A 60948-nucleotide genomic window follows, 5' to 3' on the forward strand; every position below is an offset into this window, starting at 1 on the left:
GTGAACTGATCATTTATTTAACTAGTGAAGAGCGTTGCAGGGAACCATCCACATTCTTCTTTTTTTTACAATTTGGTTGAAAGAAAACCCAAATTTGTGATATAGAAACTTTTTGAAAATGGGTCAAATTTGACCCGAGGACAACAGGAGGTTTAAAGGGGCGTTGTTGTCATGGGTAACAGACGTTTACATTGCAAAGGCAAGTGTGACATAAAAACAAACATGAAAATATTTTTTATCTAATAGAATGGGGAGCAAATTTATCATTCATTGTATTCCTAGCAAGACTGAATATAGAGATAACCTTATTAGGCAGTAGAGTAAATTAAATAGGAAGGGGGTGAAGAGCAGTGATCCCCCCCTCACAGGAAGTGTGAGCTTTGGTTTTCTGAGTCAAAGCCCTGTGCTCAGCAGTCTACCTAATGCCAGTCGATCTGCACATCACACAGACTGCAGAGCTTTCGCTGGGTTTGCTTTGAGCCCATTCCATTGCCAGTAATAGTAAAGCAGCACAAGGTAACATCAAATGAGTCATGAACATGGCTGCTGTCTGGGAGATGTTAGCAGTACTGGCTAAAATCAATGGTCACTCTGTGGCATGTTTTTAATTGTAGTTTAGAAAAACGCAATGGGCGGACAAGGTGTAGAAACGGTCCTACAAATGTATAAATACAGCAACATTTTGTTTTCATTTCAGACGTATTCTTGTGTTTTCTCTTCAGGGACCTCGGGTCTGCAATTATTACATCCAGTAGTTTTTTTTTTTTTTTTAAACGTTTCAATGGAAACAAGCTGTGAGACACAAATGATTACTCATACTCAAAACATGTGATCGTTGTGTAGACACAGACTACAATTCAATGTGATCATTCAAGTAATGAAAAACAAGCATATATGTACTTACTACAGAGCCAGGCTCTCCCTCTTCACCGGAAAGCCATTTCAGCATGGTTTCAGTTTAGACCTATAACACACACACACACACACACACACACACACACACACACACACAGTAAATAAATGATTCAGAGTCCAGAAAAGTGTCCATGTTATCCCTGGTGTGTCAGTTTTCGTTTCTCTGGTTTATAAGCGCTTAGTGTTTTCCGACTAAGAATTTCTTCAGTCGAGTACAGCCCTAATATAATACACGGGTTGTTTGGACCTCCAAAGAACACTAATACTGTCTAAATGAATGAGCAGGTCATCCCTTAAAGAGTTGCTTGCAGGCAATACAAGACTACTCGCGCTCTCTCACCGTGTCCCTATCTTAAAATATTTACAAGCATCCTAGAATGGCAGATAAAAGATGAAGTGGTGTAGCCTACGTGAGACGCAGGTATACACAGTATACCCACTAAGAAAACTCCAGGATTTCCATATACCCACTTAAAAATGCCCAATGACACTTAACAACATACGTTTCATTATATTTTTTATATATTTTGAATTGCCATCTGTGTTTTTCTTCTTCACATAGGCTAAATAAAGGTATTTCCACCGTAAACTGGTGCATAAATGTGTGTCAGAATACAGGAAATTAAGTCATTGATGCTCAAAACTTCCTCGGGGAAAGACACCCAGAACCCCCACTATGAAATGCCCCCCCTCCAAAAAAGGACATTCTGGCCCACATATACAGTATAGGCTCATACATATACAGTACAGTATACCCACTACAATACATTAGACTACACCACTGAATGGCTTTCAGGTCAGTACATCGACCAACCTCACCAGCAAGCCCTCAGAGGTAGGCCAAGTGATTCAGGTGATTGTTGGGATGTAGGCCAATCAAAGAATCAAAAATAGTCATAAAGCCTCTCTCAATGTACACTTGGTTGCAGGCTCCATTTTAGCGGCAGAAGGGCACAGCCCAAAACCAGACTGACAGGTGTGGCTCTTGGTACGTGTTGTAGCTAGAACTACAAACACACAGAAGAGTAATAAACAGGCCACGGATTCAAGGCCTGGTGTAACGTTGAGTACACTGACAGGCTGCATGGTTAGCTAAATTCATTCAAGCTTGCTGAACGGTCCAACCCACGACGTGACGCAGGGGGAAAATCAGGTCAAACTGGTCCTCTCACGCATACACCACAGTGGGATAAACTATCCTCAATGCTAACTGTGGCTATATGGTATGGTTCAAGAATTTCCTGATCCATCGAACTTTGTGCAATTTATGTTATCTACACAAACGCAAAATTAAGTTGTTATTTTGGGATGAGCAATAGGCAAAAAATAGCAGATGCACAATCCGATGCAGAACAGTTCCTGATTGTGCTGTTAAGGTTTAAAGGACTGCATAGTGATGGACAGATTCATGTTAAAGATACTGCAGACAGACATGCAACTGGGCTTCTCTGAAAGTCGACTGTTTAGCTGGAGATAATCGCAGTTTTCAAGAAACCTAAAACGCAGAAAGCAAATAAAGTACTGCTGACTGAGCTGAGGAAAATTCCCCATTTTAAACACTATATTGTTTTCGGTGTAGAGTCACTAAAAGTTGTCCGTGGGAAGCCAAGGTTTTGACATTAGCTAAGTTACTAGCTAGCTTGCATTTCCAAATCCTATGCAAACAGACTAACCAGCAACTCATTTGAACTGCAAAAGCTGCAAACTTGTACCAGAAGAGAAGGCCTCGGGGGTTTGGGTTTGGGCGTCGGCATCTCGGCCAGTTATTTAAACAAATACCAGTTATAGCTAACGTTAATCCAGCTAGCTAACTTTATCTTGCTACATGCTAACTTCGCTAGCATCGAACTGCATCTCTTGACTATCCACTTGATGAATTAGCTCAGTCAAGCAACTCGAACCCGTTAAATGTTACTTTTATGTGCTTACCGGATTCACAGCTTCATGAAGAATCAACGTGAAACCTCACAACGTCGACAAAATCTCGTAAAATTACATTTTATTCCACTTGGCGACGATGGGACAGAGATATGCATTGGTCACGTTTGTCAACAGACAACTGGGAGGGAGCTGCGCATGCGCACTTCTGTCATAGTGACAGGTCCCCGGAGGAGGATATAACCATAGACAGTATATAAGGATATAACCCATCGATGGATTTGTTTAATAATTAACATCGGTTACAAAAAAGTCTGCATAAAAGCCATGGATATGAATGGACCTGTTAAAGCCATGCAGACGTTGAGTCCGTTATTGGCTCAGTTTATGCTTTTTCTCCAGAAGAGATGAGAGAGAGAGAGAGAGAGAGAGAGAGAGAGAGAGAGAGAGACAGAGAGAGAGACAGAGAGAGAGAGAAAGAGAGAGAGAGAGAGAGAGAGAGAGAGAGAGAGAGAGTGTGTGTGTGTGTGTGTGTGTGTGTGTGTGTGTGTGTGTGTGTGTGTTCTTGTTAAACTATATTCGTGGGGTCCAAAAACCGGGAATACAGTACACTTGTTGGGTCCGGACAGCTTTATGGGGCCAAAATGCTGGACCCCACAACTTCAAAGGTCTGTTTGAGGGTTAAGACTTGGTTTTAGGATTAGGGTTAGAATTAGGTTATGGTTAGGGTGAGGGTAAGGGTTAAGGTTAGGCATTTAGTTGTGATGGTTAAGGTTAGGGTAAGGGGCTAGGGAATGCATTATATCAATGACAGGTCCCCACAAAGATAGTGAGATGCACTCTGAGTATATGTGTTTGTGTGTGTGTGTGTGTGTGTGTGTGTGTGTGTGTGTGTGTGTGTGTGTGTGTGTGTGTTCTCCTATCAAAGAGGAAACAAACACCAAGATCATCTCTTACCTCTCATTTCCGTCTCATTTCTGCTTTTTTCAACCTATCTTATAGTCTTATATATTGTTTCATGCACAGACATTTCAGTGGAGCTGTCGTTGGCAATAAAATGTTAACTTCTTTGAAAAACAAAGAAGTTGAAATATAGGAATAAAATAGAATAGAGGCAATATAAAAGTAAATTAAATATAAAATAACAATAATAATAATAGGCCTACACTTTATTTATATAGCACCTTTCAAAACACAGATACAAAGTGCTTTACAATAAAAACACAAAACATTTAAAACACACAGAATAAAATTAAACAACTGCCTGAAATAAATGAAGGGCAAAAGAAAATAAAACAATAAAATAACAAGGCAGCGCAGATAAAATCAGGATATCCTTTCCGATAAAAGAAAAAGAAAGAAAAAAAACACTCAGACAGCCTTATTCCCTCACAATGGTGGCAGACTGGTGAACTACAGTTGGGATAAAAGAATAAACTAGCAAAGACAGGATGAAATGAAATGTGAGGTGCAGCTGTAAACAGGTAGTCTGGGACAAATTAAACGTGTATGGTGTAAATTTTGATCTTACATATACATCTGTTATGTACTGTATCATAGATGATGTATTATCAGAGAAGCACAAGACATTGATGCAAATAATCATATGTATTGTTTGTTATAAATTATGGAAGACAAGATGCTGTATGTATTACAACAGACTGTCGTTGTGTGTAATACAGGTGCTCACTGAACTCAGGAGGAGATTAACTTTGGACCACAAACAGCTCCTTCCTTGGAACATATTGATCTTGTGATCTACAGCACTTTATGAAGGACTCTATGCACTGGATGCACTTTATTAGCTCATTTTGCACATTAGCACTGGTTTGTTCATTAGTTCATTTGTTCATTAGCACTGGATAAACTGATCAGGCGAGCCGCTCTGTGGTCGGCATGAAGCTGGACTCACTGGTGACGGTGGCAGAGAGGAGGACACTGGACAAACTGCTGGACATTACTGACAATGCCAGCCACCCCCTGCACACCGTCATCAGCAACCAGAGGAGCCTGTTCAGTGGAAGGCTGCTCCTTCCCAAGTGTAGGACCAACAGACTCAAGAACTCCTTTGTCCCTCATGCCGTCATACTCTACAACTCCTCACTCGGGGGGAGGAGGAAATAGGGTAAAGAGGATGGAACAGAACAGGAAGGAAGGGAAGGAGTGGTAGCCACTCACTCATTCACTGTGCAATTAATTAATAATCTACTCACATATATTTATGCTAAATGTCATTTATTCACTGTATAATAACACAATGCCATACTTTTTGTTTACTTCCTATATTTAGCTAATAGTTTATTGTTATTGTTATTCGTATACTGTATTTAAGTCTAAGTCTAGTTAAGTTTGTTATTATTTTATTCATTTTATTTTTCTGGTATGATACTGTATGTAGCCTACTGTTTGTCTAGTTATAACTTGTATTTTGTAAAACTTTAATAAAGCTCTATAAAAAAAAGGTCTACAGGTAGTAGAAGTAGTTATGAAGACTCACAGTGTAACAAATCAGTTTAGTTTAATTTCAGATATTAATTATACTATATACAGTATCCAGTGTAAATATCCCACAATGTAGGCTAGCATTTAAGTGTTTTTCACTGCTTCGTAGGGCGGGTCTTGCCTAGAAGTTACATTGGATCCATAATAACGCATATCCACGACGTTCCATTTCCGGGATTGCTCCGGTGTCGCCGGAAATTCCAGAATGGCCTTTTCCCTGGAGGCAGCTGGAGGGCCTTTGGGGCAACTAGTCCGCCTGAAGCCTGTCTGAAGTTTCTAAAATCCATCACTTGAGGTCGCCTGGCAATAAGTAAAGACTTCAGAGAGCTACTGTGCCTGGCCAAGAAATATTCCAACACACAAGTTTCCTTAAAATCACAACATATCGTTTTTACACTTTATTTTTTGTACAAAATAAAGATACAATGTTAGTCAGTTAGCTTATGAAAGTGTTAATAGGTGAATGTATGAACTTTGGACAGAGCCAGGCTAGCTGTTTCCCCCTGCTTCCAGTCTCAATGCTAAGCTAAGATAAACGTACTGTCTCCTGGCTGAATTTTTAGCATACAGACATGAGAGTGGTGTTGATCTTCTTATCTTACTGTCATCAAGAAAGTGAATAATCTTAAATCTTCTAATGTAGAAGTGCTTCTCTAATACGATGGCTTAACTGCAGGTCATTTAATCGAAACAAACTTTTTTTTTTTTAATTATTGCCTTCTTGTGGCAGGTGGGATTCTGAATGTGTAACACAACATTACGCAATACAGTTTGTTGAAAACAAATTAAAAACCAATATCACGTATTAGAAAATGAGCACTAGTTACATGTTGCTACAGTAGTCTACAGAGCAGATCTTCATGTAGAAAAACTGGAAACCATTTGACCAAAAAAAAATCTGCCAGATGTTCCTCTTTTTTCGGCCGGATGTCCGTCCCTGTCCTCTTTCTCTGTGTTGGCGTTCTAACCTCTGGTGGATTTCTGAGGACTATGGTTAATTGCTCCTCAGATCTCTGCAGGGTAAATCCAGACAGCTAGCTAGACTCTCTGTGAACCTGGGGTTTTTGGGGACCCTCAAAGTCTGTGGAAGCTCAGGGAAGTTGATCCCAGTTTGTCTGGTTAGTAATCCAGCAGTGGTGCACCGATGGGAATGGCCACGATGGATGGATGTATTCTGTGTGAAGTCTAGTTTTATTGCCATGGTTGAATGGTTGAAACTCGTAATCATGAATCAGGAGAAAATTTAGAAATGTTTTCCAATATATATTATCGTGGCAATTTTGTATTCCCTCTCTGACAGTGAGGAATGAGATCAACTTTGATGCTCAGATCATTCAATCATAACACAAGACAAAGGTTAGTTTGTAACATCTATGGGAAGATGTTCTTTCTCTTTATACCTTGGCTCCCCCTCTGGTCAATATTGTTTCTTTAAATTGGTGTGCTGCATGCCATTGTTTTTAACCAGCCAGGGGTGATGACATCCAGGTGGGCAACCACGCCTTTGCATATGCAGTCAGGTCAAGATACATTCAGTCAAAGGTTACATTGAAAAAGGATTCAGCATGATCAAATACAAGGAAACCTAACAATGTTCATCTGGTCAAATGTGATTTCATTCAAATGTAATACAGCACAATCAAAGACAACTTCCCTTCCAAGATATTTCAATAATAATTTAAAGTGTTATGCCTGCTGGTGCGTTACACAAACACTGACAACTCAACTCTCCAGTCCCTTTAAGTCGACCCTGCAGGACCTTTTACTGTATGGATTGAGTCTTCCTAATCTTAGCCTTTAAGGCTCTTTGCCTTACAGTATGATATCTATTGGCTTCACAAACACCCACCCCCACCCCTCACAAACACATTGCAGACTGTTCATTATGTCTGTACAGTATGTTCAACTGCAAAACCATACTAGTTGGACAACAAGAATAAGCAGACATGATGTTTTAACTAAGTCTTTGCAAGTTGATTTTGTTAGACTACAGAAAAACAAATGAAGCCAGTGTTCTCCTGGAAGATAGGAAAACACATTTAAAATGTTACTTTGAAATATGGGTGGCATTCATTTGAATGAAGATGCAAAACAAATGTGTGTCTGTGTCTCATCAGTGTCTCTGCAAATCCAAAGGGTGTTATATTATTAGGAAAAGAGCCTTAAAAGCTAAGCCTAAGTCAGGCTAAATCCATACAGTAAAAGCTCCCATAGGCCTCCAATAGGTGACTAAAGAGCAATGTTGGCAAACACTGAGGTTGTTTGTTTGTATTCTTGTGAGAAATGCATATTAGTTGCTAGTCAAGCTAATGTATAAATTAGCACTCTAAAACACTATAACATGCTTATGGCAACAAAATCAATCAATCAATTGTATTTGTCACATGAAATACGTACGAGGTTCTGTACAATTGCAGTGAAATGTTATTCCATCAGCTCCTTGTGCAGGATTCATCATAACGTAGAATGTGGACGCCAGATGGGCACACAGAATAAGAGTCACGTGGTTGAACAATGCCAGCACTCCAGGATCTAGCCAAATCTCGATGAAGGGACACCACAACTCCCGACATCCCGTTGAAAATCAACGCAAGCACGAAGGCACCAAGCCACCCATTTCATCGTCCGAAGTTGCAGTCTGTGTTTAATCTCTCCACGCTTGCTGGTCTTTCAGATTGGCTTCTTGCACTTCTGCAGGCCCTCTTCCCGTCACACTGAAGCAGCTGTTTTTAGAAGCTCTGCAGACCCCTCTGGATTAGAGGATGGATACCCAACCCGAGCCCGACGGGACCCGACGGGCCGGGTTCGGACAGATATTTAGAAATTATGTTCGGGTTCGAGTTGGGCTCGGTCACATCAGGCCTATGTTAATTTAATTTCAATTGGCTATATGATTGGGCCTCTTGTGCGCGCCTATGTTAACGTGCGCTTGTTGCCCCGTGTGAGCTGATGCGCTCATCTGTTGAAATTTCCGAATGCCTTCCTACAGTTGCTTAATAAAAGCGGGCGTACATGATTCATTAGTATGAGAAAAACAATTAGATTTTAACTGTGTTGTGCTCGGGTCGGGCTCAGACAGAAATATCTTAATGCCTGTCGGGCTCGGGCCGGGTTCGGTTACTGCTCTGTTCGCACTCTAGTCTGGATTTCAAACATCCAGGTGTCTCTTTCTTTTGCTGAGGCTTCCCAAATACATTAATGTCAATGTTGGTGGCTTTCAGGTCATATTTACATACGTTTTTATAGCGTATGTGGCTGCCAGAATGGCCTTTTCCCTGGAGGCAGCTGGAGGCCCTTTGGGGCAACTGGTCCGCCTAAAGCCTGTCTGAAGTTTTCTAAAATCCATTACTTAAGGTCTCCTGCCAATAAGTAAAGACTTCAGAGAGCTACTGTGCCTGGCCAATACATTTTCCAACACACAAGTTTCCTTAAAATCACAACATATCATTTTTACACACACCCATGGCTGTCATCACCCCTGGCTGGTTACACAGTTTTTGTACAGAATAAAGAAACAACATGTTAGTCAGTGAGCTTAAGAAAGTGTTAATAGGTGAATTTATGAACTTTGGACAGAGCCAGGCTAGCTGTTTCCCCCTGCTTCCAGTCTCAATGCTAAGCTAAGCTAAACGTACTGTCTCCTGGCTGTATTTTTAGCATACTGACATGAGAGTGGTGTTGATCTTCTTATCTTACTGTCATCAAGAAAGTGAATAATCTTAAATCTTCTAATGTAGAAGTGCTTCTCTAATACGATGGCTTAACTGCAGGTCATTTAATCGAAACAGACTTTTCTTATTGCCTTCTTGTGGCAGGTGGGATTCTGAATGTGTAACACAACATTACGCAATACAATTTGTTGAAAACAAATTAAAAACCAATATCATGTATTAGAAAATGAGCACTAGTTACATGTTGCTACAGTAGTCTACAGAGCAGATCTTCATGTAGAAAAACTGGAAACCATTTAACCAATGTATAAAAAAAAGGAGACATAGGGGAGCTTCTACAGAGGGATAATGCAGGACAGGATACCTGAAATTAAAATAAGTGGTGAACCCCAGAAAGGGGAAAGGACTGAGGCATGTCTTGGAGGATAGTCTCGCATTGCCAGACCTTCCTCCACAGCGCAACGGAGGAGGGTCTGGCTAGTACACAGCATTCTGGGATGGGAGAAAAACGTGCTCTGGTTTATTGGCATTTCTTTAATCCAATCACAATCGTCTATGGCGGTGCTAAGCGCCGGATGGAGCCACGGTGCCTCTGCAAAATAGCCTCGGGAAGGAACTTGTTTTGGTGGAACATGTGTACGTTCAAAAGTAGTTTTAGTCGTGCAACAGAAAACTCAGATTGGACAGAGAGTCTAATAAATCGACTGGAGTTTAAAATTCCAACACAAAGAAAGAGGAAGGTAATCCAGCTGAAAAACAGACATCAGGTGGAATTTCAACGTCTTGAAAATAACCTACTTGGAGGGTGATAGCAAAGGTCCATCCATCCATCTTCGTCCGCTTATCCGGTGTCGGGTCGCGGGGGGAGCAGCTCCAGCAGGAGCACCACCTCAGCCGAATGAAGCTAAAATCAATGTCGGCATCAAAACTACCTAAATGACTTTTCTTAGATCTAACCAAAACTTCTTTAACAAGTTTTGTCTTTCAGCTTTTTGAGCGTTATTTATGTATTATCTGCCTTAGCTTTTCCAATGTTTTAGGCACAGATATGGGAATAATAATGGTCCAAAATGATGTGAAATTGATTATGTTTTTTATTGAAAAACGTCACATTTTCTTAAAGGGAGGAAAACAAAAGTTGTAATGTACTATCTGTGAGTGCAAAAAATTCACGTGAAAGGCTTCTCTTCCAAAAACAGAGACCACGGAGAAGATTCAGGCTGCATCTCCTGCAGTCGGCATGTCCCACAATTGAACAAATAATCCCTTTAGATTATCCTGAATCTCGGACTGTCAGATAAAAAAGCACGATGCAGATTATTTCCTTGGATACTGTATGGTACTGTATCAGCGTTTCTCTGACAGACTGAACATAGACAGCAGGTTTATACTGTCACTTAGCGTCCAATTCATTTGTCATAAAAACATACGCTGTACATCATGAAGTCAGGTTTTCTTCTCCTGATGTTCAACGAACCAATCACAGGGCCCGATGTCCAGTTTGAGCTGTTCCATCACCCACGGGTCCTTTTCAGCCCCTTCAATAAATTCCTCCAAAGAAATCTGACCTAATTCACAAGAGAGGGACACACAATCAGAGTCTGAATGTTCATCAAAGTACAATTTTAACAGCACAAGAAAAGAGCTGGAGGGTTTGTGCTGACACCGTGCGAATGTGGGCACATTGTAATATAACTTACTGTCGTTATTCTTGTCCACCAGATTAAATATTCTGTCACAAATATCTTCAATATTCCCTGCGTCGGGATCATTGTGCCTCTTTATCTTGTTGATGATCTGAGCAGATGGAACAAAGAAGAAAAGTTGATTTAACTTTGCACACTGTAGACATTTAAGACATTTAACAGAACCTTACTTCCATTGTATGTATTTATTTTGTGTACTTCTCTTGCACTACACCTTTTAAATTCTTATAGTAAGTTACCTAATTTCATTTTTATTTTGTTTTATCATATATATTTTATTGTAATGGCACCTGTACCAAAACGTCCCCGGTAGCATGTACTTAAAAATGTGTAATGTAAATGTGAATATTGTTCTAGTCTCTTCTCTCCTCTGTGACAGTAAACTGAATATATTTGAGTTGTGGACAAAACAAGACATTTGATCAGAATCAGAATCAGAATCAGAATCAGAAAAGCTTTATTGCCAAGTACGTTTTTTACACATACAAGGAATTTGTTTTGGTGTTGTAGGTGCATGTCACACATGTTTAAAATAAGTTAAACAAACAGGTTAAACAGAACAAACAATATAGTTTAAGGACGTCATTAGGCTTTAGGAAACACTGATCCACATTTTTTAAAATGTTCTGACATTTCACAGACCAACTCTTCGAGACCTTTCGGGTCGGGGTGCGCAATCACGGAAGGCTTGTATCATGTGGACGCGCCAACAGTTTTGTTGTCATTACTTAGAATTCGTCATGGGGGAGACAGAAAGTACACACTATAGCTTTAATACACTTATATGTCATTGACACTCTAAAAAAATGTCTTTGGACTGAGAGATGACTAAAAGCTATTCAGACAACAGCTGAGTGATGGAAAACATGTGCATTGTAGTTCAGAGATAAATATTGTGGTTTTTGAAAGTTATCAATTCTGCATCAGAAGTGGAAATGAAAACACAAATGTGGACAATATTGTCTGAAGAAAGTGTCCTGTTGGAGCATAAAGTATTTTACAATATTAGTGCCCAATCCAAGCTTGCAAAATAGTCTAAAGCAACTGATTAAAATAAGTTTTTTGATCATAAATAAAATACTTACTTTGACAAGGTGTCTCACTTCCTGTCTGTCCAAACAGCCATTTCCATCTCGGTCATAAACTTTAAAAGACCACCTCAGTTTGTCCTCGAGTTTTCCACGAAGAACAAGATGCAGCCCTGCCACATACTCCATGAAGTCTATATGTCCATCCTGAGAAGCAAATAGCACAGTGGACAGGTAAGTCAGTCACACTGCCTGCCAACAAAGACTGATATAATGTAATATTAAAGCCAATATTGACGCTCATCATTAAAGGGTTACTTTTTTTTCAACCTGGAACATATTTTGCTTTTGGGTCCAAATGACAAGTGACTGACAACATTCTTTGAAATTGGTCCAGTATTAAGCAAGAAGAAACAAGATACAAAAAGAGTTATTGGACAATTGCGCACCATTAATTTACGTCATGGGCAATTTTAGACACTTTTTAGGGGGGCTCAAAACACACTTCATTCAAAGTTGACAGAAACAAAATACACACATATACACACATATACACACACACACACACACTCTCTCTCTCTCTCTCACACACACACACACACACACACACACACACACGCACGCACACACACACACACACACACACACACACACACACACACACACACACACACACACACACACATACACACACAACACTGTTACGTTACCTTATTTGTATCAAAGGCTTGAAATAAATGTTCCATATATGCAGATTCTTCTTCCGTGGAGTTGCTGTTGACTCCAAAGATTCTCTTGAATTCATGTAAGTGCAGATTTCCACTTGGACATTCGCTCGCAAATTTACGGTAAAGTTCCTGGATGTGGTGGAGAGTCACTTCCTTATCTGTGCTACTGTGTTCTTGGCCCATAATTTTAAATAATAAAGAAGCAAAAAACTAAGTTGTTAAAATAAAGAAAAACCTACAGAGCATATTCCTCACCGTGCGCTAACTGTGGATCCATGGCTTGGCATCTGCACACTGCCAGACTTCCCCCTCTAACTGTTTCAAGGTAATCTGCCTGACAATCCGATTGACCTTTCGCCACTTTACTTCTCTTCAAATCCCTCTCAAGAATGCCTTTTCTTCAATATTTGCACTTCCAAAAAAGGTGACAAAGCCACTTCAGGTTTCTCTGAAGACAAATACAGATTCCCTCACTTCTGAGCACTTGTACATGTGCTCAAAAGCAACAGCTCCTTTGGTTTTTTGACAACAAACGAAAGAGTGGATTGACCCCTGAAGACAAAACGGCACCGCCGAGCTCTCAGCAGGATTAAAAGATGCATGACGTCAAAGCCTGAGTGATCTTGGTAAAACCAGTTTATCCACCGAGGTCTGCATGAGCTCAGTTAACCCAACATGACCTGACGATGAATGCAGAATAAAAAATACAAGTTTTTTTAATGGAATTGAACGTGGAATCTGTTTTGATCATGTTAATGTGAATGATATCAGCCTAACTGAAGAGTTTTTGTTATAGTGCTGCATTTTGTGTGATGCTCTGATTGTCTTAATTGTAACAGAAAACATTGATAATATTAAAACATACTGATGATTTGTGACTCAAGATAGATGATTTGACATAGCGGCCAACACAACAGTGGTGCTATGTAACTAAGTACATTTACTGAAGTATTATACTTTGTTTTAAATACTTTTATTAGGAAGTTTCTTTAAAAAAAAAATAAAAATCAAGTTGCAAAAGTGTTATTACTGTGTTTCTTTTCTATATACAAATCAAAAATAAGGAAGAAAAAAAGAAAAAGCCAGAGGCCCTAATCCAGGGGCATAAACATGTAGTTTATAAAACATGATGTTTTTTATAAAGTACATTTACCCCCATACACCCGGCCGAGCAATCTCGAGTCAATCCCAGCTGTCCATCATGATGTTCACCCCATTTTAATAGCATCAAATAACCAATAAAAACCAAACTGATCAGAAAAATGAACACTTGAACAAACATCAGCGGGATCAGATCTACCTAAAATGACAGAAACCATCTTTGGGAAAAACATATTTGACGTGTACTTAGATTTTTTTGTTTGGGCCATGTCTCATCCGCTAACATGGAGGGGAGCGGGGTTTATGACCTTCCCTTCATCTATTCACCTTACCACCTCATTCCTCCCTCTGCCCAACCCTGTTCACACCCATCCATCCTCTCCCTTCTCTTACTCAATCATGTGCACACCTGTCCATGATTCTTTTCTCCAGGAGGCTTGTAATAGGCCTGAGACGGGTCCCTCTTAGTCTCCTCTGTCCCAGAACAACCACATAGGCTACTGGTGTGCCTGTTCCTTGCTGAAGAAGCAACTTCCCGGTCTGAAAAGTGAAGCCAGTGCTAAAGCTCCTTAAAGCTGCGTTCTCTCTAACTTCCAGCAGGGGGCGTCTCCACTGGCTCCAAAAAGAAGTCTGTTTCTATAGAAGTCTTGGTAAATGACCCTACTCGATGACTCGCTTCAGAAAGGTTGAAAACCATACGCGGAGAAGCAGGGAGCAGGGGTGGCTGGTGGCTGAAACGGGTAATTGCATTGTTTCAAAAATGAGTGGAATAATTACTTCTGGCATGACCAGATATTTTATAAATATTTGAAATAACACAAAACAACTAAATGGTGGTAGGTAATACATCTGATTTCATATAGGCCTACTGTTTTAGTAAAAGAAAAACATTTTCAGGGCTCTGGCTCTCCATCCATCCATCTTCTTCCGCTTATCCGGTAACGGGTCGCGGGGGTAGCAGCTCCAGCAGGGGACCCCAAACTTCCCTTTCCCGAGCCACATTAACCAGCTCCGACTGGGGGATCCCGAGGCGTTCCCAGGCCAGGTTGGAGATATAATCCCTCCACCTAGTCCTGGGTCTTCCCCGAGGCCTCCTCCCAGCTGGACGTGCCTGGAAAACCTCCCTAGGGAGGCGCCCAGGGGGCATCCTTACCAGATGCCCGAACCACCTCAACTGGCTCCTTTCGACGCAAAGGAGCAGCGGCTCTACTCCGAGCTCCTCACGGATGACTGAGCTTCTCACCCTATCTCTAAGGGAGACGCCAGCCACCCTCCTGAGGAAACCCATTTCGGCCGCTTGTACCCTGGATCTCGTTCTTTCGGTCATGACCCAGCCTTCATGACCATAGGTGAGGGTAGGAACGAAAACTGACCGGTAGATTGAGAGCTTTGCCTTCTGGCTCAGCTCTCTTTTCGTCACAACGGTGCGATAAATTGAGTGTAATACCGCACCCGCTGCGCCGATTCTCCGACCAATCTCCCGCTCCATTGTTCCCTCACTCGCGAACAAGACTCCAAGGTACTTGAACTCCTTCACTTGGGGTAAAGACTCATTCCCTACCTGGAGAAGGCACTCCATCGGTTTCCTGCTGAGAACCATGGCCTCAGATTTAGAGGTGCTGATCCTCATCCCAGCCGCTTCACACTCGGCTGCGAACCGATCCAGTGAGTGCTGAAGGTCACAGGCCGACGATGCCATCAGGACCACATCATCTGCAAAAAGCAGCGATGAGATCCCCAGCTCACCAAACTGCAACCCCTCTCCACCCCGACTACGCCTCGATATCCTGTCCATAAATACTACAAACAGGATTGGTGACAAAGCGCAGCCCTGGCGGAGGCCAACTCTCACCTGAAACGAGTCCGACTTACTGCCGAGAACCCGGACACAGCTCTCGCTTTGGTTGTACAGAGATTGGATGGCCCTGAGAAGGGACCCCCTCACCCCATACTCCCGCAGCACCTCCCACAGGGTCTCCCGGGGGACCCGGTCATACGCCTTCTCCAGATCCACAAAGCACATGTAGACCGGTTGGGCATACTCCCAGGCTCCCTCCAGGATCCTTGCGAGAGTAAAGATCTGGTCCGTTGTTCCACGACCAGGACGGAATCCGCATTGTTCCTCTTCAACCTGAGGTTCGACTATCGACCGAACCCTCCTTTCCAGCACCTTGGAGTAGACTTTACCGGGGAGGCTGAGTAGTGTGATACCCCTGTAATTGGCACACACCCTCTGGTCCCCCTTTTTGAAAAGGGGAACCACCACCCCGGTCTGCCACTCCTTAGGCACCGTCCCCGACTTCCACGCAATGTTGAAGAGGCGTGTCAACCAAGACAACCCCTCCACACCCAGAGCTTTAAGCATTTCTGGACGGATCTCATCAATCCCTGGGCCTTTGCCACTGTGGAGTTGTTTAACTACCTCAGCAACTTCCACCAGGGAAATTGACGACAATCCCCCATCATCCTCCAGCTCTGCCTCTACCATAGAGGGCGTATTAGTCGGATTTAGGAGTTCCTCAAAGTGCTCCTTCCACCGCCCTATTACCTCCTCAGTTGAGGTCAGCAGCGTCCCATCCTTACTGTACACAGCTTGGATGGTTCCCTGCTTCCCCCTCCTGAGGTGGCGAACGGTTTTCCAGAAGCACCTTGGTGCCGACCGAAAGTCCTTCTCCATGTCTTCTCCGAACTTCTCCCACACCCGCTGCTTTGCCTTCGCCTTCGGTACCTTGCAACTGCCTCCGGAGTCCCCTGGGATAACATATCCCAGAAAGACTCCTTCTTCAGTCGGACGGCTTCCCTGACCACCGGTGTCCACCACGGTGTTCGTGGGTTGCCGCCCCTTGAGGCACCTAAGACCCTAAGACCACAGCTTCCCGCCGCAGCTTCAGCAATGGAAACTTTGAACATTGTCCACTCGGGTTCAATGCCCCTAGCCTCCACAGGGATGCACGAAAAGCTCCGCCGGAGGTGTGAGTTGAAAGTCTGTCGGACAGGGGCCTCCTCCAGACGTTCCCAGTTCACCCGCACTACCCGTTTGGGTTTACCAGGTCTGTCCAGAGTCTTCCCCCACCCTCTGACCCAACTCACCACCAGATGGTGATCAGTTGACAGCTCTGCCCCTCTCTTCACCCGAGTGTCCAAAACATACGGCCTCAGATCAGATGAAACGATTATAAAATCAATCATTGACCTTTGGCCTAGGGTGCTCTGGTACCAAGTACACTTATGAGCATCCCTATGTTCGAACATGGTGTTCGTTATAGACAATCCATGACTAGCACAGAAGTCCAACAACAAACAACCACTCTGGTTTAGATCAGGGAGGCCGTTCCTCCCAATCACGCCTCTCCATGTGTCTCCATCATTGCCCACGTGCGCGTTGAAGTCCCCCAGCAGAACTATGGAGTCCCCTACTGGAGCCCCATACAGGACTCCATTCAAGGTCTCCAAGAAGGCCGAATACTCCGAGCTCTTGTTTGGTGCATACGCACAAACAACAGTCAGAGTTTTCCCCCCCACAACCCGCAGGCGTAGGGAGGCGACCCTCTCGTCCACCGGGGTAAACTCCAACGTAGCGGCGCTCAGCCGGGGGCTTGTGAGTATCCCCACACCCGCCCGGCGCCTCACACCCTGGGCAACTCCGGAGAAGAAAAGAGTCCAACCCCTATCCAGGAGTATGGTTCCAGAACCGAGACTGTGCGTAGAGGTAAGCCCCACCAGATCCAACTGGTAGCGCTCCACCTCCCGCACAAGTTCCGGTTCCTTCCCCCACAGAGAGGTGACGTTCCACGTCCCCAGAGCCAGCGTCTGCTGCCCGGGTCTGGTCCGTCGAGGCCCCTGACCTTCACTGCCACCCATGTGGCAGCGCACCCGACCCCAGCGGTTCCTCCCACTGGTGGTGGGCCCATGGGTTGGAGAGAGAGGTGCCACGTAGCTTTTTCGGGCTGTGCCCGGCCGGGCTCCGTGGCAAACCCGGCCACCAGGCGCTCGCTGACGGGCCCTCCATCTGGGCCTGGCTCCAGACGGGGGCCCCGGGCTTCCTCCGGGCAGGGTCACATCATCTCTACCTCGTTTTTTCATAGGGTTTTTGAACCATTCTTTGTCTGGCCCCTCACCTGAGACCACTTTGCCTTGGGAGACCCTACCAGGAGCACAAAGCTCCAGGCAACACAGCCCTCAGGTTCATAGGGACACACAAACCTCTCCACCACGATAAGGTGATGGTTCCCAGAGAAGGCTCTGGCTCTCCCCTGAGACTATTGTCGACGCATATGCAGGACGCAAAACACGAAAGTTACTGTTGCACTAGTCTGGACATCTTACCGTGCCAACGTTGCAATAAAGGTTGCCTAAATGCCATGTATATAAATTTGCTGTCAGCTTACTAATTGATTGCGCGTTTTGTGTAGATTTGGACTTTTATACATTTTATTCCACTTTGTTTAAACAGCGAAGTGGATCTACTGATCGCTGTGGATTAGTGGATTACTTTTTTTTGTGTCATTGGATTACAGCAAAATACGGATCTTTTTTCTCAACGTGTGTTAACGTTTTATGGTGTGACTGCGCTTGGTTTCTGCGTTTGGAGAGGCATCTCAACAGACTGGAGGTCCAACATTGATTGTTCACTGTGACATTTTAGTTGAATTTAAGTGTCGAGGCATTCCCCCACTGTCTGTCTATTGCGTTCCAAGACAGCCGTGCCACGATTGGATTTCATAAGGGCGTATATATATATATATATATATATATATATATATATATAGTGCAGGAAAATGTGAAAGGGCTGGGAATCCAATGGAAAGGAACTGATGACACAGTGAAGAAGATGAGTGACCAGATGACAACCTTGAGGAGAAACAAGAAGAGTCGGAGCGGTACAGTAGGAGATGGAATCTCCGTCTTCTGAATCTCCCAGAAAGCAGCAACGATGATGTGAGGAAGGAGGTGCTGGAGATTATCGCTGAAATCATCCCAGAGGAAAAGAGCAAGCTTGGATTCATGGTGGACACCGTGCACAGGGTCGGACGCCCAAGAGAGGATAAAAGCACACCTCCCATCATCATTCAGTTCACCATGCGCACCTTTAGATTCAAACTATGGCGAGCTTCCCTCAACGCTGATGTCATGAAGAGAAAGAACCTTCGGATGACTGAGGATTTAACCCAACAGGAGAGACGGTGCAGAAATAAACTTTGGCCTCTTGTGAAGCAAGCACGCGCTGATGGAAAGAAAATTAAATGGCAGGGTCCTGCTGCCATCATTAACGGTGTGAGACACACTGCGTAACTTGTTATATTTCCATTAATATGAGGTAAAATGTTCACACTGCTTAACTTGTTAAACTTCCCTTAATGTGAGGTAAAATGTTTAAGTTAAATATGCCACCCAATCTTAAGGGGTAACTTTGTTCTCCCTGTATACAATTGAAAGGGCAAGATGTTCACTCCAATAGTTAAAATAAGAATTTTTTAGGAGTTAATTGAGGTACTCATGTTCAGAGCTTCCCACTTGACGGTGAGTTAATCTCTGATATTCCCTATCTCAGAGTATCTTTTCCTTAACTAGTTCCTATAACCTTAACAGACATCCAGTTCAGATTTTTTCTTTTTTTTTTCTTTCATTATGACAGACTTCCCTTTTAGTTCCTTAAAAATAATATCTTTTAATGTCAGGGGTATACGTGACAGCACCAAAAGGAAATCAATCTTTTTGTTCAGTAAACAAAATAATGCTGATTTGATATTCTTACAAGAGACTGATTCCGTGGACAGTGATGTGAAATTTTGGAGTGCTCAATGGGGCGATAAATGTTATTTTTGTCATGGCTCTCAACAATCAGCAGGTGTCGCCATTCTCCTTAACAATTTTAAAGGAGATATAGTTGAATCAATGATCTCCAATGAGGGCAGATGGATAATCTGGATTTTCAAATTAGACAATTCCTTCTTTATAGTTTGCAATTTATATAACTATAACAATACAGCTCTAGAAAAATATGTTTATAATATAATATAATATAATATAATATGTTTTTACAACTCTGTATGAAACTTGAAGCCTTTAAAAACAAATATAAGGATGCACACTTGATTATTGGAGGGGATTATAATGATGCTCCAGACGATCTTGTAGATAGAGTACCTGTAAAATTAATCCCACATTCAAGATTCAAAAGTACTGCATATATTTGTGAACAACTGGCAGTTATAGATATTTGGCGTTTTTTAAACCCTGACATTAAAGAATTTACATGGAGCAACATCAGTAGGTCCTTACAGTTTATATCTCCCTCTTGTCTGCAATTTGTGTCAGAATCATTACATAGCTATGCCCCACTTTCTGATCATAAATTAATTTCAATCCACTTTATAGGAACAAAACAACAAAATGGTAATATACGTGGTTATTGGAAACTAAATCATAATTTATTAAAAGATGATGAGTTTTGTGATTAGTCAAAAAAGCAGCCAAAAGCATATTTGGTAATAATGAAGGGAATCACATACAAAAATGTGAATATTTCAAGTTCAAAATTAGAGAAATAGCAATTAAACAAAGTAATTAAAAAAAATAACTTAGCTAAAGAAATAAATATTATGGATAAATTGAATGTTTTAATGACTAAGGATAATCTTTCAGAGGAAGAAGAAATAACGTTGAAAAAATTAAAAGAGGAAATAGATAATATGTATATTGAAATGGCTAAAGGGGCATTTGTAAGGTCTCGAGCAAAATGTTTGGAGCAAGGGGAAAGAAATTCGAGTTACTTCTTTGCTTTAGAGAAGCGAAATTGTAAGATAAATAATTTAACTACTCTTAAAATTAATGATAACATCACCTCTAATTCTTTAGACATTTCAAGGTACGTTGGTACATTTTATAACAATATATGTAAGTCAAATATTCAGTCTGGCGAATGTGATAGATTTATCGAGTCAGTTAAAGCATTTACACCAACTATATCTGAACAATTTACAGTTTTTTCCAACTGCTTACACACGTTTTCAAAACTATGTCTCCTTTTTTAAAACTCAACACACAATTCCTAAAACTGCACACACAAAATGCCTCACATCTCCTTCAAAATGAATTCAAAATACCATAAACACATCTCAAAATGAAGCATTTGCATCAAATGGCAAACACTTTTTTCATAATAGTTAATTTTTGGATATACCATGTACACACTCTTGTTCTAAATCTAAAGCTCTTTTGTCTTTCATAGGCTTATATCTACATTTACAATGTTCTAGAGAGAAATTACAGTTTTTTTCAATTGCTTAAGCACAATTTTGAAAACAGGGACCGTTTTTTTCACAACACTACAAACAATTAGCACAACACTACACCCAATTAGCAGAACACATCAGACCCTTTGCAAAATGAAACACTCTTGCAAAAACTATACACTAATTTTTTAAAAACAGATTTTGTTACCATATGAAACACACACGTTTCATATGACTTCATTCAGTTTGAACCAGATACACACTGCTGTTGCTAACCTAAAACACATTTAGCCATTCTACTTCTCAGTGATTAGAGTGTAAATGAAGTACACAGAGAAAGTGCAAATATACAATAACTTCACCAAACACTACACAAGACCAATTCTGCAGACTGAGGAAAAGATAATTCATTTCTCTCCATATACCCAAATCAGTCAACATGTCAACATGGAGAATCACAACAACAACATGTCCCAGTTTTCATACAGCTACTACAGTAGTGTGCATAACACTGTTAGCTCAGCAAACAACAGACAAACATCAAATACTGTATCCAGTACAGGTTACAATTACAGAAACAACAACAACAAACTAAAAAATGATCTGAAAAAGTAAAGAAAATACTAGACATTATCTCTTCGCCTAGCTGGATCTGGCCAGAGAATTTCATCAACATCACAGGCAATATCCTCATTGGCAAGACAACCGTCTTGAATGTTGAATCCATCCTTGCACAGCTGGGGCGTTGACTTGGTCACAGGCGTCCTCCATGGCCTCAATGAGGGGTACCTGGGCCTGGGGCCGGAGATCGTAAACCCTCACGTGGATATGGGCCCCCTTCCTCCTTGTCATTCTCGACCCTCAATCCTCAAATGTCACAGGGAGGGGTATCAAAAGTGCTGATATGGTGCATACAATGAGCAGCTGATTACTGTAACTGTAGACAGATTTTCTTTTACCTGTTTCCTTATCGAAATGTCCTTATGACACATGCCACTGTATATCTGCTAAGATTTGGCTGAACTCTTAGTCCAGCCTCCCTCAGCGTCAATCCGTGGTTCACAACATGGTCCACTAGTGTTGCGCGACTTTCATTTGATAAATTTGGTCCTCTTCTTCTTTGAGCATATTCTCCGGCTTCAGGTCTTCCTCTACCTCTCCCTCTTCCTCTACCTCCACCTCGGTCTCTACCTCTGGCTGGGCCTCCGCCTCTTCCTCTTCCTCTACCTCCTTCTCCTCCTCTGTGGATTCCCCCTCTCACTCTCAGTCTTCTTCTTCTGACTCCTTCCATTTTGGTTGAAAGCAGGTGAACTTACCTGCTGCATTTTATATAGTGCTTAAACCTGATTGGTGTGTCTACAATTAAGCAATCATGTGTTTGCGTACCTGGTGGCTGTGTTTAACCAATTGGTTCATGGGTGTGTTCATTTGAAAGCCTTTGCTTTGAAATTGCAAGGAAATGACATCATGATAAATGTCTGTGTCAAATGCATACAAGTGTGTTTAGTGTTTCGCAAATCACTGTGTGTGATGTTTTGCAAAAAGTGTTGTATGCACAAACAAAGTCTGATTGATTAGTAATGCTGAAATAGTCATTAGATAGTTGCATACAGTTTGGACGCCATTGTAAAGCTACTCAAGATGGGCTTCTCTCATTGGTCAATCCGTGGTTGATCACATGATGAATAAGTGTAGCCCTGATCTCATCAGAGATGGCTCTCCTTTATCTTCTTCCCTCCTCCTCCTCCTCCTAGTTGTTATCCCCTGTCTGTCCCTCCTCCTCTTCTTGCTCTCTGTCTATTGTTGGCATCCGTTGTTCAAAACAGGTAATCTGACCTTTGACCTCTGTAGGACTATACTAAAGCAGTGATTGGTTAGTGTTCAGTTATGACATAATGTGTTTGCACATGTGAGGAGTGTGTGTGTGTGCCCTGGTAAATAAGTGTAGCATTTTGATTGGTTGTGTTTAGAAAAGGAAAGCAAGTCACTGAAAAAACAAACTGAGTGAAAGGCTGAGAAATAGCTTCTGGTTTTGGAGATTTGCTGTGTAGTTTTTCACTTTGAGTGAAAGGTTTCAAAAATCGTGTGACATGAAAAGATTTTGTGTGTAAGCAGTTGAAAAAAACTGTAAAATGGAATGTGAACATCCCATTACTAAAGTGGAAATCTCAGAGGCTGTTAGCTCAATGAAAAAAGGGAAATCTCTGGGTAATGATGGGCTTTCAGTCGAATTTTATTTGCATTTTTGGGAAATTATTGAAAATCCTCTAGGTGATCTATTCAAAGAATGCATTTTAAAAAGGAAATGTCCACGAGTATGAAGCAAGGTTTAATATGTCTTCTCCCTAAACCTGATAAAGATCACTTATTGATAGAAAATTGGAGACCTATTACGCTCTTAAATATTGACTACAAAATTGTATCATTATTTTTTGCTAAACAATTAAAAAGAGGTCTTCATGAGATAATAAGTGAAACACAAACAGGTTTTATGTCTAACCGTCACATTAGCTCTAATATAAGACTTGTTCTCAACCTGCTGGACTATTCTGATAACATCAATACTGACGCACTCATAGTATTTCTTGATTTTTATAAAGCATTTGATACGGTAGAGCACTATTTTTTACTCAAAGCACTTCAAATTTTTGATTTCGGACAAAATTTTATATCTACAGTTGAAATGTTTTATAAAAAATATTGACAGTTCTGTGATATTATATCCAAACACCACAAAAAGATTTCCTGTACTGAGATCAGTTCGCCAGGGCCGCCCTATTTCACCGTTCTTGTTCCTGCTGGTGGTTGAATTACTGTCATTACATATTCGACATAATCCTAATATTAAAGGTTTGTCTATTTTTAGTAAGGAAATTAGAGTTACTCAACTAGCGGATGATACGGCTCTCTTTTTGAGTGACAAACATCAGATTGAATATGCTATATCCCTAATTGACCAATTTTCAGCTGCTTCGGAATTAACACTTAACAAATCTAAATGTGAAATTTTATGTCTGTATCAGACTGAAGAGGAAAAAATGTTTAATATACCTGTTAAGAAATGTGTAAAATATTTAGGTATTCATATCTGCAAGGACCACAAGGAACGTCAACAACTTAATTTTTCATCGAAATTGAAGAAGACTAAAACAATACTGAATTTATGGCTTCAAAGAGACATTTCTATTCTAGGTAGGATTCTTCTGACTAAAGCAGAAGGGATTTCAAGATTTGTCTACCCTGCCCTCTCTCTCAATGTCCATGATTGATGTAAAGACATAAATTCCATATTTACGAATTTTGTATGGAAAAACAGACACCATCATTTAAAAAAAGCAGTGCTCTCTAATTGTAAGGATGAAGGTGGATTTGAACTTCTGGACTTTTTGGACTTGAATTACACCTTTAAGGTGAAATAGTTGAAGGAATGTTTGAGAGCACCAGAGTCTTTATGGTAATTCATCGCCAATAACATTTTTAATAGTGTAGGAGGTCTTACATTTTTATTGAAATGTAACTACAATATTACAAGATAGCTGTTAAAACTATCCCAATTTTATCAACAAGCTCTTTTGGCCTGGAAGCTGTGTCCTTCTCACAACTTTTCTCCACACAAGTCTATTTTATGGAATAATGAATGCATCACTAGGGGGAACAAGTCACTCTATTTGCAAAAATGGATCGATAGAGATATTATCTTTGTAAAAGATCTTTTTGATTGTAATGGTCAATTACTTAATTATGAATCTTTTCTCAGAGAGAAAGCATTCCCAATAACGTTCAAAGAATATAATTCAGTTTTCAAATCTATACCTAATGGCATATTAGAATTAATGAAAAGTTATAAAAAACAAAATGAAATTACTGGTTTTAATTTTACTCTTTATATAAACGGTATGGATATTATGAGCAGCACTTGTATTAATAAGCACATTAGAAAATGCTTTCTAAATTTAAAGAAAATAACACATTGTGGGAAATTTTTCTGTAATTCTCATTTTACTGATGTTAACTGGCTTAGGGCATGGCTTGTTCCCTTTAGATATTGTATCACAAACAAAGTTAGGGAATTACATTTGAAAATATTACGATATCCTACGAACCTGTTTGTCTCAAAATGCATGCCTGTTGATAACTATTGTAGTTTTTGTAAATCAGAACAAGAGTTGTTAACCCATCTTTTTTATGGTTCTTCATTTTGTATTGCATTCTGGAAAAGCTTTGAAGATTATATGATATCTAAACCAAAACATACAATCACACTTGAAGGGAAACATACTATTACCTATTTTGAATGTAAAGATAGAAAGTTATGTAATATTGTAAATCTCTTTATTTTATTAGGTAAGTTCCATGTCCATAAGGCAACATTTTCCAGATCAACACGGTGCGTCAGACTTTTCCAGGTTGAATTTGATATGTACTTTGAGTCTCTTAAGTTGGTATCCAATAAGAAAGCTATCTTAATATCTTATGATCTACTCAAATTTCTTTGTTTAAATGCTCCTGCTGTCTGTATTATTAACGAAGTTTGAAAGTCTGTCTCTTTTGTACCTTTGTATCTTTTATTTCCCTCTGTTTAGATCATTACTTTCATATTTACTTTCATATTATAGTATTTGTACATATTTTTGTATTTTATTTGATTACGTACTATGATGACTGAATATTTGTGAACTAAATCTTGTCTTGTGTCAGCAAGATAGATAGAAAGAAATAGAAATCTTTAGCCTAGGGCTGTCCTCGACTAAAGAAATTCTTAGTCGACTAACACTTATATGATTTTGTCGATTAATCGATTAGTTGATGTAATTGACAGAGCTGTGCTCTTTGAGAGGTGATTAAGACTAGAAAAGCACAATATAAATGTAGTTAATGAACCATCTGTAAAACTGATGTGGTGCCTTAAATAGTAATGCTGTGATGCTGTATGAAGAGGAATCCGCCGACACTGTTCTTGATTATAAAAAGGTTTATTACAAGCAAAGATTCAGCATCAATTTTACAAACTCCTGCAGAGAGCTTGGAGAACGACCAACCCAAACCTCAAAATTTGCCGCGCTGCCTTTTCTTTGTGTGGACAAAACTTATATCTCAAGGCATTGAATTAGCATAGGACGTGATTTGTAAGTATACCATTGGATCGGATAACTGACCAATCAATGCCCGTTATCTGGCACAACTCCAAAAAAGGTCTCTTCTGTCTTGGGGGGACCTCTGCTCATGTTAACAATTTCCAGATGTTCTCAGTAAATGTAGAGTAAAGTTCATGCATCCTCCTTATACCAACTCTTAAGTCAAAGTGTATAGAATGTTATAGAATGCCAATATACCACACTGACTTTCTCCACAATTAATCCTGCAAAAGCACCACTTTAAATCTTGTGTTTACCAGAAATGTGCTCATAAGTTTCTTGGAAATGAGTAATTAAGCATGAATAAGCATAAATGACTCATCAACTAAAGAAATCTTAGTCGACTAAGACCAAAACGACCGATTAGTCGACTAATCGACTAAGAGGTGGAAGCCCTACTTTAGCCAAATAATCACAAATTCACTACAGGATTTTATATTACATTATAATTATTACTTAGGTTGCCTATCTTTGAAGTAAAAAAAGAAATTCTACAAAGGGTGGGAGAAAGATTGATGAATTCTCAAACAAGGCTAGCTTGCCCAGGGCCAGGCCAGCTCAGCGGCATCTTTCTCCCGTCGCGTCCCGCTGTCTCTCCTACCTACACTGGACCCCACACCCTGTCCCCCCCTCCCCTTCTACCTGCCCGCGTAGTGCTGCTGCACATGAGGAGAGAGCAGAAAGGGGAGGGGCTGCTCCTCTGCTCCTCAGTCACAGAACAGAAGAGAGAGGTGACTGTTTTGGCGGCCACAAGAGAGAAATACCTTGCGTGCACGCTGGACAATGCTGGCGTCTTTTCTACAGAAAGTCGCCAGATTTGTCGCTAGTCGCTTTTGTCAAAGAAAGTTGCTAAGGGGGTCTGAAAAGTCGCTAAATCTAGCGACAAAGTCGCTAAATTGGCAACACTGGATGTAACACAGACTTGAGCGATAATTTATACTTTATGCTTTATAAAAGAAAACAGATGGAAGACAACACAAGGGTTGATTTAGCGCTTTGATCACTTTATATAATGTGTACTATGGGGTCTTCTCTACTCACACACTTTAAATCAGTCACCTGAACTCCTGCAGCCAATACGTAACTACATTTAAGCCTCTGAGGATTATGTTTAAAGCCTCTGGGTTTAGGATTTGAACATTTCTGACCTGGGTGACACCAGGAGGTAGAATTATAAAAGTCACTGGGACTAAAAGAAATTAAAGCAAATACAGCATGTAGTATGTATAAAAATATTTTTAATAAGAAAATAAATTCACATCGGAAACAGATGAAGCACAAGTTTAAAATGTATATATATAAATAAAAGTGCATGACAATCTGCCGCTTTGTTTTTGTTCTTCGTAGCACCACCAAGGGAAGGGCAACATTGCAGAATTACCTAAATGGGTAGATTAAAGATTAGTCTGAACATTTCACCAGCATGATTATTTTTAGTAAGTTCAGTCTTGTTGCAAGATGTTTGGGTTTACTCATTAAACAAAAACATTTGCAAAGCAGATTTTTACATATCTTAAAGAGGCGATATGCAGTTTTGGCCATTTCTTCACTGTTTTCTCGCTTTTTGCTTGTAGGTTTCTCTATAGAGCTCCCCTACAGGTTTCTCTATATAGCCCCCCCTACAGGTTTCTCTATATAGCCCCCCCTACAGGTTTCTCTATAGAGCTCCCCTACAGGTTTCTCTATATAGCCCCCCCTACAGGTTTCTCTATAGAGCCCCCCCTACAGGTTTCTCTATAGAGCTCCCCTACAGGTTTCTCTATATAGCCCCCCCTACAGGTTTCTCTATAGAGCCCCCCCTACAGGTTTCTCTATAGAGCTCCCCTACAGGTTTCTCTATATAGCCCCCCCTACAGGTTTCTCTATAGAGCTCCCCTACAGGTTTCTCCATAGAGCTCCCCCTACAGGTTTCTCTATAGAGCCCCCCTACAGGTTTCTCTATAGAGCCCCCCCTACAGGTTTCTCTATAGAGCCCCCCCCTACAGGTTTCTCTATAGAGCCCCCCCTACAGGTTTCTCTATAGAGCTCCCCCTACAGGTTTCTCTATAGAGCCCCCCCTACAGGTTTCTCTATAGAGCTCCCCTACAGGTTTCTCTATAGAGCTCCCCTACAGGTTTCTCTATAGAGCTCCCCCTACAGGTTTCTCTATAGAGCCCCCCCTACAGATTTCTCTATAGAGCTCCCCTACAGGTTTCTGTATAGAGCTCCCCCTACAGCTTTGGAATAGATATTTGGCAGTTCTTATGTTTACTCGTGTCTGACTCCTCTCTCGGTCAGTCTGCTGTTTCCTCTTCCTCTGTTCCTCCGACAATGCTTTCCTAGCTTTCTACTTCTTTTTAGCCGGCTCAGCCATGACGATAGTGTGAAAATACGCGATACTTCCTGACGCTGAGGCCGACAGCTTGCCAGCTGAAAAGTTGCAAGGGAGGTTTTTCCGCTCACAGGCGCTAGAGGGGAGCAAGACGACCACCATTCAACCCGAAAAAAAGTCATATAACCATTCCAATGACTCCGAAGCTGTTCAGTTAAGGTAAATTAAGCTAAAAAAACTGCATAGTTCCCCTTTAAGTCCACCATTGTTTACATCCTTGTCTTCTTTTTCTGCCTTTGCTGGCATATTGCTGCATATTTGGGTGTTTTACAGACATATGTAGATGAGTGGAATAGTGTGAAACCATCGACAGGACTGTGTAGCCCGTCACAACCCCCTCCGCACATGCATGTGTGACCCCATGCTTGTGCACGAGACAAACAAACCAGGGAGCCACTCACAGAAAAACTCCAAAGGGGACCTTTAAATAAACTAACAATTATTAATATACCATTTATGTTTTTAGATTGTTTCACTGTCCCCAAGTGACCCAAAACAAAACAACTAATGTAACTGTGTTTGTGTTCCGAATTTTCATACATGGAAATGGACATTTGCACGTCTAATTAGTATACGAAAGTGTCTTTGATGAGAGCAAGCAGTTAGAAGGCTTGAGCGACGCTCAGGTGGCGGTATAACTTTACATTCAAAGTGGAAATTAAGGAGCTTCTACTGCACAATTTGGAGTTGTTGAAGCATGCCATTTTATTGTAAATATCAGAGGTACGGTCCCGGATGTGTTGATAGCATTGATGTTCATTTGGGCGACTTCTTAATATGGTTATAGACCTTTTTCACGGCAGACATGTTGACATGTCATAGTAGGAAAAGCACAGGTGTATTCAAAACCATCAATCATGGCTGCATTCCACTTAGGAGAGGTCCTGGTATGGTGCATGCCGATCCACTGAAATAGCTTACTGGGACACTAGATGGAATTGAGCCATCGTTAAGGTTATCAATTTCAGCTGTGCTATTCCTACTATGACAAGTCAAAATGTCTGCTGTGAAAAAGGTCCATTACCCTCGAAAAACCAGCTGCGCCCGGTGACTTTTTACAGCTGAGAGATAGATGTCTCTGAGTATGGCAAAGGGTAGCACACGGCTAATTCACCGGTATTAGCTTCCTTTTTCCGGCTCTTGTAAAGACGAAGCTAAAGTAAATGGTTTAATTGATATTCCGTTAAAGAGGTAAGAAGTTGCACTTTAGTGTGACACCATGAAATTAACTGAAAACACTACAAGATCATTTATATTTGTAATAAAAAAGATATGTTTGATAGAACGTTAGCAAAAATGTGTCAGAGCATGAACACAGTTCCGTTAATACTGTTTTAGTTATGAAAAGTCTGTTTCCTAGTACAATATGTTATTTTTACCACCCCTCTGAAGAGACAAGTTTACCACCAATACATTTGTATATATTCATAACTCTACTATCAAACATATAATATAAACACATGCAATAATGATGAATATAAATACACAATAAGTGACTGTACTGCATTTAACAGCAGACTTTCTCTGAGCATCGTTTCCTTATAGAGACATCAGCTCAAGGCCAAACCACAGACACACAGCGAACACTCGGCCTTTGGACCAGCAGTCTAAATCACAGCAGATCTGCAGCCTTGAAGAAATGCGCTGTGCTCCAGCTCCCGAGTCACAGGAAGCTCAACATGGAGACCGAAGACGGCACCTTTGTGTCAGCCTCAAAAAAAAAAAACTGTGGGAGATCAGGGTAATTTACCACAGTTCTGGAGGACCCAGCCGCTGGCGTTAACGTCCAACTTCAACAAGTTCATGACCCATTCGTCCTTCTGAGCTCCCTCCATGAACTCAGACAAGGTAATCTGACCTGTGAGGGCACAAAAACACAATCCACATGGATGACTTTGCTTTTAACAAAGAGTCAAAGAATAAAGGTACATGTCCATTGCCAAGTGTCATGTCTATGCTTCCCATTCAATGTCTATGTGAGCAGCCGGGCAATGCATTCTTCTTGCTACACATTAAAAATGGCGAGTTTTGAAGAAAATTTGAATGGTGCAACAAGTCAGGTCTGCTGACAGGGAATGACTGTAAAGATTTACAATGTTTAGGGCATTTCCAACTGGGACATTTTGGGACTGATTGGTGGGATTGCTGTGGACAAAGTACACATGGAGACACACTGGTAAGAGCCAATGAGGTTTAACCATGTATCAGCTAATTTAAATAGCTCACGGTACTGTATTGTGTCAACAGTTAACTTCATTTAATATTGTTTATGGCGTTTTCTTTTCAGGGGTGCTTAGTCCAAAGTCTGAAGTCTGAAACACATATAACTTAAGGTGACATATTCTTTTTTCCTGTTTTCTAATGTGTACTTCCTTACCGTCATTGTTCTGGTCAACCAGTTCAAAGATCCTGTCACAGATTTCAGACGGCGTCATGCTGACATCAGTCGTCTGGAGCTTGATTTTGTAAATGAGCTGTGTGAGAAACATGACACAGTCTGTGATTAAGTACAACTAACTATCACTTCAATTTACTAAACCCTTTACTTCTGCACAGCATACAGAGTGTGATATTGTCAATTGCAGCAGGCACATGTCATACAGGCTTTGTGAAAGATGATATAACCCTAACTACAATGACGGATCAGTCTTATAGGGCTGCAACTAACGATTATTTTTGCTGTTGATTAATCTGTCAATTATTTTCTGGATGAATGGATTAGTAGTTTGGTCTATAAAATGTCAGAAAATGGTGAAAAATGTGGATCAGTGTTTCCCAAAAAGCCCAAGATGACGTCCTCAAATTTTGTCCCCAACTCAAAGATATTCAGTTTACTGTCACAGAGGAGAGAAGACACTAGAACATATTCACATTTAACAAGCTGACTCAGAGAAGTTTTACTTTTATTTCTTTTAAAAAAGGACTCAAACCGATTAATCGATTATCAAAATCGTTGGCGATTAATTTAATAGATAACTAATTGATTAATCGATTCATGTTCGCAGCTCTACTGTCTTAAATGAAATGAATGAAAAGACTCCCAAATATGTCCCATAAATTGAGAATATTAATAGTTTTATACCCAAAAATAATATGGAACAAAACATTTTGTTTGGAGGTCACCTTGAGGTAACATATAACATGTTATCTAATTCCTGTTGTGCAAATCAGATCGCATTGACAGTTGGCTAATTTTAGGTCTTTGGAGTTAGAGGCTTACTGTAAAGTACACTTAAGATGTTCGCTATAAGAATAGTCCCTACAGAGACCGGCCTCTCCTCACCTAACACCCTGCGACCCCTCAGGCCGTGACCCCCGGCCCTAAGCCTTGAACTATAATCTGTCTTGAGAGGCTTTGTGTTATAAAACACAGTGATTTTGACAATTTGACACATCAGCTGAACATATCCCACTCTATTTTCTACACAACTGCCTCTCATAACATTTGTATTTATTTCAGAAACAATTCACAGAGAAGTGATATTCATTCTGACCAGTTGATTTGTGAAAATGTCTTCCTTACCCTGATGATCCGTTTCACCTCCTGCCTGTCCAACTTGCCGTTCCCGTCCTTGTCGTACATCTTGAAGGACCACTTGAGCCTATCTTCAAGATTCCCCCGTAAGATCAAGTGAAGTGCTGCTACATACTCGATGAAATCAAGTGTGTTATCCTGTAAGCAAAAGTGGCTGCTATGAAACAATCCGATCACGTTTGTTTGATTCTGAGAGCAGTTAAGATCTCGGAGAACAAAGTGACACAAAGTAGGGTTCAGTTCACAATGTACTAAAGGTTTAATAAGACACACAATGATATACATTTTCTAATAATCGCGCCATTCACTTCAACAACAGCTGTGAAAGTTGTGAGAGGTTGTCAAAGACACATGCAAGGTGATTTGATGTCAATATATTCAGAAATGAGCAAGCTATTTAAATTGCAATCTTGAAATGTGCATAAACTTTGATTTGCTGTATCTTAAAATATTATAAAATGTTCTTTTCACTAACTCACGAGTGTGGTATTGAAGATTGAAATGGGGGGTATTGCACTTTTACGACGGCCCCTCACTACAACTATAGTGACAGGCATGTTGGAAAGACAATCAGTTATTTGCACTCTAAACAGCATCGTCATTTTTGGTGATTTTGAGTTGATCAAAACTGGGAAACGTCTGCTTAATTACTTCACCAACTTAACCTAAAACTGGGGGAAATCGGAACTATTGAAGGTAGCGAAAACCGACAAATGTCAAACATTAAACTAACTTAACCCCAGTCCCTTCTCTTAGATGAGTGAGATTAGATAAGAAAGGGACACCAGAGGAAAGGAGGTCGGTTCACTCAGATAAATCTTCAGAAAGGAAAACAGTGTAACAATTTACGATACAAATTAAAACAGATGAGAGAGACTTTGTTCAGAGATTTTTATAGAATGTAACAGATTCACAACGTTTGCACTCGCAATAGAACTAAAAATCTACTTCTAAAATGAGAAATTGCTGCGTCTTTTACCTTATTTGTGTCAAAGGAGTGGAATACTGTCTCGATGTAGAGGGACTCCTCTGCAGAGCTGCTCGCCACCCCGAAGATCCTCTTAAACTCATGTAAATGCAACGCACCGCTCGGACACTCCTTCATGAAAGTGAGGCACAAATCCTGAATTTGTGCCAAATCCATCTCCTCACTGTGGCTCTCTTCTTGTCCCATTGTGCCTTTGATTTCTTTTAGAAAAGATGCGAAAAGTTTGGATCTGAAAGTCTGCAGGGCACTTAGGCATCTACTCAAACTGAAGAGCTGTGAACTACTGTCCAGCTGCTCTCTGAGCAGGCAGAGGGATGGCAGTCAATCTTATTAACTCGGTAATCACTTGACCTTTAGCCAACAAGGTGTTGTACAAGAAGGCATGACAATCTGGCAATACTGTTGTCACCAAGTGCCAAAAACGACAGTATCTACTTAATCATAGAACAGGTAGAGTTAATTAAACCACCTGGCTTTGTACAGTATTACAGTAATACAGTATAGCTACAGATACAGATACAATAATACAGACACAGTCTGAATTCTACTTCTACTTCTTTCTATGGAGCTCCAAAACTGACCAAAGATTATCAGACGACTAAAAGATGTAACTGTATAATACTTAGTTTGCTGTTTATTTCCTTTTTGCACACATGTATTCATATATCCAGTCTCTCTTTTCCCCAAAAAACATTTCCAATGTTCCTAATGCTTATATGGTAATGAAGTGGGCGTTGAACATAAGCAGGGATTGGTCCAGGGGAGTGAGTGTCCGTGTGTGAGACAGTTATTTTTATCAACTGACTGGTGATTAACTTTGCTTGGTTACTGTCCTAGAATAATGAAATCAATTGCTTTTTCAGTTCACTAGATGGTCCAGTTAAAAATAGGGGTGACTGTCAGTGTGAAAAATACAAAAGTTTTCCTTTGGGAACATAATTTGAAGTTCGAAAAAAGCCAATAGATTGCAATACATCACAGAAAGACGCAATATGTTTAAAATCGCAATGATATCGTATTGTGAGATAAGTATGGTGCTAATATTGTATTCTCTGGCCTTTACGGCATTAGTTTTTTATGTATTCTGTTCTTTTTTTGACTGATAACTGTGATAACCTGTTACTGTCTTTTGTCAGTTTTGGGGCTCCACAAACTGCAAGTTACTCAGCAGGCACCTTGATCTGAATTCCACATTTATGTTTATGACAGAAAAATATTTTGCACATCTATAACATGAGATAGGTGCGTCGGAGAGAAGGTGAAGGTGCAAACTGCAGACAACAAGTAGTAAGTGCAAGTAAATTAGCTTTAAATAAGCAAAACTAGTGCAGCTTTAAGAATATGTATATATATATATATATATATATATATATATGGCTTTTGTGTCAGTGTGTCCAGCTGTCCTTTTTCTTGTAAAATCATGATATCCAAAATGTAATTTGGTGATTTGACCACTCACTTAAAAACAAATCCTAAATGGTAAATCACAATGTGTTGATGTCCCAGGAGTTTTATTTACTTATAACTGTTGACCAAATGATAAAATAAACTACACTCAGCTGATCACTGTGCTCCTTAATTAGTTTGTTTTAGAGGTTGCACAGGGACAGCACGGTGAGAAAAAAAGGATTACAGGTAATAATCTCAGCCAGAGGAACATGAGCCCTTTGCATAATGTGGAACATGTGCTAAACTGAGTTCGGCTTTACATGATCCCGTTACAGTAACAGCATCAGAGACGTTACAGTCAAAAGCAGGCTATATGAATAAAACAAAATGTTACACTCACAATGAGGACATGACATGATACAGAAATACCATTCATCCCCAAATGACTTTCTGTGTGCATAGAAAAACCCATATATGTCCTTGAAAATGTGTGTGGCTTATAAAGGGTGTATAATGCACATTTGTAATGCACATTGCACCATACCATAACCCCTATTTTATTAAATTTTTTTTAGTAAATCATTAGGGGATGATGGAAGAGTTTTATATGTAAGCAGCCTTCACATTTTTTTAAATACTGTGAAAAGAAATGTGTGCACAGCCAAACATTAAAATATTTTAAAACTTTATTTTAAATTCTAGCGGAGATCCTTTCCAAAAAATCCCAAATATGTAAGGACGACTTTCAGAGAGATATTTATAAAATGACACACAATACACACAAATACACCTTTGTTCTTTTGATTTTCCTGGAAAAACCAGCCCAAGTCCTTTATTTAGAAATCAGTAAACAGCCTATTTTAGGCAACTGTAATACATGTAAAACGTTACACATAGAACCTTTAATAAAGGCTACCAAAACACATCTTAATGACCCCAAGGAGTCTGGAGTTTGATACCGTTTGTCAATGGTTCAGTATTTAGATTGTTAAAAGTATGTCAAGTTAACTTCCTCTCGACCAATAAGTCGCAGCGCACAACTGTTTAAAGTAGTACTTTAGGCAGCAGAAGGTCCTAAAGACAAACTATTTGTGTTCTTTCTTCAAAAATTAGTGCTTTCTGTTTGCCAACACTGTCTTAAAACAGTATTATCTAATCCAATAAAATGAAACAACCATTCAGGCCTAAAGAGTGTCTTCTTTTCCAACCTGATCTCACAGAATTCCGTGAAATGAACACGGCCCCTTAACTCAAAATCTGTGGCAGTTTCACGGAATCGCAAAAAATTCTGTTATGGGCCCACAGAAGAATTCCGTGAAATGAACACGGATCGCCAAAAATTCTGTGATGGGCCCACGGAAGAATTCTGTGAAATGAACACAGCCCGTTAAGTTAAGGAAAAGGTCGTGGGTGGCCTTACGTTTCCATGACACGCGGGACAACAACGGGACGGTTGGGTTTAGGAAAAGAAGAAAGCGATGGTTGGGTTTAGGAAAAGAAGAAAGCGATGGTTGGGTTTAGGAAACATGACATGCGGACACGATCCCCGGTCTCCTGGGTGAAAGTCCTGTGATGTTTGACCCATCCACCCCCCCCAACCAACCTCCCTACCCGGATTTTCGGGCTTTGAATACTACTCGCTACCGTAGTCGCTCTTAATGCTAGTCACCTTCTTATTGACTTTACATTGGCATTGTTTTCCGTGCCACCCCCACGTAATGCGGTGTTAACAGTTCATGATCATTTCACGGAATTCTGTGAGACCAGGCTGCTTTTTTCCATTATGGGTCATGTTTCAAAATACTGAATTTTACACTGTTACAGTAAAACATTGATTGGTAATACTGGTCCTTATTTTCAACACAAATAAGAGACTGATGTCATTTTGGACAGCAACTTATTCCACAGTAGAAAAATAAATAGGCCTGTTCTGTATCTGTAGCATTTCAGTTGACAACACAACAACCTCTGCCAGAAATAATAAGTGTGTTTTACTGCGTATTAAATCGTTTTGATGATACAAAAAGGGAAAATGATCTTCAGAATGGACAGACAGACCAGAATAACGTGACTAAAATAAACTTTATTATAAGATATACAGCGTTAACCACACAGTACACAACTCTACTTGAGATAGATACATATATATAGATAGATAGATAGATAGATATATACATAGATAGATACATCGATAGATAGATAGATAGATACATAGATAGATACATCGATAGATATAAGTTGATTTCCAATTTTTTACCCATCGTCCCTTTAATTAAACCCAAGCAGCGGTACAGTGTGTTACACTTTTACAAGATGCTGAGCTACACAGGACAACAAGGCCACAACAGAGACATCCTGAAAGTCTATTTTATCTTATCTAAATCTCATTCAGATGTCATTTAGAACATATAGAGCTCAGAGAGATGCTAAAACTTCCAGGTGGTGAGGTGTATCGGCCCAGGGCAGAGGAAGAGTCATTCTTTGGGGCTGCTGTCCAAGAGCTTCTTCCTCCTCTTATCGAGGGGAGGGAAAAGAAATCGCTCTCCATTCATCAGTCGTCCTTATGGTACCCAATCAGGATCATCTCCACACTAGAACACAAGCAAAAAGCTGCTGGATTGCAGCCATCAGGAATAAACTGTTTCCATTTGGCAGAAGGTCTAGACGATGCCAAACTGGGCCAGATCACACAGCTCCATGTCACCAAACGCCTCCCAAGGGCAGACGACTGCCGCATCTGCAGGAGAGGAACCATCGGTTAAAGGATCTTACCGTTATCAACTATCTTAGAATAATTCAACGCATTCTCGGGTTCGTAATTCTAAATTGGTGCATAAAAGTGTATCCGAATACAGGAAATGAAATCATTGATGCTCAAAACTTCCCTGGGGGAGGACACCCACCCAGACCCCCCCACTATGATATGCACCCCCCCATCCCCCAAAGGCACATTCTGGCCTTATATATATATATATATACAATACACTACATTAGACTACACCATTGAAAGGATCTTACCGTTATCGACTATCTTAGAATAATTCAACGCATTCTCGGGTTTGTATGATATTGTACGAAAATGTATGCACACCAATTTGTATGATGTTCTATGAAAGGTCACGTAACATTTAGCATTTAGCAGCCCATACAGTTGAATTTGAGCCGAGAAAAAGTGACCACCATGGGCGACGACGGTTAAGTTTAGGCACCAAAACGACTAGTTAAGACTAGAAAAAAGATTGTAGTTTGGACTGAAACATGGGTCCCCTTAAATAGTTCTCCTGGGACACGGACACCCGTTTCCTGGGTGAAAGTCTTGTGTTCTCCAGTTAACTTCTTCTAGACATGAACTCCGCTTCACGGCTTGAAAGCGCTGTGTTTTATGACTCACCCATCCACCCTGACCTCCTCCCTACATGGACCGAAGCGCTTTCATACAGCAGCTTTCAATGTCGTGCATACAGCAATATATACATAGCCTGGATGCCAGCCAAATTTAGCCCCGCCCACAACATTTGAGGTTGGGAAGTTCATTCTGACTAGAATCTGAGTATGATGACGTCAGGCTAATACATACATGGAATACATTCAAATTACTTTACTTTTTGTAGCTATATGTACGAATGGTTCATGGGAACAGCCTGAATAATTTGTTGCTTATCAGTTATTGCTTTGATTGATAGTTACCTCCAAGGCCCTCCATCCCCGGGACATCATCAAATCTAAAAGGAAGAAAAGGATAGAGACCCCATTATCTGACAGTTGCAATCAACCCTTTGCAGTGGTGTTATCTTTTCTCTTCTAGACTCACCCCTTCTGTCCGGCTTTAGGAGCCTTGCTCTTGAACTGCCTGGTCTCCTTCTGCTTGAACTTGGGAGGAGCGGCCTTGGAGCCTCCGGGTGCTGCTTCTGCTGCGTTCATGTCTATGAAATCAACAACGACAATGAAAAAGCAGAAATGAAACAGAAAAAAATTATCATTTTTAAAAATTGTCTCCACACAAAGACCATGTTATAACTCCAAGCTCAACACTTTGTCATGTCTTAATTTCACAGAAACATATTTAAAAGGAAGTCTATGATGTGGCATTATGAACATTACATCTACACAGATAATTCATACAAAGATCGCTGCAGCTAGAGTCTATGCTTTTGTATGGCACCAGCTGAGAGTCTCACCTGCGTGTGTTGGTTTGCTGGGAGTTTGGCTCGGTGAAGAGAAGCCGTCTGGGAAGTGCTGAGCAAAGGAAGAACTGCAAAACAAAGAGAATGTTCTCTTTCTTTTTGCACTCTCTCTCTGTCTTGTGTTCTCACTCAGTCTCAGAGTTTATATACCTGCTCTGGTCAGACACAAAGCTGATAATAGAGTTGAGATGGAGTATTTACAGGGATAATCTTATGAGAACAGCCAGTACCTGTGGTCCCAAGCCCCTGTTATGCAGACCAACACGTCCTCCAGATCATGCGAAGATATGGGTCATTTGCTCTTACTCTCTTATACAACCCACAGTAGCGTTTCATAAAACTGCTCCCCAATTGGTGGCGGAAACCAGCGCCATATCTAAACCAGACAACATTGGTCGCAGTTTTGAACTCAAAGGACGCAATTTTAAACTGGTCTTTAACATTGTGAAATGATCACAGTTTAGTTAGGTTTAGACACCAAAACTACTTAGTAAAGTGTAGAACAAGATTGTGGTTTTAGTTAAAGTATAGTTCATAATTGTATTTAGAGGTTCTATCAGAACAGGTTTATATGGTTGAATTTTCAAAAAACACCATATTTTTGTTGTACTGCACATTGCTGCAGCTCCTCTTTTCACCCTGTGTGTTGAGCTCTCTGTTTTAGCTACAGAGTGAGACCTCTCACTTCTATCGCATCTTTGTTGGGAGTCGCACATGCGCAGTAGCTAGGTACTGCGAAGTAGCTAGATACTGGGCTACTAGCTAGAAGCTAGCGTTGCTAGCGGTTAGCCACCTCATTCTCAATGGCAAAACACTGCTACAACACACACGAGTTCACCCTAATTTACAAAATAAATTGTATAGAACTACTTACATGTCCTTCGTCTGCAGGTATTCCACGCAAAGTTGGAAGTGCACCCTCGTTTAGAAGAAGTCTCCCGGCTAATCCTGCCTTGTACTGACCGAAGTTGGAGAAACAGCTAGCTGATGTGGTATTAGCTAAAGTGGTTAGCACACACCAAATGTTTCGGCAGATGACGTAGACGGCCCTGCTGATTTTGACCAGCTCACCCGGAGACTGAAGGCAGGACACATTCAGAAACTGTATCTCACTCTAAACAGCATGGATGGTTTTTTTCCAAGTTTGTTTGCGTGTGGAAGTACCAGAGACACAAAATAACTCCCCAAATCCCAGAAAAAGTGTTTTTTTTTAATAATATGGGCACTTTAAGATCAGACGTAACTTCACTTCCGGTTACACACGTGACGCTAAACGTGATGTACGTTATGATAAAAATAACTCACTGTTTACTTTTATTTTCAATTTTTGCGTTTTTCCGGGGGGAGGACAGTCACACCAGACATGAAGCATTATGGGTCATCATGAGCTAAATGATCTTTTGATTGCAGCAAAGGGGAATAAAAACAAGGAGAAACTGTGCATGGGACATTGCATGGATATGTGTGCAGTAGCCAAAAGGACAGAACGATAAAGTTGAAAACGGTTGAAAAATGTCACACTTTAGCAGCTCGTAACCATTTTAGCAAATCTCATTGAGATTGTAAATGTTATTATAGATATACTTGCTTTCAACAACGCGTCATGCGTCTGTTTGGTCCGTTGGTTGTGTACGAAATTTGGAAAATGTGGATGTCCACACAAATGTGCATATGTACAATTATATCTGTAGCTTAAGTAGGAAGTCAGGTGATGTAGTTTAAAGAGCAACAAGATAGGATAGAGAGGAGGATGGGTGGATGGATGGGTCAAACAAGCACTGCTTTCACCCAGGAGTCCTCTGTTTGTGTAAAGACTAAAGAGGGTCAGTTGCAGATTTTTAACCTTTCTCCAGTGGAGATTTATTGGAAGGTAAACGCCGACCTTTGGATACTGGCGGTATTCATCTGCATTTAGGCCTACAACATTACAGATAATTTGCAAACTTTCCCTTAAGGTACCTTACCTCACCAGCCTGGGAAAACCCTGACAAACTTCTGGCAAATTTGAGATTTGCTCTGCAAGTCAGTCTGGCCAAGAGCCCATTCAAGCCCATTTCCAATTTTTCCAAATCGAGGCACCAATCACAACCTTTGAGGCGGGCTTTACACGATGACGATAGCGCAGCGACGGCAAGCAGCTTTTTGTTTACATTCAACATGACGGCCACCGAAGCGCAGCAACCTGTTGATGCCGCTGTCGCTGCTATGTCACCCGGATCGTTGGTCTGATTGGTTGAAGGACTATCCAATTGCGCCCAGAGGCTTTTGAGCAGTGTCATTTCCTTTGACAACTGAGAAGGGTCTGGTGTCAACCAGGCTATTACCTCACCTTAACGTTAGCTAGCTAGCTTGGTTGGCAGAATGCTAGAGAAGACATTTTTAGGCGACCAATCACCAATTTTCCAATTAACTTTGATGAAGTGAAAACACAGATTGAAAGTTTTAGCTGAAAACACGGACAATACCCAAAAACAAGTTGAGGTCTATTTTAATGTCCCCAGTGTTAGCAATTTGTTCGTACCCCTCCACAAAAAATGAAGAATGCACAATTTTCTCTGAAATAACTTGAAACTGACAAAAGCAAATGGCATCCACCATTGTTTATTACATATTTAATAGAAATCAGACTTTGCTTTTGATTTTTTATTCAACATAATATTGTAAATAAGAAAACAAATGAAAATGGCATGGACAAAAATGATGGGACCACTAACCTAATATTTTGTTGCACAACCTTTAGAGGCAATCACTGCAATCAAACGTTTTCTGTAGCTCTCAATGAGACCTCTGCACCTGTTAACAGGTAGTTTGGCCCACTCTTCCTGAGCAAACTGCTCCAGCTGTCTCAGGTTTGATGGGTGCCTTCTCCAGACTGCAAGTTTCAGCTCTTTCCATAGATGTTCCATAGGATTCAGATCAGGACTCTTCAGAATAGTCCAATGTTTTGTTCTTATCCCTTCTTGGGTGCTTTTAGCTGTCTGCTTTGGGTCATTATCCTGTTGGAGGACCCATGACCTGCGACTGAGACCGAGCTTTCTGACACTGGGCAGTACGTTTCGCTCCAGAATGCCTTGATAGTCTTGAGATTTCATTGTGCCCTGCACAGAATCAAGGCACCCTGTGCTAGGCGCAGCAAAGCAGCCCCAAATCATAACCGAGCCTCCTCCATGTTTCACTGTAGGTATGGTGTTCTTTTCTTTGAAAGCTTCATTTTTTCGTCTGTGAACATAGAGCTGATGTGACTTGCCAAAAAGCTCCAGTCCAAAGGACATTCTCCCAGAAGGATTGTGGCTTGTCAATATGCATTTTAGCAAATTCCAGTCTGGCCTTTTTATGTTTTTCTTTCAAAAGTGGAGTCCTCCTGGGTCTTCTTCCATGGAGCCCACTTTCGCTCAAAAAGCGACGGATGGTGCGATCAGAAACTGACGTACCTTCACCTTGGAGTTCAGTTTGCATCTCTTTGGCAGTTATTCTTGGTTCTTTTTCTACCATTCGCACTATCCTTCTGTTCAATCTGGGGTCGATTTTCCTCTTGCAGCCGCTCCCAGGGAGGTTGGCTACAGTTCCATGGACCTTAAACTTCTTAATAATATTTGCAACTGTTGTCACAGGAACATCAAGCTGCTTGGAGATGGTCTTGTAGCCTTTACCTTTACCATGCTTCTCTATTATTTTCTTTCTGATCTCCTCAGACAACTCTCTCCTTTGCTTTCTCTGGTCCATGTTCAGTGTGGTGCACACAATGATACCAAACAGCACAGTGACTACTTTTCTCCATTTAAATAAGCTGAATGACTGATTATAAGATTGGAGACATGTGATGCTAATTAAAGAAACTAATTAGTTTGAAATATCACTATGATCCAGTTATTTATTATCTTTTCTAAGGGGTACTAACAAATGTGTCCAGGCCATTTTAGAATATCTTTGTAGAATAAGCAATAATTCATCTCTTTTCACAGCTTCTTTGCTTTATTCTATGACATAACAAAGGCATGCAAGTATACATGATAAAATAGCTTTCAATTTCATCACTTTTCAGGAGGAATGAAGCATTATTTCAATGAGCTGTAAGCGTACCAACAAATTTGAGCACGTCTGTAGTTAACCTCTGTCCTGATCAACAGGTCCTAAAGCATCCCCTGCTTTATCGTCTATTTTAAAATAAATAGGACCATCATTTACTAAATGAACATCATGCTGTATTGAAGAAGACTTCAAACTAGCGACTGAGTCCATAAACCCATTATGAAAATGTTTACTGAGGTAATAAATCAAGAGAGAAGTAGGCTCATTGTCTCATAGACTTCTATAGAAACAGACTTCTTTTTGGAGCCAGTGGAGTCGCCCCCTGCTGGAAGTTGGAGAGAACGCAGCCTTAAGGAGCTTCAGAATTGGCTTCACTTTTCAGCTACGTCCATTATTTGTACAGTCTATCGGGACAACAGACAGTCAACAATGTGTGAAAAAAAAAAAACAACAACATTGTATTGAGATTTATTTCCTTCTACTGTAAAAAAGGAGCAGTTTTTTTTAACTTTCTGTTTTCAGGATAAGTCAGTGGAGGTGACACACTGATAGACAGACCCTGCAGGGTCAGCACAGGACAACGACATGACTGGCAGCAGCGTATTTGAAGCGAGGGGTTAAGTGTTTAGATTGGATTACAGCTGATTATGAGGGGGTTATGTCATCTTTAACTCACATGTACATCGCTTTGTTACAACACCCCTGTAACCGGATATGGCAGAGTCAGAGCTACACAAGACCAGAGGCCATATATTTTTGTGTAAATTAGTTTCTTGACCTATCTACACAGACTGAGAACGTCTTTCCATTCAGCCATTCAAATCACTTCATCAGAAGTTAATATTAATACATACTTTTTCTGACATTTTGTAAAACAAGCAATTAATCAAATAGTTGTCTAATCGTTCAGTTGATCAACACAAAAAAATGTGCAGTCATTAATCATTTAAATAATTTTAGATGTAAAAATGTCAATATATATTCAAATCCTTTTTTATTTTCTCAGGCATTTGTTTAATTACAGAGTGTGTACGTGTGTGTGTGTGTATCTGTGTGTGTGTGTATGTGTGTGTGTGTATGTGTGTGTGTATAAATTTATATAGTTGCACTTGTATGTCTTTTTGGGTTTACTGTAGGTGTGTAATGAAAGGTGCTATACAAATAAAATTAACATTGACATTAACCATTCAACCCTTGTTAGGATTTTTTATTTTTTTGGCCTATGTGATAGTGAATTTAAATATCATTAGGTTTTGGACTTTTGGTCACTAGGGTGTAATTTCCACTGGGGACAGGGGGGGACATGTCCCCCGCACTTTTTAAAATCCCGTTTGTGCCCCCCCACACTTTCAAATTGTGAACTTTATTTTTTTTAAAGATTATTTTTTTGGAGGCTTTTTCCTTTATTTGTTGGGACAGTGGATAGATAGGAAAGGTGGGAGAGAGATGGGGGATGACATGCAGCAAAGCACAGCAGGTCGGACTCGAACTCGGGCCGCTGCAAAGGACTCAGCCTACATGGGGCGCACGCTCTTACTGGGTGAGCTAGAGGTTGCCCCAAATTGTGAACATTTTTGACTCTATAAAATGATTCTCTTAAGTCTTGGCGATCGGCCCCTACATTAAACAATAAAGTAAGTAAGACATCTTTTACTTATACATAGTTTAGTACTATTCTTTCTGGCAGAATCATCATCATCATCATCATTATCCTCAACTTAATTATTTCCTGGATTTTGTATCATCATAGTCCCTACATGTATGTAGAAATGCAGGAAATTGGATTTAAATAGAAAACATTTTTCTGGCAGAGGACCCCCCCCAGACCCCTGTTATGTGTGTGTTTGTGCACTGGGCTGTTGCCAATGCTAAGGCTTGGAGTGACGTGTGTAGTAAATGTATGATCTCATCCTGGATGGAGCTGTGGCGCCCTCTAATGGAGCAAAGAGAAACTGATTTTAAACGACAAACAACAGATGAGCAATGAATTGAAATAAAGACTTTATGTGACAAGTTGAAGTAGAAAATATAAACAAGCAAAAATAAAAAATGTCATTTCTATCAGTAGCATCAACATTTGTCATTTGTTATATTTTATTTCAAAGAGACATTGTTTTTAATTTTTTTTTACAAAGAAGCTGGCAGTAATGAGCTTATCACACAGGCACACACACACACACACACACACACACACGCACGCACACACACTGGACGGGCGTTAGAGGTTTCAGAGAACTTCCAGTTCATGAGGTCCTGCAGAGGAAACAGAGAAAATTGTGTCAGACATCCGTGTTTATTTAATTATTCATCATTGTTGCTGTTTATTTGAGCTTGTATTCCTTCCTTTCTTTCTTATTTGCTTTCTTGTTTTCTTTCTTTCTTTCCTTCTTTCTTTCTCACACAATACTTCTTTACGTGATCCGAAAAAATAAAAATTCCACAAAACTGGAAGGACAACTTTTTCAGTGGAACTAGTATCGACTCTCCTTCAGTGCCAGTATTTCTCTTGTGATACTGTACATTTACTTAAAACAAGAAAGCATAATACTTTTACATCAAACTGAGTATTTTAACACAGTAGTACTAATTTAACTTAAGTAAATGATCTATAAAGTTCTTCCACAGCTCCTTATAATCACTTTACAGTTTTTGCCGATTACTTATACACTGAAATCAAAAGTATTACACAACTATCAAAACCTTACACTAAAGGAGCAAAACATTGGCCTGGATGTGCACCACTATAAGCACAATGTCAGCCTCCTACCTTTTACAAAACACTAAACACACTTGTATACATTAGACACAGAAGTATACCATAATGTCACTTCCTTGAAATTCCAAAGCACTGACTGTCAAATGACCTATGAGCCAATCTGGGAAACACAGCCATCAGGTGCGCAAACACATGATTGCTTAATTGTAGACACACCAATCACGTTTAAGCACTGTAAAAATGCAGCAGGTAAGTCTAGTATTTTCTGTATTGTATTTTCAGTTTTTTTCAGATCTTTTATTTATTTATTTTTTTTACTGTAATTGTAACCTGTACTGTACACAGTATTTATGTTTTTCTGTTGTTTGCTGAGCTAACAGTGTTATGCACACTACTGTAGTAGCTGCATTGAAACTGGGCCATGTTGTTGTTGTGATTCTCCATGTTGACATGTTGACTGATTTGGGTATATGGAGAGAAATGAATTATCTTTTCCTCAGTCTGCAGCATTGGTCTTGGTGTGTAGTGTTTGGTGAACTTATTGTATATTTGCATTTCCTCTGTGTACTTCATTTACACTCTAATCACTGAGAAGTAGAATGGCTAAATGTGTTTTAGGTTAGCAACAGCAGTGTGTATCTGGTTCAAACTGAATTAAGCCATATGAAACGTGTGTGTTTGATATGGTAACTAAATATGTTTTTTATAAATTAGTGTATAATTTTTGCAAGAGTGTTTCATTTTGTAAAGGGTCTGATGTGTTCTGCTAATTGGATGTAGTGTTTTGAGAAACCGGTCCCTGCTTTCAAAATAGTGCTTAAAGGTCCTATGACATGCTGCTTTTTGGATGCTTTTATATAGACCTTAGTGGCCCCCTAATACTGTATCTGAAGTCTCTTTTATATAGACCTTAGTGGTCCCCTAATACTGTATCTGAAGTCTCTTTATATAGACCTTAGTGGTCCCCTAATACTGTATCTGAAGTCTCTTTATATAGACCTTAGTGGTCCCCTAATACTGTATCTGAAGTCTCTTTATATAGACCTTAGTGGTCCCCTAATACTGTATCTGAAGTCTCTTTATATAGACCTTAGTGGTCCTCTAATACTGTATCTGAAGTCTCTTTATATAGACCTTAGTGGTCCCCTAATACTGTATCTGAAGTCTCTTTCCCTAAATTCAGCCTTGGTGCAGAATTACAGCCACTAGAGCCAGTCCCACAATGAGCTTTCCTTAGGATGTGCCATTTCTGTGTCTGTAGCTTTAAATGCTATTGAGGAGGAGAGGGGGGGGGGCAAGGTGGAGGGTGGGGGTGTGGCCTTGACCAACTGCCATGCTTCGCTAGTTTGCAAGCCATGATGTCTCTCTCTCTCATGGGTGGGCCAAATTCTCTGGGCGGGCAAAGCAGAGAAAGGGGAGGTAACCTTTCCCCTTATGACCTCATAAGGAGAAGATTCCAGATCGGCCCATCTGAGCTTTCATTTTCTCAAAGGCAGAGCAGGATACCCAGGGCTCGGTTTACACCTATCACCATTTCTAGCCACTGGGGGACCATAGGCAGGCTGGGGGAACTCATATTAATGTTAAAAAACCTCATAACGTGAATTTTCATGCCATGGGACCTTTAAGCAATTGAAAAAAACTGTAAACAATCTGATGACGTACAGTGACTTGGCTGCTCCTACTCCATTATACCAGCGCTGCTGAGGTAAACTTCAGTGACAGGCAGAAAGTTTGTCTGGTCTGCATTTGGACTGCCAGTCTGCTGGATAAACTGCTGCAGCTTACACTGTCTCAGCTCCTTGTCCAGATCCTCCACCGTCTTCCATTTGTCCTAGAGGATGCAGGGAATATTAGATCACTAACAGCACACACTTTGGGTTGAAAACATTTGGTAGGAATTGGTTCTCTATTCCTGTCCTCAGTTTTGGAAACACACATTATTTTATCAATTAGCAACTATTTAGATAATCGATCAATCGGTTTGAGTCGTGAATATTTTAATATTACTTTTTAATCCACTACATTTATTTGATAACTTCAGTTAGTTACATTGCAGATTCAGATCAATAATAGAAGATATAATTAACAAACACATTATGATGTGAAACATGAACATATTGATGCATCAATAATTATAATCCAATAATAGAGCTGCAGAGATTGACCAATAATCGATTAGTTGTCTAAATAATCGCCAGCTATTTTCGGTTTGAGTCATCAAAACTTCTCTGATGTCAGCTTGTTAAATGTGAATATGTTCTAGTCTCTTCTCTCCTCTGTGACAGTAAACTGAATATCTTTGAGTTGTGGACAAAATAATTCATTTGAGGACGTCATCTTGGGCTTTGGAGAAAGAAATCAACATTTTTAACCATTTTCTGACATTTTATAGACCAAACAACTAATCCATTGATCCAGAAAATAATCCACAGATTCATCGACTGTGAATAGAATCCTTAGTTGCCGCTCTACTTCTTGAGTCTGTCATCAAAGGATATGGCTGTTTATTATTGGTCGATGGAGCAAAGTTGAACTGTTACACTGTTTGTGCACTCTCAGAAAAAGAAAAGAAAATAACAGTACCTTTAAGGTACAAAACTTTGTCACTGGGGTGGTACCCTCAATAGTACATCTTCGTACCTTTAGGTCTCCTGTACACTGGCTGCGTGGCGTCTGCGTGGCGTTTTCTACGTCTTTACACACCAGAAACGTGTCTGACGCGGCGCTGCTGCTGCTAGCCTCGTCTGTACACATGTATGTTTCCCATAAACATAAACATAAATATATACTGATCTGATTACAACAAAGACAACGTCGGCAGTATTGACGGCAAAATAGGCTACAGAATATTTTGTTCTGTATTGACAGGTGCAATATTTGAAAATCGATAATTATTATTTTATTTTTTTTAAAATTACATTTATATCTGCATTTATGTCAAAACTTAGAGACTTTCAAACATAAAAATTTCATTTATTACTATGTATTTGTGTCAAAATGACATATAAACATCTTTTCCTATTCTATTTTGCCTGGAAACGCTTCCAACATGCTTGCGTGTCGCATGAAAAATAGGCGTGAGAGAGCTGCGCCTGAGACGTGCGTGTCACGCAGGCAGTGTGCAAGCACTAACCTGTTACCATGGGAGCTGAAATAAAAACGGACACGCTACGCAGCTGACACGCTCACGCCACGCAGCCAGTGTGAAGGAGCCCTTAGTCAGAGGAACTACATTTTACCTTACTTGTTTGTACCTTCTAAAGGGACAAATATTGTATCTTCGAGGATCAATTATGTACAAAGTACAACAAAGTATCTCTGGAAAATGTACAATTTTGTCCCATTAAGGTAGTGTCCCAGTGACAAAGCCATGCTGTACCTTTAAGTGGCAAATAAAGTTTTTTTCTTCCTTTAGTGTGGTGATTCTATTGAAACTAATTGATTTGGGTCTGAAATGTCACTGCCATAAATTCTGGTGTGCCCGAGCCCTTTGAAATATTGTGAGATTATGGAGATTTATACCTGCAGCTTTTCCTCCGTAGTTTGTCGAGCCCTCTGTGTCTCTGACAGTGTTGTATCCAGTTCCTCTCCCTGCTGCAGGCGGAAGTGGAGCTCCTGCTCCAGAGGCCTCAGGGCCTCTTCTGGCTGCCGAGTGCTCGCCCGAGACCTTTGTCTGTGGGCTCTGTGCTGTATATCCTGTTGTAGATGTTCAGAACGCGCTTGGAGCTCCTTGATCCGATAACTGTCATCATCCATTGATGATTGTATCTGGTGTAGACGTCTATGCATTTCTGTTGATAATGGGTTAACAGTTCTGGTTTTAGAAACGTCAGAGGAGGAAGTCGCTCACTAAAAAATGCAGAAAATGTAAACTGGTTTGAACACATACCTTGTTCTCTGTCCAGCTCTTCCTGTAACTGCTCCTCCCACTGCTCGCTGCGCATCAAATCTGCCTCGTTCTGCCTCAGACGCTGCTCCAGTTTCTCCAGTTCGCCTTCGGGGACCGGAGTCATACTAGGAACTGTGGCAGACGACCTCTCTCGCTCCATCACCTCTGTCTCTCTCTCCAGAGCATGAAGCTGGATCTCCAGATCTTGCAGCCTATACTGCTGCTGCAGAATCTGCCTAAACATCTCCTCTTTGGAGGAGGAAGAGGGAATTGCCTTCACAGGGTTGACAGGGTCTAGGAAAGAGACAGGGGAAGCTCTGGGTTCTGGGGAGTCTCGGGGTGACGGAGACCAGGCCCTGCTTGGTTTGGTCCTCTTGGGATGCGTTGAGGGGCCCAGACTGAAGGTGAGAGCCTTGTGTAGCTCATTGTGTTTGAGGGGCTCTGGTTCTGATGGTTGGGGAAGGGGAAAACGTCTTTTTGTTTTGGGTGTGCCTTGACCGTCACTGAGGCTGGGACCTGTCCTCCGCAGAATGAACTGGACCTCTGAAGCCAGCTGTCCCAACTGAGCCAGATGCTGAAGAGGACAGTCATCAGCAACCAGCTGCCTCTCAGTGCCTCGTATCTTGAAGATAAGAATGTAACGACCGGTCTGACCTGTGGAAAATACAGATACATAAAGGATTAATACTTAACAGCTTGCTTTATTACAAGCAACAAACAGCTGGATGTTGTGGAAAGGGGGCTGCACAAACATGTTGCACAGGAATCCCGCCCCCCAAGAAAACAGTTTACAGTGGTATCACGTCAAACGTTTCTGCAGGAAATCTTTATATTTGTGTTTTGGTGTGGTACAAAGTACTTAAATGCAAAAAGTCTTAACCAATCTATAGTTTGCAGTTTTCACAATACAAATGCACTCTGCAATACAAAACTGTTGGACAAAGGGAAAGACCTACTGATGATGTTGCTATTCGAAGAGAAAAACATGCAAATAAGTTTTTTCATTGGTGGCATAGGAGAAAAGGCTGTAGGGTCATTAAAATCAAGTTTTATCCCATTGGGAATGTGTTTGCACAATGCATTGCACTTTATTGTTTGTGTTCTTTCTCTCTTTTTTCTAAAGATCATTTTTGGGGCTTTTTTGGAGGAGAAGAGCCGCGGGTTGGACTTGAACCCCGGCCACTACGGTGAGGACTGATCCTTTGTAGGCAGTGGTGGCCTAGAGGTTAAAGAAGCGAGCTTTTGACCGGGAGGTCGCCGGTTCAATTCCCAGACCGACAGGTGGGGAAAAGTAAAAGAACAACACTTGTCCATGTCCACATCTTATCACCACCACTGGTGCCCTTAACCCCAACCACTCCAGTGACAAGTGGTCATTGCAAATGCAAATTTGTTCTCAATCGATTTACCTGGATAAACAAAGGTTAAATTCAAAAAATTGTGCATGGGCTGCAGAGCTACCAGGGCACCCCATTGTTTGCGTTCTTAGTGATCTTATGTCTTTAAATGTTGTCACTGTCTAATGTTTTTATGTTTTTATGGCTCAGGGAAATGCCACCCAAATTTCATTTTGTTGTTGTCTGACCCCTTAATGACAATAAAGCTACTTTGACTACCTTGACTTCAACATTGGGAGTTCTCAGCAAATCTTACAGTAATCACTCATTTTGACCTGTTATAGGAAAGCTAATGTAGCGTCCGAAATGGACAGTGTTCCTAACAACAGTGATGGAAAGATTTAAGAGAACAACAACGTATTGTAAATCAAAACGTGTATTACTAAAACAGTGTTGGATGAGGATGAGCCCTGTGATGAATGAAAATTGAGAGACTTACCAATCGCTTGTGCAAGAGCTATGACGACATCCTGGCAGGAAGTTTTCAGTGATAGGCCGCAGACCACTCTGACCGCGCCCTCCACCCACACCTTCAGCTCCATCTTTGACCTGCAAAGAGACAGACGGACACATCAGTAAACTGCACTTGTAACCTTAGCTAGATTAAAAAATAAATAAAAACAGAGTATAATTAAAAAATGTAATTCTAATCCAACAAGATCAACAAACCATACGACGGTTGTTTATTCTTACTTCTTAGGCTACTTGTCAATGTCAAAACTGACAAGTACTGATGACGCAAAATACTTTAGCCATCAAATAAAAATAGTGCAGTAATATTTCTCTCTGAAATGGTATATATAAGAATATAAGAAGGATAAAAAGAATATAAACAATATAAGTATAAACATATACACACAGTATGTATTAATAACGATAAAATAAATTTAAATAAATAGTAAAATAAGTTAAACAGGTATTTCTACTGTAAATTGGTGCATTAAAGTGTATCAGAATGAAGGAAATTAAGTCTTTGACGCTCAAAATTTCCCTTGGGGAGGACACTCAGACGTCCCACTTTAATATGTCCATTCTGGTCCATATATTTATATAGACAGTATAGCCGCTAAAATACATTAGACTACACCACTGATAAAGCATGATGCACACTCAACTTAATTTCCAGAAATATAAAGGCCTATGATTTCACAATATATATCAGCCAATCTCACAATATTACATCATATTGAATTGTATCCAAATCACCCGCTGCTTCTCATACCCGTTGTACTCTTCAAAGAGAAAGAACACTAGTTAAACCAAAGATCCTCTATCTTAAACCGTCTATGGTTATACATAACTAGCTACACAAACTTAACAGGTAACATTGTAGTTTGTGTCTGTCTCTTTAAGAGGACTGCGGTTGAGTCAGTTAACGTTAGATTGGTGCGCCATTTGGCTGGAAAGAAAGAAAGACAGATCCATGGCCACGCCAAGACTCACCCTTCAAAATGAGCTCGATTGGTTGGGGTTAGGGTTAGCCGATTGGTCAGGGGATAGGACCTGTACACGTAAGCATGGACGGCTGGCCAATAGTAGTGTGTGAATGCTATTGAAGGGCGGGTCTTGGCTTGCTAACTTTAGCTAATTAATAAGTCGGGAAAGACAAAAATGGGGACAAGAAACAAGTTAACCCTTTTTTAATAACAATTTTAGGAGTGAGTTTGAGTTCCCGTTTTGTCTTTTTTGCTGAACACTGTTTTTGGGTCGAGTTTTCAAAAAGGACTTGGTGAGTTTAAAAAACAACAAGTGTAATATTAATGTTAGCTAACTTCAAACAAGTAGCTAACATTAACGGTTAGCCATTTGGGCGTTTGTTCACAAGCTAAATGTGTAGCCAAACTTGTCAGTAACTTTACTTATACGTTCGTTTAGTGTTATGTGTTCTGTCAATTTGTGTTAAGAGAAAATGCTAAGCTAACGTTAGCATTTCCTGCGGGAATTGCGCAGCCGTTTTTGGTGTGAACGCGGGCTGTGGCGCAGATTAAATAACAGTTAACCTGCATGTTAAACTGTGTTTCTGATACTGCAGCTAGCTAAGCCTTTGTCAGGCAAGATATCTGTCTCTGAGATTGCTGCCTCCAACCCAAAAAATATTGCTGCACACTTCACTGTTGACAGTTATCATGGAGACTATTTCTTCAGTAGAAAATATTCCCATGAAATTTTGCAGACACTTAATCACGTGGCTTATCTTTTCACTTCCATTGCATTTCGGCAATTGCTCTGGAAAGACATGTTGCATTTTAAATGCTTTATGGATGGATAGATGCTTCCAAATGCTTGTGAGTAAATAGTAATTTCAGTAGTAATCAGTGTGAATTGAGGCTTTAAATTGACAGGATGCACATATTTGAGGGAAGAAAAGTGACTGCTCTTGAAATAATACAATTTGTTTCTGGTAAAATTATGACTTTTTATCTGAATATCTGAGTATTTTACCCTCACAATGGTCTTACTCCGTGAGCAAATGTTTGAGTAGGATTCGAGTCAACTCGCCCTTTACTGTAACTGCACCATGTGTGACCCTGTGCAGATTTGATCAAAATAACCAAATAGAAACCTATGGTAGTAGACTATTTTTGCAGCTGACATTTGATGCTAAAAAAAAAGACAGTGTTACAATTCTCTTTAGAAAACACATTATTCTAATGCTAAATATTTGTAATTCTTAAGATATAGGCTATAATTGTTCACAGAGGAAGGAAAAGTATCATTTTATTGTGGCTTATATAGTTGTTGAGATCATTGAATATATCAAATAAAAGTTGATAAAAGTTGTCTCTGTCATGGGAACAAAGCGACTGTCTCACCCTGCTGTTCCCATACATATAATACTGTAACCTTATACAGTATGTATGGTTACATACATATGCATCTGTGTGATGCATGAAAGTTAAGCCAGCCTGAGAGTGAAGAAAAGTTTAAGAAATCCCTCTCCCACGGTGTCAGTATACAGATGGGTGAACCGATACGCAATACACAGGTTTAGGAATGTTCTCACATACTGAATTCCACAGGAAACGCTACACTGACAGACTCTTTGCAAAAAAACGAATAAAAGAAAAACAAGCTAACATCCATTTTGGAACTGACAAACAGCCTGTTTTGAAAGAAGCCAACATACATCAGTCAAAATAAGCTAGATGTCCAGCTGGCCTGGTCGTACCCAAGAGTGTATAGTGTATTGTAGTGTGTGATGTATGTTCTTCATGTTGTGTCTGTCGGTGTCTGATGTAGAGACTATTTGTTTGTATCATATGTCTGATGTAATGTCATGAAGTGCCTCGCGACTGTGCCGCAAACCCAACTGCCCCATGGGGACAATAAAGTTATCTACTACTACTACTTCTACTACAACAACTAATATGTTTTTTTATTTTTTTAACATGTCCCTCCTACTCCTGTTTCCATTCAGGAGCAGGAGAGATGATCTAGAGCAGTATTTCTCAGAGTGACCCTGCGGACGAGCGACATTTGAAGGATAAATGGAGGGATAAAGTTTACGATTAATGTAAACTGACAAGATGGATCAATAGCTTAATACAGACATTGCTTCCTACTAGGGCTGTCCTCGACTAAAGAAATTCTTAGTCGACTAACACTTATATGATTTTGTCGATTAATCGATTAGTTGATGTAATTGACAGAGCTGTGCTCTTTGAGAGGTGATTAAGACTAGAAAAGCACAATATAAATTTAGTTAATTAACCATCTGTAAAACTGAGTTTCTCCACAATTAATCCTGCAAAAGCACCACTTTAAATCTTGTGTTTACCAGAAATGTGCTCATAAGTTTCTTGGAAATGAGTAATTAAGCATGAATAAGCATAAAAAATGACTCATCAACTAAAGAAATCTTAGTCGACTAAGACCAAAATGACCGATTAGTCGACTAATCGACTAAGAGGTGGCAGCCCTACTTCCTACAACAGAGACAATCAGTGAGTCATCTATTTGTAAAACTGTCATTTAATTTGTCTGTAATTTGTAATATACTATTGAAGTAGGAGTTTGGCAGTAAGGTGGTCTGTGAGTTGTTGCTTTTTTTTGGTTAAGCGTGCCTTGGTTTTAAAAAATTAGAGAAACGCTGATCTAAGGAGACTTAGTCTCGCTTTGCCAGACCATCCACACGCTGCGCTGCGGAGGAAGGTCTGGCTAGTCCACACAGCATTACGGGATGGGAGAAAAACGTGCTCTGGTTTATTGGCATTTCTTTAAACCAATCACAATCGTCATGGGTGGCACTAAGCTCTGCACAGAGCCGCTGCAAAATAGTCATGCGAGAGAAAACTCAGATTGGACAGATAGTCTAGCTAGCTGTCTGGATTTACCCTGCAGAGATCTGAGGAGCAGTTAACCATAGTTCTCATAAAACGGAAATCGGCGAAAAGACATGCATCCGGCGGGATATCCTGCGGCACCGGAGCAATCCCGGAAGTGGAACATCAATGATACAGACTGCAGAGACTTGGCTTCCAATTGTGTTCAACCATTTCTTTATTCTTAAAGACAAAAATGGGAAGTAACGTGAGTTTTGGAAAGCGTTGTAATTATGCTTCAGTGAAGAAAAAGTAGAAAGTCAATAACATTTATCTGACAGCAAGAGTTGCTGATTACTGTACAGTCAACATTAGATAAGGTGATAAATATCATGGACTGGGGATGGAAACTATGCACTGTTTAAACAAAAACAGCACACAGCAGATGCACTGTTGCAACTCACTGTGCAGTGTCAGCAAACCAAAACTCTAATCTAATCCAAGCACAAATGTTTTTCAGTTTCAGTCAGCTGAAACTGCATATATTTACTGTAACGACTAAACTAATTAGTAGCTCGTTAGCAGGATTCCCAGCATGCTGCACACACACACACACACACACACACACACACACACACACACACACACACACACACTTATGAATCAGTGAATAATGGAGCCCTAAAAAAAAATCTGAATCGAAATACAGTTGTACTTTAGTTTTAACCTGGAATCTACACACTTTAAAATACTGTTCACTCTTAGATTTGTTATAGCACCCGAAAGATGCAAAATGCCAAATTTCTTTGTGAGATGCCAAACTGTTATTGCACTCTGTTTGGTTGTTTTTGTCATTGCATTGTCCCTCGTTTATGTGGCGTTCCTCTAGGACATTATTATTATTATTATTATTATTATTATTATTATTATTATTATTATTATTATTATTATTATTTTAACAATAAATAACAATTCAGTAAATTTGTATCTATGTATTTATTTGTTATATTTGGATTTACAAAGTTATTATTATTATTATTATTATTATTAGGAAAGCAATGTTTAAGTCAAGCCTGATGTTGTCTTAATAAACATATAAAAGAATGATCCCAGTCTCTTCCACACAGTGAGGCCCACAGCTTATTAAATAAACACTGGTATCGGCTCAGCACTCAGTATCAGCCGATACTTAAACCCAGGTACAGCACTCTGTATAGAGACAGAGTGCATGTAAGTCCTGCCACCACTGGAAGGGAAATCGACTCTCTAACAACAGAAAAATGCCTAAAAGCTGCTGTGTGGTGGGATGCACTACCAACAATTTAAAGAAGCCATGCATAACTAAGTTTTATAAGCTGCAGAAACTGAAAAACGGACTTTTTATGAAGACAAAAGTGGATAAAGATGTTAAAAATCAGCAGGAATAATGGGAAGACACTAAGCTAACGTAATACCCAATATTACGTGTGCATCAAGCATTGTGTTACCAAGTCAAATATCCAAATGTCAGTTTTAGGCTAACTTTATATCAGTAAGTTAAGCTAAAGCATTTAGTACACAGTATGCAGCAATATGTTATAGTGGAATGTGGATAAATCAAGAGCTATAGTATTATGTTTGCAAGTGCCTTAGCTTGCATAGCATAGCTAACATTAGCTTACTAATATTAACTGGTCCTCTCTGGTAGACATAGGTTGCTAAAATAATCCTTTGACATGCTTAAATCTGATGTTTATAGCTAGCTACAGACCCTTTGTAAGCATTTGAGCCGTTAGTTGCATATTGTGGCGCCAATTGTTTTCCCCTGGTGGGCGTGGCTTTCAGAGTATCGGGACTGAATAGTAGGATCGTAGCATGCCTACTAGTAATATTGTCATGTGAGCTGATTACCAGCACATTTACACAAGGTACATTAAGTGAACATTTTGTCTGGCTGGACCAGACATTTTTCTAACTGAGAAGCATCAGAGTGATCAGTTTAACACACCAGGCAAGTTTGCATTTTGCACAAGGAAACAGGTGTTTGACAGTGATGTGTGAAAGTTTCTGTCTGTGTAGTTTCCCCGTGTTTGCAGGAGAAGACACACAAGTTTGCTGAGGGCAGGAATGTTGCAGAACATGCTGACATTCCTGGAGGACTCAGACTCCACCCACAAATACCTCTACTCTCTGTTTACTAACTTCCACTGTTCAGTATCACCATCAGATAATGAATCAATAGAAAATACAAATCCTCAAAACCTTCAAAACTAGCGCTACATACAAATGATATTATTTATGTGAATAATCACGAATTTCATCATTTCTCATCTTTTTACTATATTTAAGCATTGCGTTGCCTTAAGAAGTACGTTTCACCCATAAAAACATTGAATAAACTCGTTAAACAATAACATATCTTAAATGTAAAATGACAGAAGTAAACTATCAACCTACTCATATCATTTGAAGATTTTAGTATATTTTACAGTCTGCAAATTCACTATTGTAGCTTTGATTTCTCTAAATGTAAGACTCCTAAACTAAGACTCATTATTATAGAAGTGATTTTATGCAAATGTTTATTTTCAACCTGTTTGCTTGATTTTATTTGCACCTGTTCCGAGGTTTGTATCTGGCTTGTCTTGAGCTGCTCATGAAATGTTTTCAACCCATTATAGTTTTCTGACAGTGAATAAAAGTAAAGGAACGTTGATGCCTTCATGTACAATATAATATACTTATTATAAATGAAGACACATGAAGGTAAAGATAAAGGCATTTCCATGATGGATGAATTGAAATGAATAGGCCCACAAAGAAGTTAAAAATCACAAATTAAACATTTTCTTTTTCTCTTGAAGAACTAAGTCATTCAGATTTTTTACGAGATAGTAATTAGCATTAGTCCAACCAGGTAACAGGGTCATTAGAGTCACACTCACCTGTTAGTTCAAGCTTCTCTCAGTTTTAATGATGGTCCTTGGTCTCTGTCACTGTTGTGTGTCCAGGCTGATGCGCCGCTCTGACCCAAACATTCACCTACAGATACTTCAGCTGGGAAGGAGGAGGAAGATGTGAAGGAGGAGGAGTGAAGCTGTGGAATGCAGCCTTTCTGGATGTCCTGCATGAAATGTGATGTCACACTGATAGTGGTGGCAGGTACTAGGTAGGTTTACAAATTTACATTTGGCATTCTTCTACTTTCACCTTAGAGGAAAGGGATGTAGTTTTTACTCCTCCACATTTATCTTGAGTGCTGAATTTACTCTGCATGTCATAAACTTAGCAAATGTCATCTCTTTCTCTCTTTTCTACGTGTATTTTCTCCTTTCATTCCTTCATGAAAATGAAATATAGGGACAGCTAAACTAAACTCTTCTTGTCTTCTTTACTATCAGTAGTTTGGCTTTTGATACATTTTACTGAGACTTGTTTAATTCCACTGAAGAACAGTTATGAACATCGGACCTTTACTTGTAATGTACTCTTACTATGGCCTTATACTCCATCATTAGATATCATAAGGTACATGAGCAAATGTTTGGCCCTTTAACTGCACTATAGCTGGCCCTGTGCAGATATTGTCTAAATAACCAACTGAAAAACTTTTGAAGTAAACTATTTGCTGACACTACGCAAATTATAATTGTGTTTTTACTATGATACTGCAAGTGTGGGTACTCTACTCCCTCCACGACTGCCTCTGTCTCACTTAACAATGATGTCACTGTGACACTGAACCTGGGCTCCTCCTACTGTGAGTAAGAGATACAAACTCATAAGGAGTGGCTCTCAGTGCCACCCTGCTCTTTCTCCTAATCTCAGGCATTCCACTCTGCAAGTTGTGTGCACATGTTTGCATGAAGCGGTGTGTGCTGAGGGTTAACAACTCTGCTCCGCTGGTTTTTCTCAGTGCCATTTAATTACAGCAGCAAAGACAAACAAACACACAGAAAGTATTGAGCAGAAAGTATTTCGGATAAATGCCAGCCAGCAGCAGATGTCACCGTGCTTGGGTACTGGCTGGCAGCATGTCAGCTGCAACATGTGCATTCATTAAATTAACTGTATATTAAAGTTTTCACTCCTCATGACTGGAAGATCATTTGTTTAGCTCATATTCAAACCCCAGCTGAGAGCAGAATAAGATCCATTGGATACAGAGTTCAGAGATCAATCTGGAACTAATGATCCTTTTTATTATGCATATTTGTTTTCCCAATTAGTCGTTTTCATCCATAAAATGTGAAAATAGTGAAATTGCACATCTTGATATTCAAATGTCTTCTTCTGTCTGAGCAACAATCCAGATATCCAGTGTAGTCTCTAGTTGAAGTAAACCAGCAAATATTCACTGTTGGGAAGCTGTTTTCTTTCTTCTTCTTTTTTAAAACAACTTAAATTACAAATTGATTATCAAAATCATTGCTGATTAATTTTCTGCTGACTCATTAGATAGATAAATAGATAGATAGATAGATAGATAGATAGATAGATAGATAGATAGATACTTTATTCATCCCAAGGGACATTTTAGGCATCCAGTAGCTTAGACAAACATAACACAGCAAACATGCATACACACATATATCTCACATATATAAAAATCACTCACAGAAATTTAATTATGTCAGCTCTAGGCCTGCTGAAACCCATTTTTTTAAATACCGCTTACTGAGCGAACTTACAGCACTAATCTGTAACTTTCCCATGACTCACTTGTGTGAGGAAGACCTTACTTATAAGCTAACGTCATTAAACATTTAGAGCAGTTTATCTGTGGTCCAGCTGAAACTGTGCTTGCTTTAATATGTCCATGCAACCACGTCTTAAACATCTTAGCCACAGTTAAGCTAGTCAGATGCTAAGTGACACAGCAAAAAACTAATTGCTGAACTTCCAAGTTAATACTAAATAAAGATCCTCATATTGCTCTTCAGTCATGAATTAGGCTTCTTCATCAAGGCTGCTCAAGTCTAAACCTTACAGACTTGGCCAGGTCTCCAACAGGAAAGAGATTTTCGTGTCAAGGGACTTCCTGGTTAAATAAAACGTCTTGGCTTAACAATGCTGACTAGCTGGGTTCGTTGAATAGATGGAGTAATGTGTGTCTGTAATAGGAGAAGAGATTAGTACCAAAACAATGTTAGATAAGAAAATCATAACTGGAATTGGTATAGTATTGTTAAAATATTCCTGCTTTATTGTGTTATGCAAATTCAAAACTTGTGTGTGGAGTAATTGTGCTTTATTACTCTTGTATTTCAGGCCCTTTGTCTGGAAAGATTTTTGTGCATCTAACCTCTTCATTGTGGACTTGACTTGACTCTGTGGTCTTTGAGTGCCCCCTTGTGGCTGTTTTCCAGAATGGTAAGTGAGACTTTATGTCCCATACAGTGTTTATTACAACCTATACACAGTTTCTTATCAACTCAGTTTTGTCAGTTTATGAGAACTAAAAGTTGTATTTGCTTAATATAAGTGAGCAAATTGGCCAGTGATAAATCAGGGAGTATTATTATTGTGATTGTGTAGTCTCTGATTTCTATTGCCCTCAAGTAGCAGGTGGCTGAATTTCACAAAATTGTATTAGTATTCCTTGCATTCACTTATTGAGTTATTTTGATTGTCCAGAGTAACTGTAGACATTGTTTCTGGGAAGACAAGAGACATTTTTCAATGCAATTTTTGCACAAGGCACGGGTCGGGTATTGATAAACATAATGACCGCTGAACACTGTCAACGTTTTTTGTGCTTCTGATTCATGTCTTCATGTCACTCCGCAAGTAGTCCATTCATTTGTCACGATGGAACTTCCTTCAAAGCAGAGCTCCACCAAAGAGCCTGGAATCGTTGCTGAAGTTATCTGATGTGTTCTAAGAATTTTGGACGTGTGGGGCGAACTATTTCTTTCTTTGCTGAAGCCGACAACTGAACAAAATAAATGTAAAGAGAGACATAGTGGAGTTCCTATTTTCGTTTTGACAAGTATAATACATTCTGTAGTCTACCCCTTAAATAACCTGGCAAGTGACATTATTCTAAAACGCATAAGAATAACTCCCCCAACATGGTTAGAAAATACTGCCTCTAGAGCCAGCTGCACAACGAGAAAATGTCATAGCATGATCAGAATAGCTTGACCTGACAAGACAATGGAGAAAATAATGTATTTAAAATTTGGGGTTGGCTTATGGTTTGGATGAGATTATTAGATATTTTCATGCAGTAATGTGATGTACGTGACACCAAGACACGAAGTAAGCAAGACAGAAAAAGAAAGTTAACCGTGCCCAACAATCT

General features: G+C 40.1%; 5 protein-coding genes across 11 annotated transcripts in view; all 5 read right to left on the bottom strand.

Annotated features, from left to right (window-relative positions):
• Window positions 1-2985, bottom strand: part of LOC116067339 (golgin subfamily B member 1-like) — a 60534-nt gene extending 57549 nt beyond the window's left edge. For all 6 annotated transcript variants that reach the window (XR_004896920.1, XM_035999719.1, XM_035999720.1 and 3 more), the window contains exons 1-2: window positions 2845-2985; window positions 905-964 (exon numbers count right to left, since the gene is read on the bottom strand). Coding sequence is in view for 5 of the 6 variants with exons in the window: in XM_035999719.1 (XP_035855612.1) it covers window positions 905-949 (45 nt within the window). In the remaining variant the exon portion in view is untranslated. The remainder of the gene's footprint in view (window positions 1-904; window positions 965-2844) is intronic.
• Window positions 2986-10134: 7149 nt separating this feature from the next.
• On the bottom strand, window positions 10135-12984 carry LOC116067244 (guanylyl cyclase-activating protein 2-like). Its single transcript, XM_031323616.2, has 4 exons — window positions 12411-12984; window positions 11758-11907; window positions 10667-10763; window positions 10135-10534 (listed from the first exon to the last, which is right to left on the bottom strand). The coding sequence occupies exons 1-4, from the start codon at window positions 12609-12611 to the stop codon at window positions 10413-10415; spliced, it is 570 nt and encodes a 189-aa protein (XP_031179476.1). The 5' UTR covers window positions 12612-12984; the 3' UTR covers window positions 10135-10412.
• A 16262-nt stretch (window positions 12985-29246) lies between these two features.
• On the bottom strand, window positions 29247-33204 carry LOC116067353 (guanylyl cyclase-activating protein 2-like). Its single transcript, XM_031323784.2, has 4 exons — window positions 32785-33204; window positions 31794-31943; window positions 30648-30744; window positions 29247-30128 (listed from the first exon to the last, which is right to left on the bottom strand). The coding sequence occupies exons 1-4, from the start codon at window positions 32977-32979 to the stop codon at window positions 30007-30009; spliced, it is 564 nt and encodes a 187-aa protein (XP_031179644.1). The 5' UTR covers window positions 32980-33204; the 3' UTR covers window positions 29247-30006.
• Window positions 33205-36245: 3041 nt separating this feature from the next.
• LOC116067245 (retinal cone rhodopsin-sensitive cGMP 3',5'-cyclic phosphodiesterase subunit gamma-like) lies at window positions 36246-38515 on the bottom strand. The gene is made up of 4 exons (XM_031323617.2): window positions 38361-38515; window positions 37994-38105; window positions 37870-37904; window positions 36246-36919 (listed from the first exon to the last, which is right to left on the bottom strand). The coding sequence occupies exons 2-4, from the start codon at window positions 38101-38103 to the stop codon at window positions 36843-36845; spliced, it is 222 nt and encodes a 73-aa protein (XP_031179477.1). The 5' UTR covers window positions 38104-38105; window positions 38361-38515; the 3' UTR covers window positions 36246-36842.
• Window positions 38516-44401: 5886 nt separating this feature from the next.
• Window positions 44402-57780, bottom strand: LOC116067342 (ras association domain-containing protein 7-like). Of its 2 annotated transcripts, none has more exons than XM_031323771.2 (6): window positions 57587-57780; window positions 50840-50949; window positions 49004-49657; window positions 48637-48905; window positions 46900-46945; window positions 44402-44648 (listed from the first exon to the last, which is right to left on the bottom strand). In XM_031323771.2, coding segments are annotated over exons 2-6 (1074 nt in total). In that variant the 5' UTR covers window positions 50943-50949; window positions 57587-57780; the 3' UTR covers window positions 44402-44646. The 2 variants fall into 2 exon arrangements, with proteins under 2 accessions (XP_031179631.1, XP_031179630.1); XM_031323770.2 differs by having other exon boundaries at window positions 44404-44648; window positions 46777-46945; window positions 57587-57779.
• Between the last annotated feature and the right edge of the window lie 3168 nt (window positions 57781-60948).

Source organism: Sander lucioperca, chromosome 3 (assembly GCF_008315115.2).
Source record: "Sander lucioperca isolate FBNREF2018 chromosome 3, SLUC_FBN_1.2, whole genome shotgun sequence".
NCBI classification, from domain to species: domain Eukaryota; kingdom Metazoa; phylum Chordata; class Actinopteri; order Perciformes; family Percidae; genus Sander; species Sander lucioperca.

Excerpts from the sequence above, each read along its gene's own strand:
- LOC116067245 (XM_031323617.2), bottom strand. The coding sequence starts at position 38,103 with ATGAACGCAGCAGAAGCAGCACCCGGAGGCTCCAAGGCCGCTCCTCCC. Across the intron at positions 37,905-37,993 it reads CCTAAAGCCGGACAGAAGGG|ATTTGATGATGTCCCGGGGA; the intron begins GTGAGTCTAGAA and ends TCTTCCTTTTAG. Across the intron at positions 36,920-37,869 it reads GGGGATGGAGGGCCTTGGAG|ATGCGGCAGTCGTCTGCCCT; the intron begins GTAACTATCAAT and ends CCTCTCCTGCAG.
- LOC116067244 (XM_031323616.2), bottom strand. The coding sequence starts at position 12,611 with ATGGGCCAAGAACACAGTAGCACAGATAAGGAAGTGACTCTCCACCAC. Across the intron at positions 11,908-12,410 it reads AAGCCTTTGATACAAATAAG|GATGGACATATAGACTTCAT; the intron begins GTAACGTAACAG and ends TTTGCTTCTCAG. Across the intron at positions 10,535-10,666 it reads GGTGGACAAGAATAACGACA|GTCAGATTTCTTTGGAGGAA; the intron begins GTAAGTTATATT and ends CTTGTGAATTAG.
- LOC116067342 (XM_031323770.2), bottom strand. The coding sequence starts at position 50,942 with ATGGAGCTGAAGGTGTGGGTGGAGGGCGCGGTCAGAGTGGTCTGCGGC. Across the intron at positions 49,658-50,839 it reads AGCTCTTGCACAAGCGATTG|GTCAGACCGGTCGTTACATT; the intron begins GTAAGTCTCTCA and ends TATTTTCCACAG. Across the intron at positions 46,946-48,636 it reads CTACGGAGGAAAAGCTGCAG|GACAAATGGAAGACGGTGGA; the intron begins GTATAAATCTCC and ends TGCATCCTCTAG.
- LOC116067353 (XM_031323784.2), bottom strand. The coding sequence starts at position 32,979 with ATGGGACAAGAAGAGAGCCACAGTGAGGAGATGGATTTGGCACAAATT. Across the intron at positions 31,944-32,784 it reads ACTCCTTTGACACAAATAAG|GATAACACACTTGATTTCAT; the intron begins GTAAAAGACGCA and ends TTTTGCTTACAG. Across the intron at positions 30,745-31,793 it reads AGGTGAAACGGATCATCAGG|CTCATTTACAAAATCAAGCT; the intron begins GTAAGGAAGACA and ends TTTCTCACACAG.